Genomic DNA, 72,089 nt, shown 5'->3' on the forward strand with positions numbered 1-72,089 from the left:
CATATCATCCGCAGACTGATGGTCAGACTGAGAGGACGATTCAGTCGTTAGAGGATCTTTTGAGAGCTTGTGTTTTGGAAAAGGGAGGTGCTTGGGATTGTTATTTACCTTTGATTGAGTTTACCTACAACAATAGTTTTCATTCGAGCATCGGTATGGCACCGTTTGAAGCTTTGTATGGTAGGAGATGTCGGACACCTTTATGTTGGTATGAGTCCGGTGAGAGTGCTGTGGTTGGACCGGAGATTGTTCAACAGACTACGGAAAAGATTAAGATGATTCAGGAGAAGATGAGAATTGCTCAGAGTCGTCAGAAGAGTTATCATGACAAGAGGAGGAAGTCACTTGAGTTTCAAGAGGGAGATCACGTGTTTCTTCGCGTTACTCCGATAACTGGGGTTGGTCGAGCTTTGAAGTCGAAGAAGTTGACACCTCGATTTATTGGTCCTTATCAGATTTTGGAAAGGATAGGAGAGGTAGCCTATCGTATCGCTTTACCGCCGTCACTTGCGAATTTGCATGAGGTTTTTCATGTGTCTCAGTTGAGGAGGTACATTCATGATCCGTCGCATGTGGTCCAAGTAGATGATGTACAGGTGAGAGATAACCTGACTGTTGAAACATCACCTATGAGGATCGAGGATCGAGAGTTGAAGCAGTTGCGGGGTAAAGAGATTGCTTTGGTAAAGGTAGCTTGGGGAGGACCAGCAGGTGGCAATGTGACTTGGGAACTTGAGAGTCAGATGAAGGAGTCTTATCCTGAGATATTCACTTGAGGTATGTTTTCGAGGACGAAAACTCTTTTAGTGGGGGAGAGTTGTAACACCCCGATGAAATAAGGATAATTAATTAATTTAAAATTAATATAATATTTATTAATTTAATTGATTAATTGGATTTTAGTATTTGAAATTATTATTATTGGGTCATTATTTTATTTTATTGGGATAAAAGTTGGAAGTTAGAAAAAGGTCCCATTTAGTAAAAAGGTTCATTTTCACGTGAAAAGGGAAAAGAGACAGAAAGTGGAAAAAGGGCAAAGAGCCAGAGAACGAAGGTTGAAGGAAGGAAAAGCTTGGAGCTCAGAGATTCGCCGGATTAACTCAGGTAAGGGGGGTTTATCACCGATTAATGGGTATTATGGGATAATATGTGATGGGTAGTGAGAAACCATTGATTTGCCTCTGATTGAATGATGTATGATGAATTTGTGAACTTTTGGGATGAACGAAATTGGGATTAAAATGGAAGAAATTCGTAGGAATTAGAGGTAGAAAGGTTAGAAAATTGTGAAATCGAAAGTGTATGATTCGTGTTAGATGAGATGAATGAATTGTGTGTAAAATTTGGACTGTGGAAGGTTGAATTGGATAGATCTCGTAGCAGAGAAAGCCATTGCAGATCTGGAAATTCTGGTTTCTGGTCATACGCGTATGGCACTAGGCAATACGCGTATGATGTGGCTGGTACGCGTATGGATGAGGCCTTACGCGTATGGGTGAGGAAAATGATATTTTGAACGTAGATTTGTCTCTGTTGGTACGCGTATGGGAGAGTGGTACGCGTAGCATACGCGTATGAGGTAGATGATACGCGTATGGGTTGGGCGAGGAAATGCGCCATACGCGTATGGGCATAGGCAATACGCGTATGGGCAGACTTGTGGTTTTTCTGAACTGTTGTTGTGCAGTTTTTGGTTGTTTAGGCTGAGTGATGTAACTTAGCTGATGTATGACGTAGTAGGGATCATTTCCCGTTGTTTTGAGTAGTATAGGTATTAGTAGAGTGTGCTAATACTGTGTTTGATTATGCGGCATGATATGATATGCTTTTGTGATAAAATGTGTTGATAATGTGTGATGGTATGCATGATGCTGTGAATGTATCAGTTATGTGTGCATTTGTGAATAGACTGTTTTATGGCTTAGAGTGTGAGCATATGTCTATTCTTGAATGGTTGTTGTTGTTGCATTGCTAGGTGATTAGCATGCATATTGTGGCCTTTACGGTGGTAGCTAATTCCCATGGTGAGGAATTAGTGAGTGAATCATTTTGATTGTTGTTGATGTTTGCATGCTAGGTGATTAGCGTGCATAGCATAGCCCTTGGGGTGGTAGCTAATTCCCATGGTGAGGAATTAGTGAGTGAGTCACTATGTCTCAAATGAGTGGGACTAGTGAGCTTGGTAGCCGTGCCTGGATTTGGACGGTGAGGTTGAACTATATGTTCACAAATAGTCGGTACCGCATGCATGGAGTCTCATTGCATAATATATGTATGGCGTATAATATGAATGGATGTATTCCAATATTATACGTATGTTTGTGTTGGTGTTGAGTATTATGTTGAATTGATGTGCTGTTACTGAATATATGTTTGGATTAGGGTGATGAAGTGTGTTAAATTACTTAACATGACATGATATTTTATAATACTTATTATATCGATTGAGGAACTCACCCTTACAATTGTTTTTCAGGTAACGAGCAGTGATTGAGTAGGAGCTAGTACTTGGAGTCTAGAGTAGTTCCTTAGTGGGTCATGCTCTGATAGATGTAACATCGGGAAGGGATGTTTTAAATGTTTTACTGTTGGTTGTGAACCATTTTACATGTAATGTGTTACATGTTTTGATCGATTTGATTTATATCCGCTGCGATTTATGCGAATGTTTATTTGATCAAATAAAGAGCATGACTGTTATTTTGGAACATGGTGTGAAGTGTTTATGTGACACCCTTAACTGCATAATTACTCTGATGTTGTATTTTGATATTTAATTAAATTATTGGGGTATTTTAGAAGGGTGTTACAATTAGCACACTCTACTAATACCTATACTACTCAAAACAATGGGAAATGATCCCTAATATATCGTACATCAGCTAAATCACATTACTCAGCTGAACAACCAAAAACTGCACAACAACAGCACAGAAAATCACAATCCTGCCCATACGCGTACTGCCTAGTCCCATACGCGTATGGCCCATTTCTCAGCCAAATCCCATACGCGTAACACCATCTCATACGCGTATGCTACGCGTATCACTTCCCCATACGCGTACCAACAGAGACCAAACTACGTTCAAAACATCATCTTCCTCATTCATACGCGTATTGCCTAGTGCCATACGCGTACCAGACCATCTCATACGCGTATTGCCTAGTGCCATATGCGTATGACCAGAAACCAGACTTCCAGATCTGCTATGGCTTTCTCTGCTACGAGATCTATCCAATTCAACCTTCCACAGTCCAATTTTTCACAATAATCGTTCATATCATCTAACACGAATCATAACCTATTCGATCTCACAATTTCTAACACTATTGCATCTAATTCCTACGAATTTCCTTCAATTTTAATCCAAATTTCGTTCATCCAATATTTCACAAATTTCATCATACATCATTCCAATCAGAGGTAAATCAATAGTCTATCACTACCCATTACATGTTATCCCATAATACCCATTAATCGACGATAAACCCCCCTTACCTGAGTTAATCCGGCGAATCCTGCAGCTTCAAGTTCGTCCTCTCTTCAACCCTTGTTCTCTGGTTCTCTTTGCCCTTTTTCCACTTTTCTGCCCCTTTTTCCTTTTCACATGAAAAATAAACCTTTTTACTAAATGGGACCTTTTCTAATTCCAACTTTTATTCCAATAAAATAATAACCCAATAATAATAATTCCAATAATAATCCAATTATTTAATTAAATTAATAAATATATTATTAACTTAAATTAAATAATTATCTTATTTTATCGGGGTGTTACAACTCTCCCCCACTAAAAGAGTTTTCGTCCTCGAAAACATACCTCAAGCGAATAACTCTGGATAAGACTCCTTCATCTGACTCTCAAGTTCCCAAGTCACATTGCCACCTGCTGGTCCTCCCCAAGCTACCTTCACCAAAGCAATCTCTTTACCCCGCAACTGCTTCAACTCTCGATCCTCAATCCTCATAGGTGATGTTTCAACAGTCAGGTTATCTCTCACCTGGACATCATCTACTTGGACCACATGCGACGGATCATGAATGTACCTCCTCAACTGAGACACATGAAAAACCTCATGCAAATTCGCAAGTGACGGCGGTAAAGCGATACGATATGCTACTTCCCCTATCCTCTCCAAAATCTGATAAGGACCAATAAATCGAGGTGTCAACTTCTTCGACTTCAAAGCTCGACCAACCCCAGTTATCGGAGTAACACGAAGAAACACATGATCTCCCTCTTGAAACTCAAGTGACTTCCTCCTCTTGTCGTGATAACTCTTCTGACGACTCTGAGCAATCCTCATCTTCTCCTGAATCATCTTAATCTTTTCCGTAGTCTGTTGAACAATCTCCGGTCCAACCACAGCACTCTCACCGGACTCATACCAACATAAAGGCGTCCGACATCTCCTACCATACAAAGCTTCAAACGGTGCCATACCAATGCTCGAATGAAAACTATTGTTGTAGGTAAACTCAATCAAAGGTAAATAACAATCCCAAGCACCTCCCTTTTCCAAAACACAAGCTCTCAAAAGATCCTCTAGTGACTGAATCGTCCTCTCAGTCTGACCATCAGTCTGCGGATGATATGCAGAACTCAATCTCAACTTGGTTCCCAAAGCCCTCTGCAAACCTTCCCAGAACTTCGATGTAAATCTAGGATCTCTGTCCGAAACAATACTCGACGGAATACCATGCAAACTTACAATTTTCTCAATATACAATTCAGCTAATCTCTCCAATGGATAGTCCATTCTGATCGGAATAAAATGAGCCGATTTTGTCAATCTGTCAACAATCACCCAAATAGCTTCAAAATTCTTAATCGTTCTCGGTAAACCAGAAACAAAATCCATACTGATACTATCCCACTTCCACTCTGGAATAGCCAACGGTTGCATTAGCCCAGACGGCTTCTGATGCTCAATCTTTGACTTCTGACAAGTCAAACAAGAATAAACAAAACTCGCAATTTCTCTTTTCATTCCCGGCCACCAAAATAACTTTTTCAAATCATGATACATCTTCGTAGCCCCAGGATGAATACTCAAGCCACTACGATGTCCTTCCTCAAGAATACTCTTCTTCAGTTCGGTAACATCCGGAATACATACCCGATTACCAAATTTCAAAACACCATTCTCATCAACTCTGAATTCACCACCTTGACCTTGATTCACTAGAGTCAACTTATCAACCAAAAACACATCGGATTTCTGACCCTCTCTAATCTCATCCAGAATACCACTCGTTAACTTCAACATTCCCAATTTAACACTATTGTGAGTACTCTCACACACCAAACTCAAGTCTCTAAACTGCTCAATTAAATCCAATTCCTTAACCATTAACATAGAGATATGCAATGATTTCCGACTCAATGCATCAGCCACTACGTTTGCTTTACCCGGATGGTAGTTCAAACCAAAGTCGTAATCCTTCAGAAACTCTAACCATCTCCTCTGTCTCATATTCAGCTCTTTCTGATCAAACAAATACTTTAAACTTTTATGGTCACTGAAAACCTCAAATCTTGACCCGTACAAGTAATGCCTCCATAACTTCAGAACAAATACCACAGCTGCCAACTCTAAATCGTGTGTCGGATAGTTCCTCTCATGAACCCTCAGTTGTCTCGAAGCATAAGCTACAACCTGCTTATTCTGCATCAAAACACCACCCAAACCCAACAATGAAGCATCACAGTAAACCTCAAATGGTTCCGACGAACTCGGTAATATCAGAATAGGAGCAGTAGTTAACTTTCTCTTTAACTCTTGAAAACTTTCTTCACACTTTGAGTCCCAAACAAACGCTTGCCCCTTTCTGGTCAACATCGTCAACGGTAATGCCAACTTAGAAAATCCCTCAATGAATTTCCTATAATAACCTGCAAGTCCAAGAAAACTCCTTATCTCAGAAACTGACTTCGGAGCTTCCCACTTAGATACCGCTTCTATCTTAGAAGGATCAACAGCAACACCACCTCTGGAAATCACATGACCAAGAAAACTAACCTCTTCTAACCAAAATTCACACTTAGACAGTTTAGCAAATAACTTCTTTTCTCGCAGAACTCCCAAAACCACTCTCAAATGTTCAGCATGCTCTTCTTCAGATTTCGAATACACCAAAATATCGTCAATAAACACCACAACAAACTGATCTAGGTACGGATGGAAAATCCTATTCATATACTCCATAAATACTCCAGGCGCATTAGTCACACCAAAAGGCATTACAGAATACTCATAATGTCCATACCTTGTTCTGAAAGCAGTCTTCTGAATATCCTCAATTTTCACACGTATCTGATGATATCCCGACCTCAAATCTATTTTGTTGAACACACTCGCACCAACCAACTGATCCATCAAATCATCAATCCTCGGCAAAGGATACCGATTTTGATCGTCACTTTATTCAGTTGCCTGTAGTCCACACACAACCTCATAGTACCTTCTTTCTTCTTAACTAATAACACTGGTGCACCCCACGGCGACACACTCGGACGAATAAATTTCTTATCCAACAGATCTTCCAACTGACTCTTCAATTCAGTTAACTCAACAGCAGACATACGGTACGGAGCCATCGATATCGGCCTAGTACCAGGTACCAAATCAATCGAGAACTCAACTTCACGCTCTGGTGGTAATTCATTCACTTCTTCAGGAAACACATCAGGAAAATCACACACCACAGCTAGATCGCAAATCGCCAGTTTATCTTTAGCCTCCAAAGTCGCTAGCAGCATAAACAACTCTGCCCCATCTGCTACTGCCTCATTCACCTGCCTTGCAGATAAAAACAAACTCTTTCCTTCCTCAGTCTCAGGAAAGATCACAGTCTTATCAAAACAATTGATATAGACTCGGTTAAACACCAACCAGTTCATACCCAGGATAACATCAATCTGCACTAGTGGAAGACACACTAGGTCCATCCCAAAGTCTCTACCAAAAATACTCAAAGGACAATTTAAACAAACTGAAGTAGTAGTCACTGAACCCTTCGCAGGAGTGTCAATCACCATACTTCCATGCATCTCAGATATCTCTAACTCAAGTTTCACAGCACAATCCAAAGATATAAAGGAATGAGTCGCACCTGTGTCAATAATAGCTACAAGAGGAAAGCCATTAATATAACACGTACCTCGGATCAAACGATCATCTGCAGAAGTCTCAGAACCCGATAAAGCAAAGACCTTGCCTCCCGACTGGTTCTCTCTCTTCGGCTTAGGACACTGTGGACTGATATGACCCACCTCTCCACAGTTGAAACAAGTCACAGTCTTCAACCGACAATCTGCAGCCAAGTGACCACCTTTTCCACACTTGAAACACTTCTTCTCATTACTGGTACACTCATGGATACGATGTCCAGCCTGACCACATCGGAAACACTTAGCAGGGGCACTGGAGTCTCCCCCACTAGGCCTCTTCATCCCACTTTGTCTCTGGAAACCTTTGCCAACTGCATACGGTTTCCCACGATCATTCTGATTCTTGCCTTTCCTATCAACCCTTTGCTGATAGCTTTCCGCTCTGGCCTTGGTATCCTGTTCAAAAATCCTGCAACAGTCAACCAAATCAGAAAACACTCTAATCCGCTGATACCCAATAGCCTGCTTGATCTCGGGACGTAACCCGTTCTCAAACTTCACACACTTTGAAAATTCCCCAGTAGCCTCGTTATAGGGAGTGTAATACTTTGACAGCTCTGTGAACTTAGCAGCATACTCAGTAACAGACCGGTTACCCTGCTTCAATTCCAAGAACTCTATCTCTTTCTTTCCTCTGACATCCTCTGGAAAATACTTCCTCAGGAATCTCTCTCTGAACACAGCCCAAGTGATCTCAGCATTCCCAGCAGATTCCAACTCAGTGCGGGTAGCAACCCACCAATCATCTGCTTCTTCTGACAGCATATGCGTACCGAACCTGACCTTCTGGTTATCGGCACACTCAGTCACTCGGAAGATCCTCTCGATCTCCTTCAACCACTTCTGAGCGCCATCTGGATCGTATGCTCCCTTGAACATTGGAGGATTGTTCTTCTGGAATTCACTCAGTTGACGAGCAGTTCCCATTCCCACAACATTCGGATTCCCTCCAAGTACTCCAGCTAGCATACCCAGAGCCTCAGCAATCGCAGCATCATCTCTGCCTCTTCCAGCCATCTCTATTCTGAAAACCCAACAAGCTAAACAATAAGTACTGATAGGGTTACACAACACCTATCCCGTACAGGGGAACAGAATAATTACGACTCGACTCGACCGACTATGCTCTGATACCACTAATGTAACACCCTTCTAAAATACCCCAAATATTTAATTAAAATAGCAACATATAAATCAGAGTAATTATGCAGTTAAGGGTGTCACACAAACAACTTCACACCATTCCTCAAAGTAGATTGTCATTGTAACACCCTTCTAAAATACCCCAAATATTTAATTTACAACAACAAATATATAAATCAGAGTAATTATTGCAGTTAAGGGTGTCACACAACACTTCACACATTTCACCATAAAATTCAGTCATGCTCATTATTTAATTCAACATAAACACTTCTTGCAAAATACGCAGCGGATAGAGATCATTCAACATATGTAATACATTACACATAAAATTATTCAACAAGTTAAAACATCCCGTCCCGATGTTACATCTATCAGAGCATGACCCACTAAGGAGACCACACTAGACTCCAAGCACTAGCTTCTACTCACTCACTGCTCGTTACCTGAAAAATAGTTATAAGGGTGAGTTCCTCAATCGATATAATAAGCATTATAAATCATCATGTAATGCTAAGTAAATTTACACGTTAATCACCCTAATCATATCATGCATTCAGTAACGGCACATCAACTCAAGTATCATACTCAATAACAACGTAAAATGCAACTCAATAACAACATAAAATGCAACTCAAATGAGACTCGACTCGTCATGCATGTGGTACCAATCGGAGTAAAACTCCCAACTTAAAATCATTGCCATTTTATTGGGCATCAAGGCATAAGCCTTCAACTTTCAACTTAAAATTTACCAATCCAGGCCAACGTGGTGTGAGCAAAGCTCCGACTTAATGCATATGAATGTACATGGCATACACGACTTTACAATTCCGACAACATAATAATAATAGCAACACAACAAGGTTTTCAACATAATCAACTTATGATCAACTTTGGCTCATCAAGCCTACAACTCAGTATTTTCAACAAAATCAACTTATAATCAACTTTGGCTCACCAAGCCTACAACTCAGTATTTTCAACAACTTTAACACAACTTATCAACATATTTGTATCAACACTTCATAACATAACCCAACAAAATTACTCATCAAAATTAACGATAATAGGCCAATCACCTCTTATGTTCACAACATTAAAATACCAATTTTTCTGATTTCCAACAGTGTTAACCGGTTAACGCCCTGGGTTAACCGGTTAACGCAGGACAAAACACACTTTCTGGCAAAACGCAACAGTGTTAACCGGTTAACGCCCTGGGTTAACCGGTTAACGCAGACAAAACAGCACATTTTCACAAATTATAACAGTGTTAACCGGTTAACGCCCTGGGTTAACCGGTTAACGCAGACAAAACAGCAGTTCCTGCGCTAACACAAGGCAGCATGCAGAGTTCTCCGCATTTTCCGCCGTTGGAGGACTTCCGGACCTCCGATTCCAATTCCGTAAAAAGCTCTACGTTCGGAAAATCACAACACACTCGAATACAAATTCAATTACAGCTTTAACACACTTAGCCAACATAATTTCTCAGCATTCAACAATCCCAATTAGGGTCAAATCAACGGTTTATCACTACCCATCACATGTTAATCTATAATACCCATTAAACGACGATAAACCCCCCTTACCTGAGATAATCCGGCAATCTCTAAGCTTCAAGCTTTTCCGTTCTTCAACCTTTGCTCTCTAGCTCTTCCTCTTTGCCCTTTCTCCACTTTCCACTTTTCAGCCGCTTCTCTGTTTTACGTGAAAACTCTTTATCAAAAAAATGAAACCCTTTTCCCACTTATTCCAACTTATATATTTTCCACTAATTATTATTCCAAATAATAATAATAATAATAATCCAATAATTCAATTTATTTAATTAAATTAATAAATATATTATTAACTTAATTTAAATAATTCTCTTATTTTATTCGGGGTGTTACAGTCATGCTCATTTATTTATCAAATAAAACGTTTGCATAGTACGCAGCGGATAGAAATTAAATCAATCATGCGGAACATGTAACACAATTACATGTAAAATTATTCAACAAGGTAAAACATCCCATCCCGATGTTACATCTATCAGAGCATGACCCACTAAGGAGACTACACTAGACTCCAAGCACTAGCTTCTACTCAATCACTGCTCATTACCTGAAAAATAGTTGTAAGGGTGAGTTCCTCAATCAATATAATGAACATTATAAAATATCATGTCATGTTAAGTAATTTAACACATTAATCACCCTAATCACATCACACATTCGGTAACGGCACATCAATTCAAATATCATACTCAATACCAATACAATTCATGCTCATACTCAATATCAACACAAACACACGTATAATATTGGAATACATCCATTCATATTATACGCCATACACATATTATGCAATGAGACTCCATGCATGCGGTACCGACTATTTGTGAACATATAGTTCACCTCACCGTCCAAATCCAGGCACGGCTACCAAGCCCACTAGTCCCACTCATTTGAGACCTAGTGACTCACTCACTAATTCCTCACCATGGGAATTAGCTACCACCCCAAGGGCCATGCTATGCACGCTAATTCACCTAGCATGCAAACATCAACAACAGTCCAAAATGACTAACTCACTAATTCCTCACCATGGGAATTAGCTACCACCATAAAGGCCACAATATGCATGCTAATCACCTAGCAATGCTAAATCATCAACCAAAATTCAAGAATAGACATATGCTCACACTCTAAGCCATAAAACAGTCTATTCACAAGTGCACACATAACTGATACATTCACAAGATCATGCATACCATCACACATCATCAATATTTTATCACATAAGCATATCAGATCATGCCAAGGAACAACCACAGTATTAGCACACTCTACTAATACCTATACTACTCAAAACAACGGGAAATGATCCCTAATATATCGTACATCAGCTAAATCACATTACTCAGCTGAACAACCAAAAACTGCACAACAACAGCACAAAAAATCACAATCCTGCCCATAGGCGTACTGCCTAGTCCCATACGCGTATGGCCCATTTCTCAGCCAAATCCCATACGCGTAACACCATCTCATACGCGTATGCTACGCGTATCACTTCCCCATACGCGTACCAACAGAGACCAAACTACGTTCAAAACATCATCTTCCTCATCCATACGCGTATTGCCTAGTGCCATACGCGTACCAGACCATCTCATACGCGTATTGCCTAGTGCCATACGCGTATGACCAGAAACCAGACTTCCAGATCTGCTATGGCTTTCTCTGCTACGAGATCTATCCAATTCAACCTTCCACAGTCCAATTTTTCACAATAATCGTTCATATCATCTAACGCGAATCATAACCTATTCGATCTCACAATTTCTAACACTATTGCATCTAATTCCTACGAATTTCCTTCAATTTTAATCCAATTTTCGTTCATCCAATATTTCACAAATTTCATCATACATCATTCCAATCAGAGGTAAATCAATAGTCTATCACTACCCATTACATGTTATCCCATAATACCCATTAATCGACGATAAACCCCCCTTACCTGAGTTAATCCGGCGAATCCTGCAGCTTCAAGTTCTTCCTCTCTTCAACCCTTGTTCTCTGGTTCTCTTTGCCCTTTTTCCACTTTTCTGCCCCTTTTTCCTTTTCACGTGAAAAATAAACCTTTTTACTAAATGGGACCTTTTCTAATTCCAACTTTTATTCCAATAAAATAATAACCCAATAATAATAATTCCAATAATAATCCAATTATTTAATTAAATTAATAAATATATTATTAACTTAAATTAAATAATTATCTTATTTTATCGGGGTGTTACACTCTTGATGCGGTTGAATGACCCTTTCCTCCTGTTTTAATAACCTGGTAAGTTCTTCAGGGAGTTCACAGTCTTCATCACCCTCTTCTTTAGCTTGAAAGATTGGATTTTCAAAGTCGAAGCGAGCCATAGCAGAATTGTTATCAATAGGATCCGGTGACGTGCATCTGCATGAGTGATGGTATGTGCTTATGAGTGTGAACAAGGAATGAAAGCTAAACAAAACTTTGCCAAATATATTTTTTGATTTTTGAAAACTGCAAAAATTGAAAGACAGTGAAAAAAATATTTGAATACAAAAAGACGTCCTTTATTTATGATAAAAAATGCAGGTATCCACATAGATGAGCCCTACAATGAGTCATTACGCCCTGGGCGAAACGTAAGACTTGGATATGCATGAATAAACAAGAAAAATTACTCCTCCGGAAAAGTGACTTGGACAATCTCCTCAGAAGACCAATTGTTGATGACTTCACCTGGGATCGTCGGACGCACCCAATTATCGATGTCGCAATCACTATCCCCATCTTCATCATTGACCGCAGAGACCTGGCCATACTGAATGATACCAGCACTGGAGAAAGTAATCGGCCTCTGACGAGTCTGAAGTGTTGAAGTACACACATCTGAAACATCGGAATCAAGTTCAGCAAGTACATCAGAATCAAACGCCATGTTTGGAATATCAGCGACAACATCATCATGGATCACAGAATCAGTAGGAACAACATCTGTGAATTCATCAGTAGCATCTTCAAACACTTCTCCCTCAACCCCTTCCGCATACTCTTGGACAGACAAATCTTCAACCTAGAGGATACCTTTGTCGAGCAAGACCTGGATACCCTGCTGTAGCTTCAAACAACCTCCACTCTGAGTAGCACAATCCACACAAACCTTCCCACAACCGGGGAAAACATCGGTCTTCAACAAGTAGCCCTTGATATCCAACAACAGAGTCTTCAACTTCAACACATCTTTGACGGGTCTGACTTCCCCTTCCGTCATATTAACATTCGCACCACCATGCTGGGGCATGGGATTGTTGACGACATTCGGAGCCGGTGCAAGGTCGATGGCCTTTGAATCTATGAGGTCCTGAACTACGTGCTTAAAAGCTTTGCAGTTCTCAATATTGTGGCCAGGTGCCCCAGAGTGGAAGCTACACCTAGCGTTGGCGTCGTAACCCATCGGAAGTCTACCAATAGGAGGAGCCAGAGTGTGTAACTGCACAAGTTGTAGTTGTTGAAGATTAGAAAGCAACTGAGCGTACGACATTGGAAGAGTGTCGAAACGCCGGTCCATCGTCCTTTGCCTCTGTTGATAGGCGGGTCTGTTACCCGGTTGTTGTTGCTGGTACTGAGTCTGCTGACGTTGTGGTTGTTGTAGTGGTGTTGCAGCTGGAATGGTCACAGCCGCAACATACGGTTGTTGATGATAGTTCTGAAAGTCATTCCTCCGGTTACCCCTGTTCTGATAAGAAGATATGGCACTTGCATCCCCTTCTCTCCTCTTCTATCCCTGAATGAACGGCTTCTTCACCCCTGATGAAGATCCACCTCTACTCTGGGTCTCGTATGTCTTCAGGTAATTCTCCACCCTCTCTCCGGTAGAGACTACATTAGCAAAGTTGGAGGCATTGCAACCCACCAGACGCTCCAAATAAGGTCCGGGAAGAGTGTTCATGAACATGTTAGCCATTTCCTTCTCCAACATAGGAGGTTGAACACGGGAAGCTGTCTCCCTCCAGCGTTGAGCGTATTCCCTGAAGCACTCATTGCCTTTAAGAGACAGATTCTGAAGTTGAGTTCTGTCCGAAGCCATGTCTGCATTATACTGATACTGCTTCACGAAAGCCTCAGCTAAATCCCTCCAGCAGCGGATGTGGGCTTTGTCCAGCCTCATATACCATTCCAGGGATGCCCCAGCTAGGCTATCCTGGAAAAAGTACATAAGCAACTTTTCATCGTCAGAGTATGCAGCCATTTTACGGAAGTAGGCTTGCACATGGGTCTTTGGGCAAGAGTTGCCACTGTATTTGTCAAATATCGGGACCTTGAATTTCGGTGGCACCCTCACGCCTGGGACCAATCCCAAGTCAACAACGTCTACTCCCAGAGGACTCTGTCCTTCCACTGCCTTCAACCTCTCTTCTAGTCTTCGAAACATAGGGTCCATACCATGACCCATACCAAAGTCTTCCTGAAGCAAGGGGAACTGATCCTCCTGGTCGTCATGGACGGGTTATTGACCGGAGGTGACATGTAGGATCGGGGTAGGCCCCAGTCCACTGGGTCCGTTAACCTCTCCAGCTGGAGGATCAGTCAACGTCTCTAGTTGAGTAGTGGCGGGATTCCTCTACATCATCTGCCTGAGCTCTTGTTGTCCCTGAGCCACCCCTTGAACCACATCCATGAACTGATTCATGCGAATCTTCATCTCGGCGAGTTCTGCTTGTAGGCTTTCCATTACTCTCTGGTGGTTTCTGCGTGTACCGTACCAGTGAATGCCTGAGTCAGCTATCCTGCTAGTGGAACACCAAATAATATGAGAACATCGCAGCGGTACCTGTTATGCAAGACATGCTGATGGATATGCAAATGCCATGACACGTTTATCAGTTCTAAAGGGTATTCTAACCCCTTGGTTCCAGTCTCACATTTGATAAACAGTGTAAGAAGAAAACCCCGACTAGAATCAAGAAGAAGATATGAACCCCTGGGAATAGATAAACATGTGTTAAATGATATGAATGCAAAATGATGTGATGCAATAATGTGAATGCAAAATGATGTGATGCAGTGCAGTGACATGGGAATCAGGATTGCTGGATCCGCTTGAACATCATTCAGGTTGCACTGTTTGAAGAGAAACCCACTGAAGAATGTAATACAAGATCAGACCTCTGCTCCAGAAAACCGGGTTAGTTGGAGGTTAAGGTTTCCTGAATTTAGCCCGCCCCTCACTGGTAGGTTCTAAGAACAGAAGTTCGTCAACTTCAGCCCTTCAGTCGCGAATAATACATTTACCACTGAAGGTTTGGCATTATTACGGGATAAAAGACCTCCATTGACTCCCCTCAACAGGACATCCTAATAGCAAGTTCCCAGTCTCGGGGTCCTCGGATTGATCAGCGAGAATGCGCCCACCAAAGCTAACATAAACGCGTCTCGGAGGAGAGGCCTTGACTGAGTTCTTGGGAAATGGTCACCAGAGTCGACGATTTCTAAAGGAACATCATGTCGTTATGGAACACCCATATGACAGAATATATCCAAAAGAAACCTCGTTTGGATGTGGGTCTTCATGAACGACTTAACGTAGCAACACGCCACGCAAGGCTCATGACTATCCACTCTAAAACCTGTGTGTACACTCAAGCTTGGGTAATGGGCTTATCTCTCATAGAACACCCCATCCCAACAAACAAACAAACCAACAGCAGAGCCAACAGATACAGCAATGATATGTACAAAATGCAATGAAGCAGGTAATTGCTGAAAAATAAATAACTGTACAAAAGAATGAACACCCAATAAACAAACAACCTACAAAAGCTAGGAGGGACTCGCTCAGGGAAACCAGGGTCCCCAGCAGAGTCGCCAGCTGTCGCAACCTGAAAAAGGAGATGCGAAAAAACAACCGGCGAGAAAGAAATGACAGAAGAGTCGCCACCGTGCGTTATTTATCCCAAAGGAGGGAAAGGAAACGCTCAAAGTAAACCTGGAAAAGGGAAAGGAAAAGACAAGGTCTCGCAACCAAATCTTGGGTTCGGGAGTCGATTATGCGAAGGGAAGGTATTAGCACCCCTACGCATCTGTAGTACTCTATGAGATGCACTTTTGTTATTCTTGTCTAAAGGGTGTGGGTTTATCTAATGTACTATTTACTAAAAGAGGGGTCAAAAGAAAATGACTCACACGGATGTCGCATCCACTGCATACGTATCTCATATGAATATGAGAATCAGAGTCTTCGTAGCTCGGCTACCTATGGGTTAAAGAGGAGTGTGCTCGCTAAGACATCGCGTCTTATGCCTACGTATCTCATCTGGAATGAGAATCAGAGAAAACCGTAGTTCGGCTAACTACGGGTTAAGGGTTGTGTTTTTTAGATGAACGACGTTACTACGCAATCTACCGGATGCTCGACCTTTGGAGACTTACTCGCCTGTAGTAGAATGAGTTAACGTGTTCTTAGGAGAAGAAAAATCAATGAGTTTGTTTGGGTTTTAGGAATGCTCATGCAAAAAAGGAAGTCCTGGACGAAGGAACAGTGCTACCTTAATTGGCATGCAAACGAGAGACTATACGAAGCCTAGCAATCCTATGGGGAGACGATCACACCATACAAAACAAACATGCATAAAGTAAAATGCCACCAAGGGGGCTCAAACCTACATGGGTAGGGCTTTAGTCAAGAGGGGTCATATCAACCTCGACAAAAAAGCCATGGAATAGGTAATCAAATGGGCTCTTAACCACTGACATTGAACGTCAGGGTGAGCAGATCAAAAGGGTAATGAGGACAGGGTGAGCTCACGACAAAAAGTGGGGATTCAGAAAGGTGGAACCCTCTCCACTGACTGACTGGACAAAAGATCTTGGGCTTTTGTTCTGAAGCATCAGCACGTAGTGCGAGCATAAAGAACGACACACTGAATAACAGGGGATTGATTACTAATCCCTTTTATCCGTCAATTGCCTCTTCGTGGAGGTCTGCAACACTGGTGCCTCTTCTGGGAGGTCTTTGGGCACAAAAGTAAACACACAAAAACATTGCCTCCTATCGAGGTCTTCCAGCTAAGAAAGCGGTAAAATGCGGGAAAAATAAGGGGATCAAGAGATCTACCACACGGATAAAGATCCGAAGCAACAACAATTAAAGAAACAAGAAACCCAGAGATCTCTCAAGCTAGCACCATCAAAGAAAGCGAGTCAGTACAGGTAATCGGAATGAATCTCCAAATGGTATCCCACAAATAAAGTGGAATACCAAGCAAGCTATCTCTTCAAGAGTCATGTGAGCCCTCACAAAAAAAACTCAACAAACAGGTTAGAGAAACAAGATGGAGTGCAATCAAGAGTTGCACCAAACAGAGAATCACAATATAACCACATGAATCATGCCATTAAAATTCACAAAAAAAGCTCACAAAAAGCAACCAATGACAGGAGGCCTAAACCCCTTGTCAAACAAATGCATCAAAAGGGTATCAAAACTCAAAGTCAGGGGCAAGGATCCACACATCGAGACATGACATACCTACTGATTGGAGAGATCGATTGAAATTGAATTGCACCGTTGGCTTTGCAGAATAATCTTAGGGTTTATATGAGAGGGAATTGGTTCTTTGCAGATGAGTTCCCTTCAGTCTCTGGAGATTGCTCTGAATTAGTTAGAATCTCTCTAGGGTTTTGTTCCAAGGAAACTTCAGAGTGTTTTCAGGTTTCACCAATTCTCCCTCTCTTTCTTTCTTTTTCCTTTACTAAAATTTCAAAATTTATAACCTGATTTTCGTGGCTTTGTGGGCTCAAATGAGAGAGGTCCAAGTCCAAGATTTTCTGTTATATTTTATTTATTTTTATTTTTTATTTTTTTTTTCATTTTTCGTTTTTTTTTCTTCGTTTTTTTTTCGTTTTTTTTTTTAATTTTTTATTTATTTTTAAAACGCGTGGGCTTCGCCTAGCGAGCATGACAATTCAAGAAATTCCTCTGAGCGTAGGTGATTCTGGTGGCTTTTCTTGGGACTCGCTAGGCGACCCATTCTGCTCGCGTAGCGAGCATGACAGCTCATGAACAAACTTTTGCTCCTTCAAGATTAACGTTTTGACTGATGAATAGACCCCATTTGAACATGTTGGAAGCATCTCAAGCCATTCCCTTGTGTTGACTGATCACCCAGATAGGACCCACAAAGTGTCTTGGATGATATTCAAGCTTCTTAGATCTAATTCCGATTGACATGATGAAATGCAATATGAAATGTTAAATGACCTAAAAATGAATGCGTGAATGAGGGGGGCAAATTTTGAGGTATTACAGGTACGTCTTGCGTCTGACCTTGGAACTTCTAGACAGTTGTCTAGCAGAAATCAAGAGACAGACTCTTGATATCTCCTCGAGCAGTGTGATGATTTGGGGATTAGACCTCCATCATGGGCTGTAATCATTCTCCTCCAAACGTGCTTACTTGGTTAACGTGCTGCATTCAATTTCTTAACTGTTAAACTCACTTTATTTTGTCGTTTTGCATGTACCCTAATTATGTATATATTCATTTCATAAACTACACTTGCACACTTTACACCCACGACCTCAGAAAACCCTCTCTCTCTGTTTTTCATCTCCTTCAAAGAATTTCTGCAGTCTTCATCAAGCTCTTCAAACATTCATCATCATCTTCAACTGTTCTTCATGGATTCTCAGCAACAATCCGTTTACAATTTCTCCCAACAAATGAACTCAACGGAGCAAGCACCCAGCTCAAGCCAACAAACTACTGCAACCACTAGCGTCGTCTCAACCCCAGTCTACAGGGAACCTCACATCCTCGATCGTGATCCCCACATTCATCTAGCAACTCCCCTTGAAAAGCTTGAAGTTCTATGTGAATCTTTGGTTGACTTCGAAAACATGAAGCGAAATGGTGTAGACCTTACTGAAGAATTGAAAATTCAAGGGTGGGAAACCTACTTTCAACGCCTATATGGCCCTGTGTACACGAATCTAGTGAAGGAGTTTTGGAGTTTCGTAGACTCAGATGATCACCATATTGTCTCCTACATTCTGGGAGTCAAGATAGTCATCATTGAGAAATCAATTGCCTCACTTCTGAACATTGAGAAGACAGGAGGAAGACGCATCTACAGCATAAACCCTAGGGCAAATATACTTGTCCCAGGAAATCAACCCTACCATCTTCCAACAGAGTGCTAAAGGCAAGCATTCCAAGAACAAGGAGCTACATAAGAACCTCCGGGTATGGCTGAAGATCATCTTAGGCACCATTCATCATCGCTCTGCTTCAAACTCTTCTGACTACATCAACATAGATCAGAAGTGTATCTTGTACTACATTCACAAGGGTCTGAAGCTGTGTCTACCTGTACTTCTCTTCAAGTACCTCAGAGATTCAGTCGAAGACACCAGAAATAACATGAAGACAAGGAACTACATCCCTTTGGGGAGACTCATATCAGATGTATTGATTGAGAGCAGCCTAGTGGATCACCTGATTCAACTCAGACTCATGGAAGATGTCACCATTGACACTGGAAGACCGCTGAATGCTCGTAATCTGAAGAGCATGGGAATCATTGATCAAGTCAGAGCCAAACCAACACTTTATACCTCCTGGGAAGCATTTAGAGATTTGAGGGAGATTCCCAATGGACTCTACCTGTTCTCCAAGATTCACCCTCCAGAGGTAGTAGCCTACTATCTACAGGACCTTGCTAATCAAGGAGTGAGTATCTCTGACTTTACAGTGGACTGGCTTCCTGAGCATCCACCTAACTTCATGAAGAGGATACGGGAGCCCTCTGAGAAATCCAAGAAGGCGAAGAAAGCTAAGCTGGGAGAATCCTCTGGATCAAGACCCCCAGTTCCTCTGGTTGGCTCTCCAGGTAAGTCTGTACCTCTCCCACGCTCTTTCAAAATTAAACCAATTGCTTCTTCTCTTCCCCAAACAACTCCCATATACACCTCTTATGAAACTCCTCCCTCAACCATCAGATCCTCTAACCCACCCTCTCTCAAATTCAACCTTGCTACCACCACATTACCCATTTCAGAAGTAGAAATGTTGAATGAAACCACTTCACCATCATCATCCCCATCTCCTCAATCTCCATCTTACTACAAACTCTCCTCTGACACTGAACTATCTGACCCCCAATCCCCCACTCTGGCTCAGCTGCAAGCCCGTGCTCTGGCCTCTCATCAGCCATCACACTCTGAACCTGCACCAGACTTTCCTTCCCCACCTCCAAACCCTTAGGCACCTAGGCTATTTGCGTGTTGCTTTCTCTGTTTTGTTGTTTTCTCTTTGCTTTCTGCTTTCTGACATATGTACTGCTTATCTGTAAATGCCTTTTATCAATATCAACTTTTTTGCTATGTCTTTTTGATTCTGACAAAAAGGGGGAGAACAAAAACAACTCTGATGGAAACATAACTAAATCCTCTCAAGCATTGCAAACATCATTAATAAATTATTACTAAATCAATGACTAAAGATATGCAGGAAAGTAGCTAAAACACTAAACCAAGGAAGGTCCGGTAAGAACTTCTGAGTTATCCAAGGATCTAACTCAGGGGGAGCCCACTTTCCTATCTGACCTAAGATTTTCTTTAATATTTCACCTTTACTCTGTATTGTTTTGTCATCATCAAAAAGGGGGAGATTGTAAGAACAAAGTTGGTTCTACAATATATCTCTAAGATTTTGATGATAGCAAAGGATGAAACAAAAATGGTACTCTAACGAATTTTTTTCTTAGTGTGTAGGACTCTGATCCAACATCAGATAGAAAATTACATCATATACAAAACATTCGATTATCAGATGCTACTCAGAAAGAATGTGTCCAAAAGGCTCTGATTCTGATCAACACAGATACCAGCGCAACATAAAGAAGTCAGAAACTCTGATATGGTCAGACATAATCAATCTCTGAAGACAAACTCTGATTTATCAAGACTCTGATGCAGACTCTCAGTTCAGAACGTGTAACCGAAAAGAAATCTTAATTTGGAAAGAAAGTATTTCGAGTAGGAAATAATGAGGCGTGCAAAACTATTTTAGAAAGAAACAAGGAGAGTAATGACATTAAACATTCTTCAATGACCAAGATCCTGTCATCACTCCAACGGTCCCTCACAACGACTATATAAAGGACGAAATACTTCACAAGAAAAAACCTGAGACACACAAGAATACGAAAACTCTCAATTCCTTCTTATCCTTCACGAGCTGCTGCTTTTACGTGAAAAGCTATTGTTCTTACAATTATGTAATTCTTGCTTGTTTGTTAGAAGCACATTACATTACAATTTATACTCTTGCTTAAAATACTTCCTCAAGTGACTCTGTGTAGTCTGAATACTTGAGAGGGCTGAGAGATTATTCTCTTAGACGATTGGTTGTGTAATCTTTCAAGATTAGTGGATTAAGTCATTTTTGAAGGCGAAATCACCTTGGCCGGGTGGACTGGAGTAGCTTTGAATTTCAAGTGAACCAGTATAAAATTTGGTGTCATCTCTTTTTATTCTCCGTGTGTGTCTGATTTCTGAAAAAGTTTTTATTTCCAAAACAATTCAAACCCCCTTTCTTGTTTTTCTCAACATTCACAACCAACAACTCTTCAACATATATAACAAACCTTTGTACACCATCATAAACAACACGACATTGTGCGACCAACCACCAAAGACCATTTCAGACTTCACTCAGCTGGGGAGGATGAGGCAAAGTTCAAGTTTTGCAAGGTGAGATTAGTTCAGTTTGGGCAGAAAGCAAACAAAAACATCCTCAATATCCACAACAATTTTCTCTCAAACCGTGCAACAACTGCAAACTCCGCCAAGCGTAGCGATACGCAGCTGTTAGACAACAGCCACACCATAACTCACTTCCGCCTTGATCATAACTTCACTGTTTGTCTCCGTCCTCCACCGTTGTTTTGTTTATTAAATTTTTCCCTCATATTTTATTCTGCATATTTAGGTGTTTGGATTCTTTGTTATGGTTGAAACAATTTTGTTTATTGTTAATTTGAGAGATAAATTGAGATTTAAAGAGAAAAATGTGTAAAGGGTTGAGGGAGGGGCACCGCCGCCTTTGGGTTGGGAGGATGACCTCCCCTCTGTTAACACCTTCAATGAGAAATAGAGAAAGTTTGAAAAAAGCTACTTGAGAGAGACAATAGATCTATTTATTTTATTTGATATTTTTTTTATATTTAGAGTTGCCAAGTGTCACAATATGAGTTATGACTTTTGAATTTTGAATTTTCTTTTAAACAACAGGTCAAAAGGGGCGGTCTCCCCTCTCTCCAACAGTTTCACATTAGTGAACAAATTCGTGAATCCAAACGACCAAGCTTGATATCCGCGAAATGTCCAAACCATACCAAAACTTCCTCTCTCCGTCATTATCGCCATCGCCACCAGACAACCGGTCTCCACCAGATAGCCACTAGACCGTCCCCACAGGGACAATTGAAAGTTATAAACTCTACAACAGAAGGTATAATGAAAGTTACAAACTCTATAATATAGCATTCATTTATATTTATGTATTAATGTTAACAAGTTGTGGAAATTTCAAATCAACAATTAAAAAAAACTCTATAATGTTTAGTTCAATTAACCCATAAAAAATAATTAAGAAGAAAATTTTACAAGTGATTAATGCATAATGGGTATGTATGTTACAATATATAAAATATTGAATTCAAAATTTTCTAAATATAAAAATATTGTTGAACTTATTTGGTGACTACTTATTAAATCAAATTATGGAAGATAATATATATTTTTAATAAACAAAAAATACTCCGACCTGTCGGATTCGAACCAACGACATAAGGATGTCTGTTCAATCTAACTACAGTCATGCACTCTACCAACCGAGCTAAGGTCAAAAGGGGCGGTCCCCCCTCTCTCCAACAGTTTCACATTAGTGACCAAATTCGTGAATCCAAACGACCAAGCCTGATATCCGCGAAATGTCCAAACCATACCAAAACTTCCTCTCTCCGTCATTATCACCATCGCCACCAGACGACCGGTCTCCACTAGATAGCCAATAGACCGTCCCCATAGGGACAATTGAAAGTAAAAAAACTCTACAACAGAAGGTATAATGAAAGTTACAAACTCTATAATGTAGCATTCATTTATATTTATGTATTAATGATAACAAGATGTGAAAATTTCAAATCAACAATTTAAAAAAAGAACTCTATAATGTTTAGTTCAATTAACACATAAAAAGTAATTAAGAAGAAAATTTTGCAAGTGATTAATGCATAATGGGTATGTATGTTACAATATATAATATATATATATATATATATATATATATATATATATATATATATATATATATATATATATATTTAATAAACAAAAAACATTCCGACCTGCCGGATTTGAACCAGCGACCTAATTAATAAACAAAAAACATTCCGACCTACCGGATTTGAACCAGCAACCTAAGGATGTCTATTCAATCTAACTACAGTCCTCCGCTCTACCAACTGAGCTAAGGTCGGTTGTTGTTAAAAAATTATAGACAACTTTATATTAGCAATTTATTAACGCTTTTGAATATTTATGCTTTTGTAATTTCTATTTTAAATTCTATTATTATTATTATTATTATTAATATGTTGACAAAAATAAATAAAAATAAAACAGATTAAAATGAGTAAAAATCAAGCGTAAAAATGTGAAAAAAATAAAAATGAATGCGTTAAAATGATCTATACAAGATAAACTTATGGGAAAGAGACAAGAAAATACCAAATTTGGAAGTAAAAAATGCCCGGTTAAAAAAGCCTAGGTTGATCAAAATGCCACCGAAAAAGGAGTTGAAAAATAAACAAGCATGCTAGGTTAAACTACGCGAAACGTAGGTTAATAAAATTGACGTCTACAAGTATGATCTTTTAATTTTTCGGCCGCTAAGTTTACGTACATCTGAGAATCGATTCAACCGGTCTGTTTGTAGATCTGAAAATTTATTTTGGTCGATATTTTTAGCATTATGCGACATAAAATGCATGTTATGTTATATAGATGATGTTAATGACTCGATGAATGTATTGCTTTATTGAATGGGGGTCAAAATTAGAGTGTGACAGTATTCTTTAGTGTATAGGATGTAGCTCTCATGTTAATCATGGTCGAGGATGACTAGGTGTAAAAGTGGAGGGTAATAGTGAGTATGGTGATTGTAGTGAAGAAGGTGTGACCCAAGTTAGTTTTGCCGAGATCCCATGGTGGGTGGCACTATACTGGTAAAAAATACAGGTGTGCATGGTATCCTACAAGGGCAGGGGATACTCAGATGCAGTAGGTTTATAACTTTTGTGGTGGTTAAGGCTTGCTTGTGACAGCGAGAAACCCTGTATGGCGGTGTTTATGGTGGTTTAGAGAACCTGCTCACGTGAGGTGAGAGGCTCCATGTATAAACATCGTTCTTTGGGTGTTATGGGTAAGTTATGATTTATCTTTCTCCCGTCATGAGAGAAGTATATAGAGAGACATTTTAGGCATAGTGTTTAGGAATCCTTTGGGGTAGTAACCGCTCCCCAATGACTATTAGAGACTGTTGACTACCTATTTTTTCAGAGAGTCGTTGTATGACTCCTTCTCATATGACTAACGAGAGATAACAATACTATACATGTTATCTGTCTCAAAGGTGAGCCCCTCATGTTTTGTGAGGATGTCGACATTACTCTAGGCTGGGATTCTGAAGTCGCCCCCGTTTGTGGCTCTCACAAATATAACACTACAATATGTATTGTCAAATAGTCCAATGATTTAAAATTTGTTTTGCGAAATTGAGGTTGTCAAATAGTCCAACATCTAAAATTTGTTTTGTAAAGTTGAGGTATTGGGTTTCAATCTTCATGATTACATTTTAGTAATTTAATTGTTAATTTAAAAAAAAAATGCTAAAGGAAAGATCGAACGAATCACTAGACCATCTCTAATAGTTATTATGAAATGAAAATTTCCATGTATATTTTATCAATATTCATTATTGCCGCATAATAAATTTAATCAAATTTTATTAATGGATATTATATAATATGTATAGATGTTATTGATAAAAGATGACTTTAAAAAAACATTATACATCTTTTATTAGAGATTCAATTTTAAAAATTAAAATAGAACTTCTGAATTATTTAAAATGACCTTATTATTAAAAAATTTAGTCATTCAATGTATATCTAATGTTCTAAATATAATTTTAGTATTTTTAAATTGACATAATTAGTCCCAAAGTCCGTTAACTTAATTTAATATTTTATTTTGATTCCTTAACTAAAAAACTTTATATACTAATCCTCTAAGAATTGTTTCGTTACACAAAAAGGTCATTGCCATTAAAAATTATAAAAAAATATTAACTTTAGTATGTGGCGTGACAAATAGGCATTAATTAATAAGATGAGTCAGCATACGTATTAAAAAAATAGTATTTTGTTTAAACATGAGATTTTGTTTTCGTAGGTTAAAACCCCCCTGCAAAATGTTAATTATGTGTAAAAGAATAACAACAATTTTCCTGCAGTTATACCGGTCATGTAACTCCAAGAAACACAACAATATATTTACTTGACAATATATTTTGATATTTTGAGACAACACATATTTACTTTTCACTTAATTTTAACTAATTTAGTATTTATTTAGAAAAAAACAACTTTTCAATATGAAGTTTCATCTAAAACACCATCGCTGTTTTAATCACACACACAAAAAAGCTACTCCAAATACATAAACCAACTTGACTAATGTGCTCTTATCAATGATATGCTGCAATTCCATTACTTAAAGATACACATAAGAAAGTAAAAAGAAGTCAAATCCAATTAGGGAAAATGCAATATAAGATACACAAGTCACATATGAATAATACCCAATTGTAAAAGAACAAAAAATAAATTAGTCTTTTCCATCTACCATGATTTATTGAAAACATAACATTCAATATAAACCATCACAAATACTGTGTTTTACTCCAATGCATTTGTTATACTTCAAAACATTTCTCCTGAAACTCAACAATAATTTTATTCCTCGTCCTCAACCAAAGTTTATGAGCCTCCTGCTCAAACTTCTTGTCCTTAAGCTTCTTCTTATAATCAATTTCATCCAAAATGAATCACTTCCATAATTTTAATCTGTAACAAGGTCAAAATTGAGATTCCTATCCATGATAATGATAGAATCCAAACAACATAAACAACTAATACAAAAATGTTCACCGACATATCATCGTCAATGTTAACATCTTTGTCAACTGTCTCTATCTTCTTCTGCCTTTTCCCCTCTACTGACACCACTACATCATCTTTCTCCCTATCAAATAACTCATGTCAATGCAAACAATAAATTAGATTGTGAAAAAACAAACAAAATGTCCAGTTCCAACCACTAATGAATAATGTCCCCTCTATTGGTAACCAGTAATGCAATTTCTTCATACAATTATTTGGACAGGAGTACCACATTATTTCACAATAAGAATAAATGATAGATTCTTAATTTGAATAATATTGCAAGACACAAGCACAACTTTTCAACTTCTCCTAACACAACCTTCTGCTTCTAGGAAATCATTGTCAAACCTGAGCAATCAACAACCTCACCACCTTGTTGAAAAACACAAAACGATTCAAAAAAACAAAACATCAATCATTAACACAAACACCTAACACACATATAACACATAATTGTTTACTGAGTAGTAGTGTAACAAATCATAACTAAATATGTAGTGTGAAAATTGTTGAGAATGTATCAAGTGTGAGTAGTATGGACAATAGTCCCACATTGGTTGTAAATGTGGAGACTTGAGAATTTATAAGTGATAGAACCCACCCACCTATCACCTTAAGATTTTGGATGAATATGTGGTGTGTCTCTCACAAAGGTGTTGCTCTAAAAAAAAGGAAGTCCCGAAATGTTCAATGCTCCCTAGTAAAACCTTCCCCAACAAATGGTATCATGAGCCTTTGGTTTCAGAAAGGGACCGAGTTACTTGTATCGAAAGTCAACGGCGTCAGGATGGTGAATAAGAAACGTTCCGTTGAAGAGTGTCGACGATGCCAGTGTGGTGAGTAAGAAACGTTCCGTGCGGTAGAAGGATTTGTGGAAGTAAGAAGAACTTTCACTTGAGGGGGAGCATTGTGGACTCACACTTGAGGGGGGGACTCACACTTGAGGGGGAGTGTTGAGAATGTATCAAGTGTGAGTAGTATGGGCAATAGTCCCATATTGGTTGTAAATATGGAGACTTGAGCATTTATAAGTGATAGAACCCACCCACATATCACCTTAAGGTTTTGGGTGAATATGTGGTGTAGTAAAACCTCCCCCAACAAAAATATTGGTTTCTCAAAATCAAAATCAAAAGGGTCAAAACTTGTTTCATTAGTGAATAAGTTGTTCTATGCTCCATGCTCTAGCAAGGTGGAACAAATATGTTACCACACCTGCAAAAAAATACCTCAAAGGTCTTGATTCATATCTATATGAAAAGGGAAACACTAAATAAATAACAGTTAACCATATGAAAAACCTATAACACGAGAAAGATAGAAAGTATGTCTTACCCACATTAGAGTGCAGATCTCCATCAGATCTGATATTGATTGAAGGAGAATAGAGAAATAAAGAAGGATTTGAAGGGTTATGGTGGTCATTATTCATACATACACGAACAACAGAAATTGAAATTGCAGTACTTGTTTTTAACGGTTAGATGCAACATGAAGTACTTGTTCTTCTTCAAGTCTTCTTTGTAAATACATGTTATTCTTCAAGTCTTATTTTGTCGTTGTTGGCGATTGAATCTTCTTCCACTCCGTCGTTCTCAAATGATTCCACTATTTACCGCCGCCATCATTCTTTCTATCTCCAAATGTATAAATGTGACATATGATTTCTATCTGCAAGTGTTTACTAATATCTAATTGGATCCAAACTAAAAATAATTTGAATAATAAAATTAAAATAAGCTAGGTAATAAAACTAAAAAAGGCATGCCAAGTATTAAAGACCCATCAACATTGCCACATAGTTTAACTTAACATTTTTTTTGTTAAAAAAAAATTAATGGAAAGAACCATTTTATGTAACGGAACTGTTTTTAAGAGATTAATATATAACATTTTTTAGTTAAAAACCAAAGCAAAACATTAAATTAAGATAAATGACCAAAGAATACATTAAACCTTTTAAATTATATAATAAATCTTGAGAAATACACTTTCATGTCCAAGACCCTTGCCACCAACATAACATCTTACATTCAGAAGTATCATCCCCAACCTAATTAATACTAGGCATAATTAGTCACCAAATCCTTTAGTTTAAGGGTAATGCTAACTTGTGCACCAAGGGCACAAGTTAAGAGATAAATATAGAAACAAATTCTTGAAAATTGTGTATTGAATTTATTATATATTTACAATTAATAATTTTATTTATTTTTTCAAAACAAATTTTCTATTTGTGGGTTTCTTAACATGTGCCCTTGGGGCACAAGTTAGCTTTACCCTTAGTTTAATTTTATGTTTTGCTTTAGTTCTTTAAGTAAAAAATATTACAAGTTAGTCTTATAACTTCATTTATGTTACCCTATTTGATCCCTTCTGTCAATTTATGAACAAAAAAATAGTTAAATTCTAATGATGTGGCGTGACAGTAAGACCATTGATACAAATCTGAGTTAATATATATAGTTAAAAACAAAATCATTGCATTTTAAATAGTATATCAGCTTTTAAATATATATTTTGACTCAGATTTATATCAATGACCTTCCTGTCACACCACTTCACCGGAACTTAATATTTTTTTTTTATTAAAAGTTTTACTTAAACATTTTCTAATCAATAAATATAAAAAAAACATTAAATTAAATTAAATACTACATGAGAACTCTTAATTTGTCGATAAATTATTAGCACACGAAAACCCACGTGGACAGTATAGACAGAGAGACAAGTGCGCCAAAGTTTAACACCCAAAATAAAAAAGACCGAAATCTTATTGTCATTGTTGTTTCGAAAACACCATGTGTTCTTCTGCGTTTGGAATTTGAAACAGAACCACCAACTTTTATTCATTCCTTCATCCGTACACACTTCTAATTCAAATCCTAATCATAATCTAGGGTTCCTCTCTCTCTCTCATGACTTCAGTTCTCAATTATTCCTCAATTCAACTACCTTCTTCTCTCACCTTCATCATCACCATCCTTATTTGAGATGAGTTCCAGCAATTTGACTGGGTTCGTGTTAGCAGTTGTTTCCAGTTCTTTCATTGGTTCCAGTTTCATCATCAAGAAAAAGGGTCTTCAACTCGCCAGAGTCAACGGTCCTAGTGCCAGTAACTACCATTCCCCCTTTTCTTTCGACAACAATTTTCGGAAAATCTTCATGGTTCTATCTTTGCATTGTGATTTTCAGGTGTTGGTGGCTATGGTTATTTGCTTCAGCCTCTCTGGTGGGTCGGAATGGTTACCAGTATGTACCTCATTTTTCAATTTTCACCATTTTTTTAGTTGTTTTCGGTTATTTACTTTAATTGATTTGGAGATTTTTTACAGTGATTGTTGGAGAGATAGCGAATTTTGTAGCATACATTTACGCCCCGGCTGTTCTTGTCACTCCATTAGGTGCTTTGACTATTATTGTTAGGTAAACTTTCATTTCTATTCCATCTAGGGTTTATTAGATATACACTGACCTCTGTAGCACCGACTCGACACTTGTGATTCTGTTCAATTTATTTATTTTTTCAAATTATTACCGGTGTCAATGTGTCCGTGTCCGTGTCGTGTCCTATGTCTGCGGCTGTGTCCGTGCTTCATAGACACCGACAGCGTAACTGGGAATTCATTTTACAATAGGAGGCCTCCATTTTTCCATTCTTCACTCTACTTTTAAAAGACGGTTACGAAAATGAAATGATGTGGAAATTAGTAGATTTTTAGTGGATGTCTGTGTTATAGTACTAGTTTACACTTATAGTGTTTATCCTATAAATCATTCTATTTAGGATTTAGTGTTAACTTTATTGCTTTCGTTTTATGGAATTAGCTATTTGAAATTGAATTACTTGTCGAGCTAACAATTTATGTGAAATTGGCTAGTGCTGTCTTGGCACATTTTATCTTGAAGGAAAAGTTACAAAAAATGGGCATGCTGGGGTGTCTTATATGCATTTTGGGGTCCACTATTATTGTACTCCATGCACCGCAAGAGAAGTCGCTTAGTTCTGTACAACAGATATGGAAATTGGCCATTCAACCTGGTAACCTTCTTTTGTGCCGTAATCTCTGTTGATAGTGTGTGACTATATATGATTCATGTGATTTTCCTGATTATTGCTTTCTTTTTTGTCCTTCAGCATTTCTCATGTACACGGCCTCTGCAATTGCCATAACATTGTTCTTGGTTTTGTATTGTGCTCCTCGCTATGGCCAAACTAATATTTTGGTTTATATTGGAATTTGCTCTATAATTGGGTCTTTAACTGTAAGTGACTCTACCTAGTTATCTTTGTTTCGATATTCTTGTATGCTCTAACTTCTAACTTCTGATAAAACTCCCTTTTTCTCTCTCTCTTAGGTTATGAGCGTAAAAGCAATTGGAATTGCGATAAAACTTACGCTAGAAGGTGCAAACCAGGTTCTCTATTTTCAGACATGGATTTTTACAATGGTTGCTATCACTTGTATCATTGTCCAACTTAATTACCTTAATATGGTCAGTATCACTTAATTTATTGTTAACAGAACATAGTTTTAGCATTATGTTTTACAAGTGTTATTCTAGCCGTGATGAAAAATTCTGATTTCTGAAAACTAAGTGAACCCTGCATTATTGTTTCATATTATTCTAATTTTCTCTTTTGGTTATTAACTGTTATCATGCTATAATTTTGTTTTCCTTGCCATTCTTTTCGCTCCATGTATCCATTGAATTTTCGTTCTAAATTAATTTTCATATCAAATTGTAACTGTTTGAAGACTATATGAGCTGAAGCCACCTCCTGAATTGATTTACTAGAATTTCATTTCCACACTTTTCATTTGTCACAGTTTTCTTGTTATTTGATCTTCAATATAGCTTCTGTCATTGATCAACTCTTGCACGGTTGCAGGCATTGGATAACTTTAACACAGCAGTTGTTTCTCCAATCTATTACGCATTGTTCACAGCTTTTACAATATTAGCCAGTGCAATCATGTTTAAGGTTGGTGTTTTACAGAATCATAATATGAAGAAAAAGATCATCAAAAGATGACATCTAATGCTTTAATTATATTTTAATTCCTACATGTAGGACTATTCTGGTCAAAGTATAGGTAGTATTGTTTCAGAGCTATGTGGTTTCGTAACTATTTTATCCGGAACATTTCTATTGCATAGTACAAGAGAGCCCGATCCTCCGGTCAATACAGGTAATATCTCAGACACTTAGTGTATCAAAGAAAGATTATTTCAAGTTATAAACAAATAATCTGATATAATTATTCTCCGCATACAGATTTATACTCACCACTGTCTCCCAGAGTATCTTGGTATATACAAGGAAACAATGAATCCTGGAAACAAAGGGAGGAAGATGTATCACCATTTAATTTAATAGCAGTTATACGGCAAGATCATTTCAAGTGATTAGTGGCTTAAACCACAAGAAGTTTAGTCTATTATCCATCCATTGATCAGCTAAACACAGTATATATATATACTCTATCATCACACTGCTTGCAGAGAGGAGACAGTGCTGCCATTTTTTGGAATCTGTTCACTGGTTGCATCTGAAATGAAGGCTTGAGTGGTAATGTTTCAAGGATTGATTAATCACCATGTTAACATTTTTTGTATTTTTCGTTGTATTTTATATTGGTTTCTGATAAGAATCTAACATCAGATAATATATAGTTTGAACATGTGTTTATAAGTGAGGGCATATCTGACACCATACATTTTTTTTTCTTAATAATTTATTATTGTTAATTTTTCTGTAAATTGATTCGTTCCTTGTTCTGGTGTTTGGCAGATGTAGAAGCTAAACCATGCATGATATTTAGGAGTTCATACTGCGTATACATACAAGTGCATTTATTTTTAAGTATTTATATTTTTTTATTTGTTTATTTTAACAAAGGAAAGGAGTAATTTTATTTATAATTATAGGATAAAAGTTGAATTTATTTTTATGTCGAATCTATTTATAATTGTCTCATTTTATTTATTATAAGCAGGAAATGAAGAAATCTCCAATCGCAACAAAAGTACTAACATATTACATTTGCAGAGCCCCTCTTTAAGTCTTTTTTGTAGACTAAACACAATATATTCTTAGCAAAACAAAAATACAACATGGGACAAAAATTTTATGAGGTTCTTTTTAATTATGGCTTAACCGTATTAAATTTTATCACTTTGCACGGCGGCCCTAAACATTTATAACATTTTTTGTTCCAAATTAGAAAAATGTTCCTTCCATCCTATGGGGTGTGTCCACGCCTCTGGAAACTCAAAACTGTCTTTCCTGTGTCTAAGATGTATCTCCGGACGCACTTAAAATCACACAATTTTTTGTAATTTCTGAAAGTCACTCCATTTTGAATAAAATCTGGTCTAGAGATGCATCTTTCTAAAACTCCTTGTACTCATTTAGGATATTTTTATTTACTAAGTTATTTTATTCAATGACTTAGTAATATTTTCGGAGATGCATCTTCGGAAATGTCAAGTGGAAAATTGAATAAAACTTCACCTTGCATGTTCTTCTTCCTCATGCACAAACTCAACTCTTCTTTTAAAACCCTTTAAAAAATTCTTCTATTCTCAATCAACTTTTTTACACTAAAACACCATTCTTGTATTTTATCACATGAAAGGGAGGAAAATAAGTTGGATTTTAAGGTAAAGTTATCTTATTTCATCTCTCATTCCTTGGATCAGTCTGTTTTTGAGTTGAAAAAATGAACGTTGGGTCTGAATATGCATCTCCAGACAAAGTTTGGTGTATTCCAGAGACACATCTCTGAATTTGATTGATACTTTGAGTTTTGAATATATTTTTGTCCTATGATTGATGTTAGATATGATGCACCTAGATATGTTTTCCAAAGCTACTGTAAGAATGAATGTTAAACTAGACAAAATGAATGATGATGTTAAATCAAATGATGTTAAACCATGTGTTGGACAGGTTGTTGTTGAGGTAGATGTGCGCGAATAATTTACAAATAAACAAAAGTTTATTGTTCGTGAACATATGCTACAATGAGTCCCCATGGAGGCCGGGAAATTGGGATTTTGTGTTATAACCGGAAAGTATGACAATGATTCTGATAGAAGACAAACATTTGTAACAATGAGATGTGAAAGTAGTGGCATGTATCAATCAATGATTAGGAAGTTGAAACATGATGGCACCAGATCGAGAAAATGTGAGTATCCGTTTAAGTTGTGCAGATACCGTAAGGCGAATGATACATGGAAATTTAATGTAGTTTCTGGTATGCATGATTATGCCTTGAGTGACAAGCTAGCCGGTCATCCCATTGTATGTCGCCTTATTCCGGAGGAGAATGAACTTGTTTCAGACATGACATTAAACACGGTGGCTTCGAAAAGCATACTTGCAAATTTGAAACGGAAAAGACCTTAAAATGTTTCAAATATCAAGAAAGTATACAATGTGCATGCTCAAAGCAACAAGACGGTAAGAGGTCTAAGATCTGAAATGCAACAACTGTTGAAGGTTTTGGATGATAACCATTATGTATCTAGGTACATAGCTTGTGAGGATAAAGTCATGATTTGAGATATATTTTGGAGTCATCTCGATTACATCAAGTTGTTCAACACATTTTCCATTGTGCTCATAATTGATTCAACATATAAGACTAATAAGTATAGGCTTTCACTTATGAAATTTGTTGGTGTTACTTTAACGGAGAAGACTTTTTCTGTGGGTTTTTCATTTTGGAATCCGAAAAAGGGGACAATGTTACACGGACTTTGAAAATATGCAAGACTATGTTGAAAGATCAAGAAAACATGTCAGATGTAAGTGTCATCGATCGCGGCATTGTATTGATGAATTCAGTTGCAAATGTGTTTCCTACTGTAGCGGTAAATTTTTTGAGATTAAGTTATTGATTAACTTAACTCACAAAGCAAGAGTCGCCACCACACTTTTATTATTTTCAAAGGAAAGGGAAAAAAGTATGAATAAAACCCAAAGAAGTTTTAAAATAAAGCTAATAAAAAGAGATAAGGGTTTGAGGGTTAATTATGAAAAGGGAAGGTATTAGCATCCAAAACATCTATAGTAATCTATAGGAACCTCTTTGAAAATCTGTGCATTTTGACTTAAAAATTGTGTTGCTTATAATAAATTAGGGAGGTGAGGAAAGAAATGTTTTTATCATTTTTTTGTGTTTGCCAAGACTTTCTGAGTCTCATGCTTACATACCAACAAAGTGCAATGGAGGATCAAAACCTCGTAGTTCGTGGTAAAAATAACAAAGATCTTTATTTTGATTCATTTTTAATGAAAATACATTTTGTCATTTTAAGGAGAATACTCAACTAGTCACCCATAAGTATGAATCATTTTCATCACCATAGAGAATGACTCCAACTTGGATAAAGATCAACAAGTATGCCACTAGCTCTCTTGGATGGAAAATAATTATCATAAATACTATGAGGATAGGAGAATTATATCTCAACTATGAAAATGACTCATGTCTAAACTTTGAGAATTTTTTTAAAAAGAAAAGGTGCACAAAAATAGTTTGAATGGGTTATGCATTTTTGAGTCTTTTTGAAATTGGTTTGAATATGCTTAAGATGTGTTAGCATTTATTAAGAAAAAAGGTTTTGAAAATCACTTGACAAAAGTCAAGGTTTATTGACAAAATGGTTCAAGTTTAAAACAAAAAGGTTTTGGAAAAGAGAGAAGATTTTAAAAATTAAAGAAGGAGAAGAGAAGAAAAGACTACCCTAGAGCATAAAGTAAAAGCTAGGGAGGAAAGATCTAACCCATAGATATCAAGCTTTATAACATGATTTAAGCAAGAATTCCCTCATTTGGATTAAGCCTCAAGCGAGCCAAATAAACAAAGAATCAATCAGGTATCAGATGAAACCAGGATAATCAAACCAAGTCTTCAAAAGAGGTTCAAAGTTAAAGGTACCAGATGAATCCCAAAGTCTCAAATCACAAGCTTCCAAAGCAAAGGTCAAAGTCCTAATTCTAAGTCCATAACTCCACAACAATGCTAAGGATAGTAACCACAAGTACATGAATCCAGGGAACCAAGTTTTTTATGCGATTTCTCCTTTATTAATGTCTTTCTAAAAGAAAGAGAAATCCAAATGGACAAAGAGTAAAAAAGCATAAACATAAACAATATGGCATGAGATGCTAAAATAAAAGCATAAAGTAAATGACAAAAATGATAAAGAACATAAGATAAATGACATTAAAGTAAACTTAATACAAAATGATGTTAGTAATAAAAAAAGGGAAAGACAATTTTGTCATTTTTTGGAGAACACTCAGCTATTCACTCACAAGCATGAAAATATGGACCTTTACATCACCTATGAGAAGGGTTTCGACTTGGATAAAATAAACAAGTCTGCCACTAGCTCTCATAAGTGAAAAGGAAGCAATATTTTCACACAATACCATGAGGAGTAGGAGACTTACAATCTCACTTATGAAAATGACTTACTTTCAGGACAAATTTAGCGTTATGTTAATAAATCGTAATTGGACTTATGTAGAAGTCACAACTATCTGAGGTCGGTCAATAATAATGTTTGTGTTAATGCATGCTAGAGAAATGATATGTAAATTATTCTCCTAAAGCTATGCCACACAAAAAAAGAGAATTGATCAAGCACAAAGACTAGGAGAGTAGTCCATTACATCAATCCATACTTCATAATACTTAGGACAAACTTATGCATTAATCCAAAGTACCTTAAATGATCCATGATCAATTAGGAGGTAGATTTGAAATGATGAAAGTTCATCAAGCATCAATCCATACATCATGATCAAGATGGACACAAACAATCCAATTGATAAAAAAAAGAAAGAAAAGAAAGAGATGAAGAAGAAAAGGACAAGATAGATCACATCCAAATTAGATCTAAGGCTTGATCAAGTCATTATCAAAATCAATCATCCATTTTGATGGATTGGAGTTTTCACCCCATCAACATCCAAGATCTATTGAGTTTGATGAGATCAATGATCAAATCAACTAAGATCCAAGGCTAAAAGAAGTCAACAAAGGTCAAACAAATATAAAATTGCAAGAAAATATAATAAAATGCATTAAAACAATTTTAAAATGAATTTTAAAAGAGAAGATCCATAAAGTCCTTCCAAACACCAAATAAATGGTCAAGAAAATTATGGAAGATTATAAATAAAATAAGAGCATATAATAAAGTTTTCAGAATTTTAAAATGCATAAAAATATTTGTAAACCAATTAAAACAAAGGAGAAAAGAGAAAATTCAAGAAAAATAGAAAATCAAGAAAACAAAATGTTGAAAAATAAAAATCGGATGAAGAAAAATAAAAGAGAATTTTAGAAATTATTTTGGTATTTTTTGGATGTAAAATGAATTTTCTATGAATTTTAAAAGAAAATGCAATTAAAAATGAAAATAGAAAAAGAAATAAAATCAGAAAAAACACAGAGCGTTGGATCTAACTTCATTTATTGACGTGGCAGATCCAACAATCACAAGGCTGAGGCGCACGGTGGAAATTAGCCAAAATAAAACACGGGATCTAATTCAAATTGGACCAATCAAAATATTTAAAATATCCAACGTGTTTCCAAACTCAGATGATATGAGACAAACTCCAGTCATCTTCCCTGATGGTCTCCCATCGGAGTTTCATCGTTTGGTAAATTCATAACACGAGACCACCACCAATGTGATCACCTCCTCATCACAAATTGGACCTCATGCTCCAAATTCATTTATCTAAACTGAGCAAGGCGTAACTTGTTTGAGTTCAAATGATGCTCGAAACTACCTTGTCCAAATGGTGATCAGAAGTTGATGAAGCTCGATCTGGTTAGAGCGATTCATGAGGTCTTGGAGCTTGGGAATTATTGCAAAAGCTTTAGAGAAGATCAAAGGTGCTAATGGAATCAAGAAATGGGATTGAAACAAGCTGGAATTCAAAACACGATAGTTGAGTTTTCTGGAGAAATTTCAGATTGAAACATGGATTTCTTGGCTCTCAAAAGCTTTTAAATGAATGCAGTAACTTCCTCTATTTATAGGGAATGTTTTTGGATCCAAATACGTGTGAAATCAAGCTTAATTCGTGCAAAACGAATTTGATCATGAAGTGAAAAAAATGTGATTTCCAATTCATCAATACTCAACCAAATGATGCGTTTCAAGGGTCAATTAACTTCTGGAGACTTGATTAAACATGTTTAGGTCCAAAACGCGTGGTAATTTGGCTTGTAATTGAGAATTAGTGAAGTTCAAATTTGGACCATGGTGATTTCTTCAGTTTCAAGTCACCATGTTCAACTCAATGGGGCATGTTTCTCATGACGATATTTGATCCCATTCTTTTTTCAATGTGTTGACATCATAAAAAAGATTAAAATGTGCCAAGAAAGGTTGCATTTGGATTCTTGAGCACAAAGTTATGGCATGTTGAAGTTGGCACGAAAAACTAGTCATGTAACTTAGAAAATTCTAAGTCCCAAATGGCTGAAAATAACCTGTAATACCTCAATGAATTCCGTGGCCTTCCAAGCATAATTTGACTTTGACCCTTGAAGAAAACTTGTAGAATGCATCACAAATGATATTATGCAAAAAGAATCAGCCTCAAATGTTGAAAATTGAAGAAGTTATAAACCTTGAAAGTTGAGAAAAAATCACTTGAAAATTGGTCAAATTTCATCAAGTCCACAAATGACCTATAATGTCGCTAAACGTTTGATGATCCTCCAAGCATAATTGGCTCTTGTCATGTAAATAAAATTTGCATAGGATATTGAGAAGAGTCATATTAAAAAAGAAGCACTAAAAATGTTGAGAATTGAAAGAGTTATGATCTTTGAAACTTTGACTTAAAATATTGACTTTTTGGTCAAACCTCTTGGAATAAACTCGTGCACTTGAAATTTTCTTGCATCTCAAGGTACATGGATGATAATATGAACTAAAAATAAGGTGTCTTTGAATGTATTTTGATTAGATTGCTCAATGTAACCTTTGACTTTTGTTGAGAAATAAACCACAAGACTTTGAGGTGTTCTTGATCCAAATGAGATTGAAAGATGCTTGACAACCTTAAAGATCATGATTTAGAGATAACCCCCTTGAAAACCAATGGTTGACCACACTTTTCTCAGGAATCAAAACATACCCTAACTGAGGAGCCATGCTTGATGCTCTTGTTGGAAAGACCCTACCTTGCACAATAAACTTAAAGAAAACAAAATATATTTTTGATATTTTGATTAGTGGTTAGATAAGTAATGAACATATGAACACAAAAGTTAAAACACCAACAAAGAGGTGCTTGATGATCCCTGTAAAAGGCAAGCCCCAAAGATGAGAGAGAGATGACCAAGATGTGATCTTGTTTGTATGCAAGAATGCAAATGATATGTGGGATCTCAGGGTTAAAAATTAGGGCATGACACCTACATCATATGCATTTCTTTGTAAGTATTACATAAAAAAATTGAGAAGTCGACTAAAATCTGCTATAGGCACCAAACAAATCAAGGGTGAAGATGGAAACATTAGGGTGTGGTGGTTGAACAGGTTTGGTTCTACATCTATAATCCTTGAGTTTTGATGATAACAAAGTATAAAAAACAATTTTTTACTCTAATAGTTTCATTAAGTGTGCACAATATACACAAACCAAAATCCGGATAAAACAAACTCTAAACAAGCCAAATGCTAGATAAAGCAAACTCTGAACAAGCCAGATAATGGATAAAGCAGACTCTGGACTATAGATAAAGAGACTCTAGACTATGGACATCATCAGACTCTAGACTCTGGATAGAATGACTATGGACTATGGACTTTATCAAACTCTAAACTATGGACATCATCCGATTCTGAACCAAGGTTAAAATACCAAGAAGTACTTAAATGATAGTCAACTATGGATAACCTAGTCAACTCTTCTAAAAAGACAATCCATATAAATTCAAGCCTCATGTTTACTAGACTCTGATCAAGCATAAAATAATCTCTAATACAAAGCAAATGATTTAGAGAACAATAATTGAAAGAATATTCCTGATAGTCGTACATTCAAGCGGAAAATCAAATGTTTCCTTTAAAGGACAAATGTGTTGGAACTATTAAAGGAATGTACACCCAACGGTACTCCATGTTTCACGACTCAACCTCGTACCTCTATTATAGTCGTGGAATTGAAGATGTTTTCAATTATACTCTCCAACATTATTATTCATCATTTATTTAAAGAGGACAAACGAATTGAGAAAACTACATAAGTGGCACACAACAACGAAAAGAAAAGAACAACACTCACTACACTTAGAGCTTTTCATTTGTATATTTTCTTAAAGTGTAAACTCTAAATTTCATTGTGTGTATCTGCTTGTTAAGAAGCATTCTTGTAAACATATATATTTGTATTGTAACTTTGAGTTTTTCCTTGAGGGACTAAGATTAATAAGTAGCCTTGAGAAGTCATTGACAGTTGGTGTAGCGGGAAATTCATGATCATCAAGCTATTGATAAGTTAGAGATCAAATCACAAGAGTCGCCACCGCGCTTTTATTGTTTCCAAGGGAAAAGGGAAAAAGTACGAACAAAACCCAAAAGTAAGAAGTTTTCAAATCAAAACTAATAAAAAGTCAAAGATCACAGGTAAGGGGGTTGGTTACACAAAGGGAAGGTGTTAGCACCCAAAGTGTCCTAGGTACTCCTAGGGAGCCCTTTTTGTGTGCATATGTACTTGGTATAAAGTGATGTTTACAAACAAATAGAATGGGGGGATGAGAAAAGAATTCATTAATTATATTTTTGTGTTTGACAAGACCTTCGATCTTGTGCCTACGTACCAACATAAAAGTGAGGGATCAAAACCTCGTAGTTCGTGATACAAATTTCAAAGTGGATGCATTATTTTTAACAAAAATTAAGTTTGAAAGGCACAAAGGCCTAAAAATGGTTTGAATGAGTTAGTTCTTTTTGGATTTTTGAAATTTTAAGTCAAGTATAGTTAAGTTTATTTACAAGTTTGATTTAAGAAAAGAAGTTTGAAAATGCAATGGCATAAGGCCAAAGTTTCTATCTTTTTGCAAAAGTGGTCAAAGTTTAGAACAAAAGGAGTTCACACAAAGAATATTTTGAAAAATGGAGGGATAGATTTTGAAATTAAAGAAATGGGGAGAAGATGAAGAGACTATCCTATGCACCAAATTAAAAGTTAAGAGTTGAAAAGATCTGACCAAGTGGGTAGCAATCCAATAGACAAGAATGTCAATAGAAACCCAGAATTCCCTTGGACTTTTAGAATCAAGCAACATACAAATGCACAATTATATTATCTTGAAGAGCAAGGCATCAAATAAAGATGGCCACATCCAAGCTTATCCATTCCATGATCTTCTTCAAAATAGCCCATGTAACAGATGAATTCCACAAGTCATAGGTTCAAAATAACAGCTTCAGAATAATCATGTTGTAGATGAACTTAGGGATGTCTTCAAAGATGTGTCAGATGAAGTTCAAATTGCAAGCACTTGATTTCTCAGCAAGTTGGCATTGGCCAAGTCCTTTAGCTTAGGAAAGTTGCGTAGATTTTAAGTCCATTTGTCTAAGATCAAGCCAACAGTTCACTCAATTTTTTTTTAGGGTTTTTGTTATTATTATGTACATTAATGGTCAAAGACCACACAAACAAGCAAAGTATACACAAACAAAATATATCACACAATATGGTCCAAATGGACAAAGTGAAAATTGCATTAACATAAACAATTAGAATGATATGAACAAAGGCAAATGAAATAGAATGCTAATAGTAAACTGCATTAAAGTAAAAGCTTGAAATTAAAAGTTAGCAGTTAATTGGTTAGAAGTTAGTATTGTTTTGCTTTTGCTTTTCATTTCAAGACATTCTTTAGAGAACACTCAACCCACTTATCACAAGCATGAATCCTTGAGCCAAAACATCTTCCAAAGGAAGGAAAGAAGGCCAAGTTTCCACACAATACCATGAAAGAGGGGAGACTTACAATCTCACTAACTAGAATGCTTATGCCTTTTATGTCACAAATTTAGCGCTATGTTAAGCAATCGTAATTGGACTTATGTAGAAGTCACAACTATTTAAGGCCGGAAAATAGAATTTTGGTGTTAATGCATGTTAGAGACATAATATAATGGACTATGCTCATGAAACATACCACAAACAAAAAGAATATGCAAAAGGTGTGGCCTAATCTCATCCATACTCATGTCAATTTTTCAATCAACTAGCATTAGGACTTTGAGATGTCATAGGCCAAATGGAATGAATGAATGAAGAAAGGGAATAAGATGAAGTGGAAGGGGAATGGATCAAATGACAAATTGGTCAAAGGAGAACTTTTACCAAATTAATATCATCCATTCATTTTGGGAGATGGAATGTACATTCCATCAATCCCCTAAATTCAATGATATTAATTTGACAAGTCAAATCAACCTTGACCAAGGCCCAACAACAAGAGTTAAACATAAACAAGTCATCACAATTGGTCAACAAATTTATTTGGCATTTTATTCAAATTAAAATACTAAAATAGAGCATTTAAATTAAATATGGTTTGTCCAATTCCTAAAATCTCATCAAAACACCAAAGAAATGGCCATGAGATTTATCATAGGTCAAACAAGGTCAAAGGACCTTGGAGAAAAAATTTCATAATTTTTGGACATTTAAAAATATTGTTAAACAATTAAAAACAAATGCAAAATCAATTAATTCATGACAAATATTAATAATGATCCAAAAAATAATTTTAATTCAGAATATGAAAGAGAAAAATATTTGAATTTTTTTGGTGAAAGTCCCATATTTTTTGGATCAATATTGAATTTAGTATGAATTATTGAAAATAATGCAATTAAAATGAAAATTAAAATATCAGAAAAAATGTGGACGACTTGATCTCCCTCATTAATTGAGGTGGCATATCAAGTGGATCAAAACACACGTTCCACCGTGCACTCAAGTCAGCGCGCAACATCATGGTATTCAAAAGGAACGCACGAGATTAAAACAAATTACATGGATCCTGTGGTTGTGAGACATGCCAGCGCATGACCGGAGCTGTAGCTCCGGTCTTCTTCTCCGGTGGATCTCACCGGACTGGTCCACCATCAACCATCACCAAAATTAAAAACAAGGACATGATTTCAAAGTAAAAATGACACTGAGCTTGAATCTGACCTCAATTCGCTCTAACTCCAAGTATATTGAGAGATACATGGAGTTGAAATTTGAGGTACATGAACTGAGTTGCTTTGATTTGGCCTCAAAGCAACTCAATCTTCTTGCCTACATTGGTAGGACTTCAGACAACCAAAGAATCAATAGAATTGAGCAAGAATTTGAGAGAATCGAAGAGATCAAAATTTCTGGAAAATTCCTTCAATGGAGGCCTGGATTCAACTAATCTTGATCTTGCTTGTGCTTGATCTCACTCCACTTGCTTGCAGAAGAAGGATTTGATGCTTACAAGGTTGTGGATTCCTGGAGATTTGAATTTCAAAACTGTGGAAATTCAACCTCAAATTCAAATGAATTTCTGAGGTTTACCCTTAGCAAAGTGAGGATTAGAGATGGGGGATCAAAGCTGGTGCGAATGTGTGTTGATTGTTGAGCATATGAGGCTCTATTTATAGATGAAACCATTGATATTTGCACACTTGAAATCACTTTCCAAATTTGGTCATTGATGATGCATGAGTGCATGGGCGCGCATAGGCCCATAAAATCATTGCCATAAGTCCACAAATGAATGTTAGATAGTCTGAATTCAGCTTGGATTGCAAGGCAAGTGTGCATTTGGATTTGAAGTTTGATCCTTGCCAAGTGATGACACCATGTTCATGTCATGTGCAGCCTATGCATTCCTTGTCCAAAGGAATGAATTTGAGCTCTTTGGAAAGGTGAGATCAAGAGGAACAACTTTAATGTTCAAAACTTTTTCATTTGGAGCTTGGAGCTTGGAGAAATTTGAGGTGGAAGTTTGGAAATTTTTGACATATCAAATTTTTTCTAAGTGTCAAGCCATATGTCTCAATATTCCACCTTGCTTAACTTTTTATATGAGCTTCAAATGAGAAACGTGTCTTCATCAAAGTTGTAGATCTCTAAAAGATATTCAAAATGGTCACCAATTTCATGTAATTTGGATTTGAAATGATAAAGTTATGCATTTTTGAAGTTTGGAAAAATCACCTGGTCAATGGTATAGGTCAAAAGTGACCTATAATGTAACCTCATATCACATGCTCAAAAAAGTTGAATTAGCTCCAACTCCAAACATCAAAGTTGAATTAGACACATTGAATTTGATTGTGCAACTTGGAAATCTTTCATATCATAAAAATTGAGCAAGTTATGGCCTTGGGAAGTTGGCTTTCAAATTAGGGTTTAGACAAAATGACCTATAATGTTTCAACATAGAAAATGATTTTCCAAGCAAAAATAGCTCTAGGTATCAACATGAAAGTTGTTTGGAATGTCATTTTGAGTAATTTTTATCTTAGAATCATTTTCATATGGTGAAAATTGTAGGATATAGGGTCTAGGGAGACCCAGTTTTGATTAGATGAATCCATCTGGCCAACCACCATCAACCAACTTGATAACTTCCAATCCTCTTGACTTCCTTAGCTCATGGTAGATCATATATGCATAAGATGATGAATTTTGAAGTGTCCCTTGAGAAATTTGATCAATTGGTGAGATAGCTTGTTGGAGAAGTTACTCAAGATACCTAGTCAAACTAGGGTTTCCAAGGCAAATCACCCTCAAAATCTTGAAGAAAACTTGATCAATATAACATGTAGAGATCATTGGGACTCATATATGATGCTTATAACCACTCTTGAATCAATTCTTGGTTGTGCTCTTTATTCATTAGGGTCTCAAACCCTAGATGTGATCAATGAATCAATGAGATCATGCCCTACCTACAAAAGAATTACATAGATGCAAAGACATATTTTTGGTATTTTGGTTAGTAAATGATAATATACAAGTATGATATGATCACAAAGTGCTTGGTGATCTCTCCCCAAAACAAACCCAATGAAGGAGGGGTAAGGAGGATGCCAAGGTGTGATCCCAATGCTAGTGCTTATGATGAAATTACATGAGGGATCTTGGGGTCAAAATTGGGGTCTTACAGCTACCCCTATTTAAGGACATTCTAACTGAGGAGGTGAAGGTTAAAATCTTTGGCTCGACTCTGTAGAATGGGCTTAAATAACAACATAGAGAAACAGATTTTGGTCCCTAAGAGACCTCATGATACATATGACGTGAATGCAAAAGTTAATGCTTTGTGGGGAAATATTGCCACAAAGGAAAAAGAAATTAGAGAGACCGAAAATCCACAGGAGCATAATGCATTTCGTAAGGAAAACTCGCTGGGGAGACAGAGACTCTGGGGAAAAAGGAGTTATGCGTAGGCCAGGCTACAACGTAAAACGACTGGGGGATTAGAGGAATTCCATACGAAATGGAAAGACTCATCCGGGGAAATAACAACATCTGCAGGGGATACGAGAAAGTCATGACAAAACTGAAATACTCGACTCATGCAGGGAAAGCGATTTCACTAAGGAAATGCGCACTCAATTCAACTAGGGAAGATAAACTTCAATACAGGAGGAGCATAAATCTATTATCTACTACCTGTTATTGGATAAGGAGATAATAAAGATCTGATAGAGAGAACATCCGTCACCGGTTAGGATGAACATATCAAGGATGACTCACTGAGGACCACCAGGAGGGAGTATTCATTACCGGTTACTGGGTAATAATAGCCTTGCTGGGAAAAACTGCAGAAAATATAGGATTTACAACTACCATTTACTGGGTAGAAGACCAAGAGTGAGAGTATCCGTCATTAGTTAGGATGAAGATACCAAGGATAAACTCAACAGGGAATAAAATCCGTCACCGGTTAAGATGAACATATCAAGGATAGACTTTCCTGGAAATGCCAAGGAGGATACCCGTCATCGGTTAGGATGAACATATCAAGAATATACCAACTAAACAAAAAGGGTAGGAATTACATCTATCGAAAACTGGATAGAAAACCATCAAAGAGAAAATCCGTCACCGGTTAGGATGAACATATCAAGGATAGACTTTGCGAGGGGACAAAGTAGGATTTACAACTACCGGTTACTGGGTAGAAAACCAATCAAAGAGAAAAATCGTCACCGGTTAAGATGAACATATCAAGGATAGACTCTGAAAAGGGGATAAAATAGGATTTATAACTACCGGTTACTGGGTAGAAAACCACAAAGAGAAGAAAACCCGTCATCGGTTAAGATGAACATATCAAGGATTAACTCTCTGAGGAACAAAATAGGGATTACAACTACCTTTTTACTGGGTAGAATACCAAAAATGAGAATATCCATCACCGGTTAAGATGAACATATCAAGGATAGACTCTGAAAAGGGGATAAAATAGGATTTACAACTACAGGTTACTAGGTAGAAAACCACAAAGAGAAGAAAACCCGTCATCGGTTAAGATGAACATATCAAGGATTAACTCTCTGAGGAACAAAATAGGGATTACAACTACCTTTTTACTGAGCAGAATACCAAAAGTGAGAATATTCATCACTGGTTAAAGTGAACATATCAAGGATAAACTCAAGCAGGGGCAAGAAAGATATCCGTCACCGGTTAGGATGAACATATCAAGGATATACTTCCTGGGGACTCTACTAAGGAGAAAAAAGGGTACTTTTGCCGGGTATTGGGCAAGAAGTAACAAACTGCAAACTAAGAAGAATATTACCAGTTACTGGGTAATAAACTCTTAGGGGACCAAAGCATCTATCTAGGTAAGAGCTAGAAAGAAAACGGTCAATCAAGACTCAACCCAATGAGGACATAACTCAAGGGGAGTGATTCCATCCAGAAAATTCACTGGAGAGGAAACTGAAATAACAACCGTCCACGAGGAAACAAACTTAGTGGGGAAATGGAGAAAGGTTAAAGTCTTTCTGCTTAAGGGGCTCTACAATTGAAGGAGGACAAACACCAAATTTAGTATGGGGATAAAATACCTCCATAAGAATCTCAAACAAATCAAATATGAATATGCGAGATATGCAAATTATGAAATTATACGAATGTATATGTATATGTATATATGATGATTATGCTGGCAAAACGATCATAAAGGATACAAAGGTGTCGCAAAGAAATTGAACCACCGGTACAATCCCCAGTCAATCCACAAAATATGGAGACAACTGGTGGAGAACAGAGAGATCAACATCCCAAAGGTTCAAACCTAATTGGGGAAGGAGGAGATCTTCTGAGGATAGAACATCCAATCTGTGGGGAATTTTAGGTCAACACCATGAAAATGGGAGACAACCCTACAGAGAATAATCATAACAAAAGCTGCTCAAAAACCAGAAGGAAACTCTGACTGGGAGCAAGTTGAATAGTGATTGGTGGGGACACCAAAGCGATCCACTGGGGAAGATCAACCATCTCTGAAGATCAACCCTGTTGAGGAAATACGAACTTCGCTGGGGAAGGCAGAAACTTTGTCGGGGAAAACAACACGCCGCAGGGTATCTGAATCAACCAAATCAGCTGGGAACAAAGAAATTTCACTGAGGATTAAACATTCCACCGAGGAACTGAATCAACACTAATGTCTAGGGATACCCTAAGGGTTAACTGCTTGGGGAACCTCTGATGCTTCACATTTAAGGACTTGCTATTCATTGAAATGGTGTTAATATTCCTTTTACTTGCTTTGGAAAAATTCATGCTTTTATATTAAAGAAAACTTGGTTTTGATTTAAAAAATTTAATTTCAAAATGATCATAATAAAATTTAAAACTATTGGCTGAAGTAAATAAGAGTAGAAACAATTTGGATAAAAGCTCAACTTTATTTAATAGAATGGTAGTCTGTAAATGAAAAGACTCCATAGATTTTACAAAGTTGAAAATGGTAATTTACATGGAAAGGGGTTACATTGAATACAAATGATCCTTAATCCCTCTACCAACTCTTGATATCCAATGTGCTCTTGATCGCTGTTGGGGTGATGAATCGACGTCAACCCCTTGTGCTCAAACAAGCCTTCAAAACACTGAAGATCAGCAGAATGCAGTTACTTGCCATAATCCCTAATTTTTGCATAAGTTGCCCCAAGGTGGGGTAATCAACTTATCGGGAAATTCTTTCTGTTTTATGTCTCTAATTTTTGCCTGGATCGCCCTTTCGGGTTTTCAATCCACCGAGACGCTCATTTTTCCCTAAGCCGCCCTTTCGGGTTTTCAACTTAGCGAACTGTTCTTTTCTTTTTAGGAGAAGTATTTCTTGACTGCATCTACATTCACAGGACGAGTGAACTCTTCACCATCCATTGTTGTAAGAATTAATGCACCGCCTGAAAAGGCTCTCTTAACAACATGTTGGCCTTCATAATTAGGAGTCCATTTTCCTCTGGAATCTGGTTTGAACGATAAAATCTTCTTGAGCACAAAGTCACCTTCTTTGAACACTCGAGATTTGACCTTCTTATCAAAAGCTTTCTTCATTCTCTGCTGATATAACTGACCATGACACATGACAGTCAATCTCTTCTCTTCAATTAAATTCAGTTGATCAAACCTGGTCTGACACCATTCAGCTTCAGTCAACTTGGCTTCCATGAGCACACGCAATGAAGGAATCTCAACCTCTACGGGGAGCACTGCTTCCATACCATATACAAGAGAGAAAGGGGTTGCCCCTGCTGAAGTGCGGGCGGATGTACGATACCCATACAAAGCAAATGGGAGCATCTCATGCCAATCCTTATATGTTACAACCATCTTCTGGATAATCTTCTTGATGTTCTTATTCACAACTTCAACAACCCCATTTATCTTGGGTCTGTAGGGAGAAGAATTATGATGTGTAATCTTGAAGTCTTTGCAAAGGGCTTCCACCATATTGTTATTCAAGTTCGATCCATTATCAGTAATGATCTTACTTGGCACACCATAACGGTATATAATTTGATTCTTGATAAACCTTACAACAACTTGTTTGGTCACGTTTGCATACGATTCCGCTTCAACCCATTTTGTGAAGTAGTCAATTGTCACCAAAATGAAACGATGTCCATTTGAAGCTTTGGGCTCAATCATCCCAATCATATCAATTCCACACATGGAGAAGGGTCATGAGGAAGAGATAACATTCAAAAGTGTCGGAGGAACATGGACCTTATCAACATAAATTTGACACTTGTGGCACTTCTTCACAAATTTGCAACAATCAGATTCCATTGTCAGCCAATAGTAACCTGCTCGCAACATCTTCTTCGCCATTGCATATCCATTGGAATTAGTACCAAAGGAACCTTTGTTCACTTCAGTCATTAATAAGTTTGCTTCGTGTCTATCCACGCATCTGAGCAAAACCATGTCGAAGTTTCTCTTGTACAGTATATCACCATTCAAGTAGAAATTACCGGCTAATCTTCTCAAAGTCTTCTTATCTTTCAAAGATGCCCCAGGCGGGTAGATCTGACTTCGGAGGATACATCTGATGTCGTAATACCAAGGCTTCTCGTCTTTAATCTCTTCAACAGCAAACACATGAGTTGGCCTATCAAGACACATCACAGATAAATTGGGAACTTCATTCCAATACTTCACTACAATCATTGATGCAAACGTTGCAAGAGCATCTGCCATCCGGTTCTCATCTCGAGGGATATGATGAAATTCAACCTTTGTAAAGAAAGTAGAAATCCTTCTCGCATAATCTCTATATGGTACTAAACCAGGTTGATTTGTCTCCCATTCTCCTTTGATTTGATTCACAACCTAAACCGAATCACCGAAGACATCCAAATACTTGATTCTGAGATTCATGGCCTCTTCAAGCCCCATAATGCAAGCTTCATATTCTGCCATGTTGTTTGTACATTTGAAACTCAATCTAGCTGTAAATGGTAGATGCGTGCCCTGAGGAGTAATAATCACTGCCCCAATGCCATTTCCATATTGATTAACAACTCCATCAAATACCATGCCCCAACGGGAACCAGGTTCTGGCCCTTTTTCAAGCAATGGTTCATCACAATCTTTCATTTTCAAGTACAAAATCTCTTCATCAGGAAAATCATACTGCACTGACTGGTAATCTTCAATTGGTTGGTGAGCCAAATGGTCAGCTAAGATACTATCTTTGATCGCTTTCTGAGATCGGTATTCGATATCATACTCTGATAACAACATCTGCCAACGGGCAATTCTCCCAGTTAAAGAAGGCTTCTCAAATATATACTTGATCGTATCCATTTTGGATATCAACCAAGTGGTATGATTCAACATATACTGACGCAAACGCTTAGCAGCCCAAGCCAATGCGCAATAAGTCTTCTCAAGCATTGAATATCGAGTCTCAAAGTCGGTGAACTTCTTACTGAGGTAGTAAATTGCAAATTCTTTCTTTCCAGTCTCATCTTTCTGACTAAGAACACAACCCATACTATCTTCTAGCACAGTCAAATACATGATCAACGGTCTTCCTTCAACAGGTGGAGACAAAATAGGAGGTTCAAGCAAATATTCTTTGATACTGTCAAAAGCTTTCTGGCAGTCTTCGGTCCAATCACAAGACTGATCTTTCCGAAGAAGCTTGAATATAGGCGCACATGTGGCAGTCATGTGGGAAATGAATCTGGAAATATAATTCAAGCGGCCGAGAAAACCTCTGACTTGCTTCTCAGTTTTGGGTGTAGGCATTTCTTGTATTACTTTTACCTTGGCAGGATCAACTTCAATACCCTTCTCGCTGACAATGAATCCCAACAATTTACCAGAACGAACACCAAAAGTACACTTATTGGGATTTAAGCGGAGTTTATACTTCCTTAAATGCTGGAATAGCTTCAACAAATGCTCAACATGTTCCTCTTTATCAATTGATTTAGCAATCATGTCATTGACATATACTTCAATCTCTTTATGCATCATATCATGAAAAAGTATAGTCATTGCTCTTTGGTAAGTTGCACCAGCATTCTTTAAACCGAAAGGCATCACTCTATAACCGAATGTTCCCCAGGGTGTAATGAATGTGGTCTTCTCCATATCTTCGGATGCCATTTTGATCTGATTATATCCGGAAAATCCATCCATAAACGAAAAGACTTTGAATTTAGCAGTACTGTCTACCAACATATCAATGTGTGGCAGGGGGAAATCATCTTTTGGTCTGGCTTTATTCAAATCTCTATAATCAACACACGTGCAGACTTTTCCATCTTTCTTCAGCACAGGCACAATATTGGCCACCCATTGCGGATACTCAGCAGTCACAAGGAAACCGACATCAATATGCTTTTGCACTTCCTCTTTGATCTTCACAACCATATCAGGATGCGTTCTTCTCAACTTCTGCTTGACTGGCGGGCATTCTGGCTTCAACGGAAATCTATGCTCCACAATCTCAGAATCCAACCCAGACATGTCTTGATAGGACCAAGCAAACACACCTGAATATTCTTGAAGAAGATCAATCAAACCCTTCTTAGCATATGGACACAGCCGAGACCCAATCTTGACTTCCTTCACATCATCTTCGGAACCCAAGTTGACTAGCTCAATATGCTCTTCAAACGGCTAAATAATCTTTTCATCTTGCACAAGAAGACGAGTTAATTCATCACTCACTTCTACATCACTTTCCTCCTCGGCCTCAAACACAGGGAATTCAAAATTTGGAGAAGGAGATGGATCATTGTATTCACTGGGTTAGGAACCAACCTGCATAATGATTTGATATTTTGATTTTAGAGAAGTGTATTTGTGACCAAATATTATGCAGATGGACAATTATATTGTTTATTTATGTTTTTTGTAATTACCATTTTCAGAATAAAGCAAAAAGTAAAAATAAACATCAAAGATGTGGATGAATAGAATTAATTTTATTGATGATCAATTTTGAAAATGCCTAAACAATGTTCACTTCTCCCTTAGGTATAGGAGAAGGATTTTAAAACCATATAAAAGCAATTACTTAGATCGATGCAAAATAACAGGAATATCAACGGCAATCCAATTGTTGCAAGCCTTTCCATGCGTTACAAAGTTGGTGCAGTCTTCCTCTTTGCTATCCTCTAGCGTAGCAGCAAAGTGTTATTCAGTGTCATGAATGAACCCTCCGCTACGGAAGCTAAGTTGCATATCTTCAGATCTTGCAATTAATGAGCCTTTCTGGAACCCTAAACCGGTTCTGCCTTTGTTGTCGGAGACCTCTACCATGCGCCCTCACTGGTCAAGGGTACCTTCTTCCACAATCTTCTTGGCATCTTTCAACAAGGACATAGGTGCCCCAACTCTCAGCAGCAATAGACAAGGCTTGGAACGGAGTTCCAACCTCATCCTCAGCTTCAACATATGAGAAAGATGATAGATGACTAACCAACAACGCCTTCTCTCCTCCAACAATCACAAGCTTGCCATTCTTGACAAATTTCAATTTCTGATGCAGAGTGGAGGTAACAACCCCTGCCTCATGAATCTATGGCATTCCCAATAAACAACTGTAGGCCGGGTGGATATCCATTACTTGAAAAGTAATCTGAAAATCACTCGGACCTATCTTAACCGGAAAGTCCACTTCACCAATTACTCTCTTGCGCAAACCATCAAAAGCTTTGACGATTACACTGTTATACCTCATGGGCGCTCCTTAGTAAGGTAGCTTTGACAAAGTTGACTTTGGAAGCATATTCAGTGACGAACCGGTGTCAACAAGCACATTTGACAAAGCATCTTCCTTATAGTTCATTGAAATATGCAAAGCCAGGTTATGATTTCTTCCTTCCTCAGGGAGTTCTTCATTGCAGAAGCTCAAATTATTACATGAAGTGATGTTAGCCACAATGTGATCAAACTGATCCACAGTAACATCATGCTCTACGTATGCTTGTTCAAGAACTCTCTGTAGTACTTCTTTGTGTGCTTCGGAATTCATCAGCAGAGACAACACTGAGATTTTTGAGGGAGTCTGGAGTAGCTGCTCAACCACATTAAATTCGCCCCTCTTTACTAATCGGAGTACCTCATCATCATCATTGGCTTTCAAGTTGCTAGATTCACCAGACTTATCTTTTGAACAGTCAATTGGATCTACATTAGGCACCTCTGCCTTCTTACCAACAATCGTTTCCTCTTTGTTTTCTGGGAACACCGGCCCAAACACTCGACCATTGCTGGGGATTAAAGAAGTAGACCTCTGGCTGGTCCATCTTCCCTAAGCGAGTCTCTCCTAGCGCTCTAGGATAGAGTTTAGGTTGCTTTTGCTGTTCTATTTATTGCATTTATTATTATGTTGTGTATATATTTGCATAAATATTTGCATGCATCATACTATCATTGTTGTTGTCCTCTGTACAGGTTGGTTCCTCTGTTTGGGGGGGTGTTCTGAGTGGGGCTAAAACCCAGGCCCGAGTATACACCTAGGATTAGTGTGGTCTCACGTTCCTCACATGCTGGTTGGGCATGTTGTTGCGACGTGACATACCACAAGCCGGACGAGGTTCATATGAGAGTGCTCTTCCTTTGTGGGGTTTTCCACTTTGGTTGGGTTACCTCTTTTGAGCTATTGACTTCGGTGACCGATCTTTCCCGGATCTTTGGTTTAGACGATCTTAAGGGAGCTACAATGGCACACCCGAAAGGGCAAACCCGTTGAGTATCTTTGCCCGATCGTCGAGACCATTATCCGCCTTAGGATGACCTGATTAGAATTTACCTGTGAGGGGAGGGTTGATTCTTACAGATGCATGTTCAGAGGGTGACTTTGATGGTGATTGATGGTTCCATTGATCAGAGTCATATTTATAAGTCGGATTTATGGACATTTATTTCCGAGACGCCGAAGTTCCGTCCGTGGTATTTATCAGTGGGGATCCGTTTATTTCAGGATTCCCCGGGCTGGTTCAGATGATTTTGTGGTTATCAGATCAGTGAATCTCTGGTGATGATGGTGATGTATCATTCAGTTCCGTTTATTTCGGAACCCTAAGTCGGATTTGTGGGTTTCTCAGTACCTCAGATGGTTGTGATCAGTTCAGAGGCCGTGACTCAGTGCAGTGGTTGATCAGATGACTTGGAGGATGGCACAGTGCATTGCATTCACGCATCAGCATCATCCACATTTTGCATTCATCGGCATCTAACTCGTGTCTATCCATACTCAGGGTACATTCTCGATTGAGATTCTGGTTGAGAGACATCCTGATGTCAGAATGTTATTGTCGAATTTTTATCCGTCTCGATGAAGCCAGAATCGAAGGAAAGAGTGTTCCTCATATGGATAAACATTGCATCCATGCGTGAGTCATAATAACCTGTCTTCTGTTTTGCAGGTGTCAGTTTCTAACATGTTTGGGTTTACTCAGGAATCATTGCTCGCGTACGCCGAATCATTCCCTTGCACACAACCCGTCCGCACAGATATTTCACCAGACACAATACACCTAGACTGATGGATCTACCAAATACAGATGTTCTCGAGCTGAAAGAGAAGATGAATGAGCTGATCAACATCATGCAAGGGTTTGCAGTCGGGCAGAAGGCACTGGCTGATAAAGTAGAGAAGCTCGAGCGGGCTTCAGCTGCCAACAGTGGTGTCAATCTGGATGGTGTCTCTAACCAGGACCTTGGTGGTTCCAGGGATGGAGGAGATCTTGGGAAGAGGACAACTGTTGGTGTAGCGACTAATGCTGGTGGTTTCGGTGTTGCTACCAGTGGTAGACCAGGTCCGGTGGGTAACAATATGAAGGACATTTTGTTTCCTCCTTTCTTCGGGGCTGAGGATGATAGAGAGGAAGACCGAGAAACTGATCAATTCTCCTTGATGAATGAGCCGTTTGGTCAATACGGTGTCCCACCGCCGAATAAGGAGATCCAGCTGCTGGCAGAAAAGATCAGGGCTCTGGAAAGCCACGCTACTCCCGGTTTTGTCAACATGTCTAATATGGGGCTAGTTGAGGGGATTGTGATCCCACAGAAGTTCAAAGCGCCTGCATTTGACAGATATAATGGGAGTTCTTGCCCAGAGACTCACCTTCAAGCTTTCGTCCGCAAGATCTCTGCGTATACGATGGATCAGAAGTTGTGGATGTACTTTTTCCAGGACAGTCTGTCCGGAGGATCTCTGGAATGGTACACCAAGCTGAAGTCTTCTGATATCAAGAGCTGGCAGGATCTCGGAAATGCATTCTTTAAACAGTACCAGTTCAATGCTGACATGGCTCCTAGCCGTACCCAGCTGCAGGGTATGTCTAAGAAGCCGAATGAAGGGTTTAAAGAATATGCACAGAGATGGAGGGAGTTGGCTGCCAGAGTTCAACCTCCACTGGTGGATCGGGAGATGTCTGATCTGTTCATGGGTACCCTGCAGGGGATTTTTGCTGAAAGGATGGTGGGTTGTCCCGTCACAGGCTTTGCAGACATAGTAGTGGCCGGAGAGAGAATTGAAAGCTGGCTGAGAATGGGGAAAATATAGGGAAATGCTCCGTCGTCTGGAGTAAAGAAGCCATTTGGGAACGGTCAGCGCAAAAATGAGGGCGAATCGAGTGTTGTGTATGCCCAAAGGGGACACGGTAGGGATCATTACTACCAGCACACTGCTGCGGTAACCACCCCTGTTGGTAATCAGTCAGTACGACAGCAACATCAGCCACCTCAATAGAGAGCACAGAGAGCCGGGTACCAAGTGAGGGGAAAGGGGATTGATCGTCAGTTCGATAAACCTCCCGTGACATATGCTGTTCTGTTTAAAAAGTTGATGGATCTTGGGTTGGTTCAGCCAAGGACGATGGTTCCGTTAAGATCAGATCAGAGGGCTCCTAACTATGATGAGAACGCCGAGTGTGAATTCCATTCTGGAACACCAGGGTATAACATTGAGGGCTGTAGAGCTTTTAAGCATGTCGTCCAAGACTTGGTAGACTCCAAGGCCATCAATTTTGCACCATCTCCGAATGTTAATGCCAATCCCATGTCGGCACATGGTCAGGCGTTGGTGGGTGCAATTGCTGAAGATTCGGATCACGCCTGTGCGGTAGATGAAGAAGTCGACAGTGACTGCGAGTTTGATGGTTGGATAAAACCGTGCGTACCAGGGATGGAAGTCCAGAACTGGAAGGCCTCAAAGATCATCACTGTCACTCATCCGGAAGAGTAATATTTCTGTTTTTCAGTACTGTTTGCATGAAAGCCATACGTTTTGCCCGAAACGTAATGGTACATTGTAAGGGCCACCTCATATGTTTCATTTTGCAACATTTTGCATCATTAATAAATGGATGTTTTTCACATTAAAAGCAGTGTTCCCTGTTTTTCATTTATTTTTGCAGTTTAAAAACAAATAAAAATGGCAATGTTTGTTTTCATTTTTTCCTCTTTTTGATTTGACTTCGTTCCGACTTCGAAAAAAGTAATTCTCCGGATCTCATTGATAACAATTCGGTTACACCTCTATATGACTTCGACAATCCGATCTATCATGCCGAAGAAGAAGGCGAAGAAGATTGTGATCTGCTGGAAGATTAACCAGGTTGTTGAAACAAGAGGAGAAGGTGATTCAGTCGCACGAGGAGCGATTCGAGATTGTTATTCCAAGCACCGCCGAGGTCAGAAAGGAAATGAAAATTGGGGCCGCTTCAGAGGCGAGTCGAAAGCAGAATGGTAGCCTTGTTGAAAGAGCATGTGGATACCTTCGCCTGGTCGTATCAGGATATGCTAGGGTCGGATACCGGTGTCGTTGTGCACAAGCTACCATGGAAAGAAGACCGTCCTCTAGAGAAGCAGAACGCCGATGCCACGTATCAGAGTGACTTTGTTTCATGATATGATTCATCATGAAATTGAATGCTATGTTAAGACATGATAGCAAAGTCCCAAACAGAAGAGGGGCATCTGGCAGACCGGGGCAAGTCGTTTGACCGGTTGAGATAATTCAGACTGAGGTTGAATCCGAATAAGCGCACTATCAGAGTGCAGTCCGGTAAGATGTTGAGGTTCATTGTAAGAGAGGAATCGAGGTTGATCCTGCTAAAAAAAAAAGAGAAAAAAGAAAAAGTAAAACAAGAAGTGCCTGAACCGAGAACAGAGAAAGAGGTTTGTGGTTTCTCAGGTAGATTGAACTGCATTTCACGGTTCATATCTCACCTAACAGCCACGTGTGAACCGATATTCAAGCCGTGAAAAAAAAGATCAAACGGTCAGGTGAAATAATGATTGCCAAGGGGCATTGAAAAGATAAAAGAATATTTGCAGGAGCCTCAGATTCTGATGCCTCCTGTGGAGGAACGACCGTTAATTCTGTACTTGACGGTCCTCGAGGGGTCTATGGGGTGTGTATTGGGGCAGCATGACGAGTCTGGTCGAAAAGAGCATGCCATATACTACCTTAGCAAAAAGTTTACCGACTGTGAAACAAGATATTCACTGCTCGAGAAAACTTGCTGTGTTTTGGTCTGGGCTGCTCGCCGACTGAGGTAGTATATGCTGGTTCATACCACTTTATTGATTTCCAAGATGGATCCAATCAAGTATATTTTTGAGAAGCCAGCATTGACCGGACGGGTTGCGAGATGGCAAATGATTTTGACAGAATATGATATACAGTATACCTCTCAGAAAGCAATCAAGGGGTGTATTGTCTGATTACATCGCCCAACAACCCATTGAGGATTATCAACCAAGGAAGTTTGATTTCCCTGATGAGGACATCTCGAGGTGCTCAAATCGAAAGATTGTGAGGAACCGATCCCGGAGGAGGGGCCTGACCCTGAATCCGAACGGATTCTGATGTCTGATGGGGATGTTAACGTGAATGGTGGGAGTTGGTGTTGCTTTGGTTACGCCAAAGAGATCCCATATTCCTTTTGTTTCCCGGATAACATTTGAATGCACCAACAATGATGGCTAAGTATGAAGCTTGTATCCTGGGTATCGAACCTCAGTGCGCCTACTGGGGCAACACCTTTCTCACTCGTGTATGGGATGGAAGCCGTGTTACCGGTTGAGGTTCAAATTCCCTCTTTGAGAGTCTTGATGGATGTGAAATTGCAAGAGGCTGAATGGGTAAGAACCCGGTACGAAGAGTTGAGCCTGATTGAGGAAAAGAGGTTGACGGCCATCTGTCATGGACAGTTGTACCAGCAGCGAATGAAGCGTGCTTTTGACCGAAAAGTGCGACCTCGTGTGTATCATGTGGGAGATCTGGTGCTGAAAAGGATCCTTCCTCCTCAGAACGATCGTAGGGGCAAGTGGACACCCAATCATGAATCCCCAACATGGTCAAGAAGGTTTTCTCCGATAGAGCCTTGTTGCTGACGACCATGAGTGGCGAGGATTTTCCATCCCCTACAGATGCGGACGCAGTTAAAAGACACTTCGTAAAAATTGATCCGCTGGACAAAAAGAATAAAAGAGTCCAGGCAAAAATGGGCATCCCGGCCAACCAAAAAACAGAAAGAAAAGGTTCGGGAAAAAATTAGGGATAAAATGAAAAAAAACTGTACACCCGGCAAGTCGAAAACCTGAAAAGGCGGCTTGGGCAAAAAAAGGGTATCCCGGTGGACTGAAAACCCGAAAGGGCGGTCCAGGAAAAAGAGGGATTGAAACGAACAACTGCGTCTGGCATGATCGTTTGTACTTTGGTTGAGGCACATGGATAATACCCGGTAGGGATCAGTCGGAAGCGTCTTGTTCAGAAGGCAGAAAGCACGGAGAGTCTGAGGACATATGGGGTGTAACCGAGTTGGAACTCGATGAGATCGTGGTTTCACATTGCCATTAGGATAGATTTTTCCTTTTATGCGCGATTACCTCTTTTTAGGAATTGCTTCCTTTGTATTGCTCAGTTTGAGCCACACTTTTTCAGTCAATAAAATGCATATTCAGTCAAATAATTTTGTTTTTGTTTTCATCACCGCTTTGATTGCAAAAACATCCGTTTATTTTGATAAAGAATCTTTGCATTTTGAGACATGGAGATCCCTTCCAATGCATGTTTATAAGATTGAAAGCTTGAAATCTTATTTGGAAGGTTGAGTGACCCAAGTGTTGAAATCTTGACACGCCTGGGGCACGTTTTTATCTAACGATCTCTTTTGTAGGCGCTGTTAGATATTTTCATTCACTTGCAGGTTGTGATGTGAAAGCTTTTGACAAAGGATCCCCATGGAGTCCAATCAGGGACAAATGAATAGAAGAATGGTGAAAGGACGACGAAAAACGTACGACGATCCTTAAGGTTTTAATCAAGAAGACTCTTCAAAGTCTGAAGATTGGAAAGTCTGTATAAATCCCAGGAGTTCGCTCCCCGTCAGGCACGGAGCAGTTGGGAATGCAAGGTGATGAATCAGAAAAGTCCAGATGAGTCTGGGAGTTCTCAAAATTGGAAAGCCGACATTAGGATTTGGATGTTGAATGCCGTGGTTCGACGAGTCGGCGGGTGTTCAGTACCTGACTTTCCTCATCTCCCCAAGCAGAGTCGGGATGACTAATTCCCCAGCAGATCCAAGGTCTGTGACTTCCTTAGCAGGGTCCGGATGGTTATCTCCCCAGCAGGTTCGGAGATCGGTGTTTCCTCAGCAGCCAGGCCCGAAGGTTGCCGTTCCCCAGCGGAGGTATCTATTGGTAGTAGTCTCTTCAAGCAGAGTCGGGATTGTTGTATCCTCAACAAGTTAGAGACCGTTGTTTCCCCACAGAGTGCGTGGTGGTTCTCTCCCCAGCGAAGTCCCCAAGCGGATCAGGTGCAGAGGAGGTTATCCCCAGCAAGGGTTGACGTTTCCCAGCAGCAGTGTTATTCCCCAGCAGGGTGGAGTTGGAGTGTTGTCGAGTTCCTCAGCAGGGTGCCTCGAGCTCCCCAGAAGAGTCCCTTAAGGGAGGATACCTTTTATGCATGCATCATTTAGGAGATCATAGCATATTGCATAATAAATTGCGTAGCATTTCCATAATTATGGAGCATTGCGCTAAAAATCATCATGCATCATCATTACAAGCATCAGCTAGTCTCAAGCCGAGGTTACCGTTTGAGATTTGGTTTCGCCAGTGGGTGAAGGTGCTATTCAAGCCGTGGTTACCGTTTGAGAGGTGGTTTCGCTGGTTGGAAGATCAACATCAGCATTGCAAGCATAAGTTAACCCCAAGCCGTGGTTACCATCCAAGAATGGGTTTTGCCGGTCAGTGAAGATGATACTCTGAGGAGTTTGGCATTGTGACGTTGGGTCAACGGTATTCCCCAGTAGCGCGATACTGGAGGAAGATTTCTGTCGTACGAGACTGAAGTTTGAAGATGTTACTCTGAGGAGTTTAGCATCGTGATTTTGAATCAACAGTATTCCCCCAGTAGTACAATATTGGAAGTAGGGTTTCTGTCGGGCGGAGATGGGAATGTTAATCCAAGGAGTTTCGGGGTTTAAAAAGGAAAGGCAAACAAGAGAAAGAATAATCCCCAGCTAAACGCAAAGTGTTCGTTGGCTAGGGTTGAATAGAGAATAGCCGGTTCGTGGCTTGTTATCCCCAGTATGGGTCAGTGGCACGCGTGCCGTCTCATGTATCGGTTCCTTTCTGCCGATGCTGACAGGCATGAAGAGTTTCCCGGTATCCAGACCGAAGCGGTATCTAGACCGAGGTGGGTATTCAGACCAGTTTCTGATTTCCAGATCGAAGAAGCTCCCAACAATCAGATCGATGCAGCTTGCGGCAGTCAGGCCAGTTTCCCGGTATCCAGACCGAAGCGGTATCTAGACCGAGGTGGGTATTCAGACCAGTTTCCGATTTCCAGATCGAAGAAGTTCTCAACAATCAGGACGAAGAACTTGTGGCACTCCGGCTAGTTTCCGATTTCCAGATCGAAGAAGTTCTCAACAATCAGGACGAAGAACTTGTGGCACTCCGGCCAGTTTCCGATTTCCAGATCGAAGAAGTTCTCAACAATCAGGACGAAGAACTTGTGGCACTCCAGCCAGTTTCCGATTTCCAGATCGAAGAAGTTCTCAACAATCAGGACGAAGACCTTGTGGCACTCCGGCCAGTTTCCGATTTCCAGATCGAAGAAGCTCCCGACGATCAGATCGATGCAGCTTGCGGCAGTCAGGCCAGTTTCCCGGTATCCAGACCGAAGCGGTATCTAGACCGAGGTGGGTATTCAGACCAGTTTCCGATTTCCAGATCGAAGAAGTTCTCAACAATCAGGACGAAGAACTTGTGGCACTCCGGCCAGTTTCCGATTTCCAGATCGAAGAAGTTCTCAACAATCAGAACGAAGAACTTGTGGCACTCCGGCCAGTTTCCGATTTCCAGATCGAAGAAGCTCCCGACGATCAGATCGATGCAGCTTGCGGCAGTCAGGCCAGTTTCCCGGTATCCAGACCGAAGCGGTATCTAGACCGAGGTGGGTATTCAGACCAGTTTCCGATTTCCAGATCGAAGAAGCTTCCGAAGTCCAGATCGGTGCAGCTTGCGACAGTCAGGCCAGTTTCCCGGTATCCAGACCGAAGTGGTATCTAGACCAAGGTGGTGTTCAGACCAAAGTGGCGTTCAGGCCAGTTTTTGTTTTCAGGCTAGTCTCCCGGTGTTCAGACCAACGTTAGTGCTCTCATATTCCGAGGATCAGTATTCAACTGATGAGTGGTGTTCAGGCCATGGTTATCTCTGTGTTACCATTTATTTTGGTATACAGGTCGACATTCTGTTTCGGTGATCAGGCCGAGTTTCTCCGTACCAGACGGGTTCTTCTTTTAAGATTGCTTCTTTGCCGATTCTGATAGGCGTTGTTAATTATTTCCCATCAGAGTGCAAATTGTTCGTCTGTCCTTGGTATTCAATCACTCCTCACCCTGATCATCTGAAAGCCGAGGCTATTCATATCGACAGGTTCACAGTGGATTGAATAGGGGCAGCTGTAACACCTCAAAATTTGCCCTCCTCTCTTGGGACTAGCTTAGCATATTGCATTTCATTTTTAGGACATTAGTCATTGCATCTTTGCATATCATGTGGCTACATTGAACAAGTCATCCTCCTAAGTCTTGGTCAGAAGATAAGGAGGTTAAGATATTCAAGCCTGAGGGTTTCATGGATTGATCACTAATCATTTGAGGGTCTGTGCTTCAAATTAGGGTTTCCTAGTTCTTCAAGAAGATTGATCATTATCTTGGTTGAAATGGTACATCATCATCATCATGGTCTTGTCATCACCAAGAGATTCATTGTGCTTGATCAGGTTCCTTGAGATTAGGGTTTTGACCTCTGGTCAACCCTAATCATCTGCATTGTGCCAATCAGGGCTTGTTAAGGAGAGGAGGTTTTCATGGAAATAGGGATCATCATATGGTTTTAATGAGCTTGTGGAAGCTAGGGTTCCATTTTGGATCCATGTCATCAGGAGATTGAGGCTCAAGCTCAACAGTCAAGCTGAAATTCATCTATCAATTGAAAAAGTCAACCAAAGGTCAACTGATGGATTTGGAGGCGGGAGAGGTTTAGAACTACTTCATTCATGTCCAAACAAGTTTCATTTGACATTTCAAGGATCAACATTGAAGAAAATAAAGTCAGATGAAAACTTTCCAAAAATAGAAAGTTACTTGTAATTCAAAATTGCCAAAAATGGAAAGGTCTTCTCCTTAAGATTACATGTCCAAAAATGCTTCAAATGAAATTTTGTCCAACATGAAAGTTGTAGGTCTTGCTCTCACCTTTCCAAAAAGTCTAAGAACATGAATTTCTCATGTGTGGTTGGCAAGTTATGGATCAATCTTGGTCAAGAAAATTTGAACTTCAAAAGTGCATAACTTTTGAACCAAAAGGCCAAATGAAATGGGATTTTTTGCAACATTCTTCTCTTGTCATGTACTATCCAAATTATACATCATAATTCATGCATTTTGATCACAAAAGTTTTTTGAATTAAATTTGAAATTTGGAGGGAAAAAGTACAATTTGAAAATTAGGCATGGCATTCACTTGATTTTACTTGCATTTGCCTCTGCACCACATTTCCAATTGAATTGAGGCATAAAACCTGCACTGTTACATTGGTATACACATGTGAGGGTGGATTGGCTAATTGGTCATAAAACTTGCATTTCACTTAACACCATTGCATTAACACTAATCATGATTAGCAACATCATTAACAACACATATAAAAGCTAAATCATAACTGTTTTTTTGCTAATCATAACAAAATTGTGAAATTGAGATCTAGATCCAAAAATTCTTCAACTTTTTCTCTCAACTTTTCTCCATTTTTCTGCACAAACATTGCATCATTCTTGATCAATCCTTCATCCATGTGCATAATTGAGTTGAATTGAAGCAAGACAACAAGGTTTTCAAGCAGATTCAAGAACTGTTGCAAGTGTGTTCATCAATGGCAATTCGAGTTTTCAGCTAGATCGTGCGCAATTAACATCAAAGCTTCCCTCCCTTCATTCATATGAGCACTGAGGAGCTTCTGTTTTTGCTTGCCAAGGCCTGAAAACATCAAATCCGGTTCTGCACTTCAAAGAAGGTTAGGATTCGACCTTAATGATTCTTGAAATTGTTACATGCTTTTGGTAGATCTTTGAGTGTAGGTTAATCTGCAGTTTGAACCATTGAATTTCGTTGAGAAATGAACAAGTTATATTGATTAGAAGTTTCATGCACAAAAATGTTTTCCTTCGAATCTTGGAATCTAGGAAGAATTAGGATAAATTGATTTGAGATTGTTGTTGTACGTTGGAAGAGGATTTCAATGATATAAGGTTTGTTAATTTTGGTGATGGTTTGTTCATGAGTGTATGAATGTGTGAAGAACATGATGAACAACTAGGTATTTTTTCCAGAAACGCGTTTTGATCTTCATTTGCCTCGCCTGCATGCGCTTTGGTGTTATTCCTTCATGCAGTGGACCACGTGTCCTGGTCCACTAGTGAGCGCGCGCCAGTTTCAAACGCTCCCTCCCTTCGATTCCGGGCGAGGGACAATTCAAGTCATGCTTTGCATTTTAATTCATTTTTGCCTTGCCATTCATGTATGCTTATTCATGTCATTTTTTATTTTTCTCCTTCATTCCAAAAATCATAAGTCCATGAATACTTATCCAAATCACATGAGATTTTTTGCATGATGATCCTCTTGATGTCTACTATTTTATGAATATTTTTCCAGAAATTGTGCACTGTTGGATTTTTATTTTGGCTAGGGATTGTGTATGTGTATGCATGTTGGACCTATCTTGCCATATCCTTCATGAAATGATGAGATTCTATCCAAAATTCTTGAAACTTTGTGTGCTTAAAATAGACATCCTTAGGGACATTTTGGTATAGAGTTTGCATTTTTCCCATTCCTGGTTGATGAGATATGATGTGATGAATGTAGGTGTGACAATTTGTGTCAGACCTTTGCTTGCTTGACTTGCTGATTTTATTTGCCATGCCAACTAAATTCCAATTGATGTGATTTTTTGCATGATGATACTTCTGGATGTTAGGATCACTCATGAATGTTTATGTAATTTTTGGATGCAATTTGGATTTTTTTGAGATTTTCTCTTCTGGTTGGTCTTTTGAGGACTTTTGATGAGTGTTGAACTTAGATGATTTGTGAAATTCCTGATGTTTATCCTATGAGCTTGAAATTTTTCACATGTATTCTAGACACATTGAAGTTTGCCATGGATTTGGTTTGAGTCATTTATCATGTGTATATTCTGTTTTAGGCTTGTGTGAAGTTGATGCATGGAATTGTGCTTCCCTTGAGCTTGTTTTGCCTTGCCTTGACTTAGGGAATTTATTTGATATGCTTCCACTTGTCCAAATGACTTTAAATTTGGTATGATGATCATTTGATGAGTGCTATTTAGCCATGATTTTTCTTGGGATTTATTGAACTATTTTTGAGTGGATATGGATTGATTCATTCTGTTTGCTTCAATGAGCTTTGAACTTGCATGCTTTGCACTATTGATTGTGTGAAATGAAATTGGATAATGATATGAATGTGAGACCACTTGGACATTGTTCTAATTTGATTGAACTTGATTTGTGCCAATTTTCATGTTCTGTTTTGAATTATTTCTCCCTCTTTGACCCTAGGCCTTGTCCTAGGGGTTTGCTTATGTTTGAGTTGTGTTTTCAGGACAAAGAGCATATGGCATTGAGGGAATTGATTCACGTTGCTTGAGTTGACTAATTGGTCAATGTTAAACTAATCTTGAGTTTGTTTTGTAGGTGGCTTCTAAGTCATTTGAGTTGAGCTTGAGCTTTGCCTTGATGCATAGCTTGCTTGTCTGTTTGCTTGTGTACAGTTAACTGTTGGCTTTTAGTTTGTCTGTTTGACTGTTTGAGTTGTAAACTGACTGAGTTAGATTGATTTCAGGTACATTAGTTGCTATAGTTCATTGTGAACTTGCTTTTGTTGTTGCTTGGTTGCTTAACCAACTAGGTATAATTTCTCTGACTTCATGTAGTCTGGAAGACCTGGCCTGTTACTTGGTCAGGCACCTGTCTGAAGTCCTCCTTAAGAGGCAATGCTTGTGATTGTTTATCTTTGTCCCCAAGCAGGAAAAGACCTTTGATAAGGCAATTGGCAGATACAAGAGATGTGCAATCCATCTCCTGCTATTCAGTTGAGTCATCCCTTTGCTCACACAACTGGTGTTGATGCATTGTGGATATTAACCCAAGATCTCTGTTGAGTCAGTCATAAGTGTAGAAGGGTTCCAACTTTCTGAACCCACACTTCCTTTGTCTAAAAGCTCTCCCAGGCCAGGGATAAGAGCTGTGAGGCACACCCCTCACTTCCTATTTCATCTGTTTCACCCTAACTCTCAATGTTAGGGTTAAGAGCTAACATCACCTGATACAGTTGGCTTGCTTTTGCAGCCTAACCCTTGTGTGAGCCCACTTTGTCTGTATATAGTGTGTGCTATTTGTGATTGTTTGCTTTGATTGCTTGTGCTGTTTAGGTTTAGCTTGCTGCCTGTGCAAGTTAGCTAGAAACCTTAACCTAGGACCATTGTGGAATACATGATAACTATTAGGCTCGAGTCAGTCTCCCTTCTAGTTGGTCATTTCCCAGTCTCTGGTTAGGAGAAAGTTTCTCCCCTGTTAAGGGGAACTACGTTGCCCTGATCCTCATACCAGATGAGGTACGTAGGCAGGAGGTCGTACGAGATCTCTCCGGGCACCCTTTTTCTTTTTGTGTGTGTTTGCTTGACAGTTACTAGGCTCGAGTGCCTGACTCCTTAGTAACTTGTTTGTTGATGTTTGTTGTGTGGAGTCCGACGTAAGCCCAGCGATTGGCAGTTGGCTTCCCGAGTGTGTTTGTTGGTTCGGAATCTGATGTAAGTCCAGCGATTGGCATTCGGTTTCCATGTTTGCCGTTTTGTGTGGAGTCTGACGTAAGCCCAACGATTGGCAGTCGGTTTCCTGTGTTTGTGTTTTGTTTCGGCGTGCGTGAGCCGAACTACGGTAGCTCTGATTCTCATTCCAGATGAGATACGTAGGCATAGGATGCGATGTCCTAGCGAGCCCTCTCCCCTCTTTCTCCACCTGTGTTGTTTCTAGTGTGTGTGTGATGTTTGTGAGCAGTTTTAGCAACCTTTTTCTTTCCTTTTGAGCGTGGATCCCATCGAGTACGACGAATGCGTAGGGGTGCTAATACATTCCCTTCGCATAACCGACTCCCGATCCCATTCTCTTTGGTCGCGAGACCATTTCCTTTCCAGGTTTACTTCGAGCGTTTCCTTTCCCTCTTTTGGGATAAATAACGCACGGTGGCGGCTCTGTGTTGTTTTGTTTTAGCCCGCCGGTTGTTTTTCACGGATGCGACACACGCCAGCAGTTGTCTTCTTTCCAAGATCTCCTCCATCCCTGGAACCACCAAGGCCATGGTTGGAGACACCCTCCAAGTTGACACCACTGTTGGCAGCCGAAGTCCGCTCGAGCTTCTCCACTTTATCAGCAAGTGCTTTTTGCCCCACGGCAAACCCTTGCATGACATTGATCAGTTCATTCATTTTCTCCTTCAGCTCGAGAAAATCTGCGTTGGGTAGATCCATCAGCCTTGGCGTGTTGCGTCTGGTAAAGTATCTGTGCGGACGGGTTGTGTGCAAGGGAATGACTCTACGCGCACGAGCAATGATTCCTGAAACAATCAAGCACGTTAGAAACCGACAGCTGCAAAATAGAAGACAAGTTATTATGGTTATTCATGAATGCAATATCTATCCATGTGAGGAACAATCTGTCTTTCGATCCTGGCTTCATCGAAACAGATAGTAATCCGGCAACAATATTCTGATAGTCATCGATTGATTTTGACATACAGATCAGAGATGTATGATTTAGCAAAGATACCACCTAACCAATGTGTGTGCTGTGTGCGTGAAGCAATGGCAAAGCAAATAAAGCTTGAAGATCAATCACTGAATGAAAATAACCACTGCATATCAAAAGTGCACCATACGTGCAAGAGTCATACATCAAATCTGATACAAATCAAATACAATTCTCCAGAATCAGAAAGAAAATACAAGCGAGTGAATTCCGCCAACTGGCCTGACGGTAATCCAACACAAATAAGAAAGGTCTACAATGAAGGAGGCCCCACAGAAGGCTCCGCATCATCTACCATCTTGGTAAACTTCGCGGCAAACCTGAGCTCGGTGTTCTCCTGCTACAATCTCCCTATCTCCTTCTGGTGAATCTTCATCTGTCTGAAGTAATGATCTCTCCCAGCAAGATAGTGATCTCTCTCAGCAATGATCTTCGCTTTCTCTTCTTCCTTAATCTTCAGTTTTGCTTCCCACTCGGCGACAAGGATTCTGACTCTGTCTTCCCTCTGATCCCTCACAAGGATTTGTCTCCTCTTCTCATCTTCGATGACCTTCGAAGCTCTAGCCAACCTCTCCTTGGTGATGTCGTGCTCCCTCGTGGATGACTCTAAAGCTTGGCTAACCTTGCCATAATAAGCGGTGTCTATCTCAAATCGCTTCACCACGAGAGCATGCCTCTTATCCTGGTCTTCTATTCTCCCTTTGATCTCCCGATTAGCCATCTGAACTCTAGCAACACTCATCTCCAACTCAGTCTTCTCTGCTTGCAGCTGATCTCTGGCTTTCTTCATCTCAAGGAACTCTTCCATGCTGACAGAAGAACGTGGCCCTTCAATCAAAGGACACCAAGGATCACCTCCAAGAAATGGTCGATGCGTGAGCTCAATCCTCTTCCTAAGCCAATCATCAAACGGAGGAAAAGACCTGTTGTTAACCTTGCCAAAAGGAACCTTGCCCTTTCTTTGAATGTCGCGCCATTCATCAGACACTTGCCTCAACTTTGTCTGATTGCCCTCAATTGGGAAATAGAAAGACTCCTGAATCTCGCGCCCAAGAGGAGGACCCTCCACAGCAAACCCCATTTGTCTCCTAAGAAGCACCGGGTTATAATTAATGCAACCTTGAACTCCTATAAGAGGCACATTGGGAAGACTCCCACAACTATAAATGAAATCTCGTCCAGCCATACCATTGTGAATCCAAGCTATGTCCTTGGCCCGCAAACCCATCAGTCTGAATGACCACTTGACAGTAGGATCAAGAAAGACAAAGGCATATCTGGAAGGCAAATACCCCATAAACCACTTGTACAACAGCTGAGCACAACATCTGATCAATTCCCCACGCCGCTTCTCGTTCCGATTATGGACCGAGTAGTAAACATCCCCAACCAGAGTAGGAATAGGATTCCTCTGCATAAACAACCGGGTGGCATTAATGTCCACAAAGTTCCTCTGATTAGGGAACATGATGATCCCATAGATGCTGACAGCAATCAAAGCACAAACGGTCCTCCAATTACCCACAACAGCATGCTCCTTGGCTTTAGCCTCCAAAAAACTCAGATGAAAACCGGGTAATTTTCTCTTCTCCTTCAAACCCCCCCTTGGTCACCTCTGGACTCAAATAAAGAGCACGAGAGATCTCAGCAACATCAGGCTCCCCCTTAGTGGCATAGAATGGAATCTGGTCTCTGATCTCAATACCCAGGATGCTGGCATAGTCCTCCATCAAAGGCCCCAATAAGTAATCTGGGAACACGAAGCATCTCAAGCCCGGGTCATAGAACTGGAGAAAAGTATGGATGGCACTCCTGTCACAGTCTGTGAGCCTGAAAACTAACTTCAGAATACCACCGTAAGCCTCAAGGAACATCCCCACATGGTTAGGTGTAATCAATGCTATCATATCTCTCAGCACACCAATCTCTGGGTCGAAGAAACTGTAGACGACGTCATCTTTCAAGCCGGTCCTCATGTCTGGATCAAAGAAGTCTCTCAACCAGGATCTCAATCAAGAATGTCCCCTGCATATGGATAAACATGTGTTAGATGCAGATAAATGCAAAATGTGAATGATGCTGATGCATGAATGCAATGCACTGTGCCATCCTCCAAGTCATCTGAACATCAACTGCACAGAAACCCCGGTCTCTGAACTGATCACAACCATCTGAGGTACTGCGCAACCACAAATCCGACTTTGGGGTTCCGAAATAAACGGAACGAAAAGATACAGCACCATCATCACCAGAAGTCCTCTGAACAGACAACTATAATACCCTCCGAACCAGCCCAGGGAATCCTGAAATAAAACGGATCCCCACTGATAAATACCACGGACAGAACTCCGGCGTCTCAGAAATAAATCCATAAATCTGACTTATAAATAGAACTCTGATCAATAACTGAACCATTAGTCACCAACAAAGTCACCACCAGAACATGCATCCGTAAGAATCAACCCTCCCCTCACAGGTGAATTCTAATCAGGTCATCCTAAGGCGGATAATGGTCTCGACAATCGGGCAAAGATACTCAACGGGTTTGCCCTTTTGGGTGTGCCGTTGCAGCTCTCTTAAAATCGTCTAAACCAAAGATCCGGGAAAGATCAGTCACCGAAGTCAACAACTCAGATGAAGTGGCTCAACCAAAGTGGATACTCCACAAAGGAAGAGCACTCTCAAATAAACCTCGTTCGGCTTGTGGTATGTCACGTCGCCCAAAACATGTTGACCTAACATGAGAGGCAACATGAGACCACGCTAATCCTAGGTGTATACTCGGGCCTGGGTTTTAGCCCCACTCAGAACACCCATCCCAAATCAGAGGAAGCACCTGTACAGAAGACAGCACAATGATAGTATGATGCATGCAAACATTTATGCAAATATATACACAACATAATAATCATAAATGCAATAAATAGAGCAACACAAGCAACCTAAACTATCCTAGAGAACGCTAGGAGAGACTCGCTTAGGGAAGATGGACCAGCAAGAGGTCAACTTCTGTCCCCAGCAGAGTCGCCAGCTGTCGCATCCGCGAAAAATAACCGGCGGACAAAACAAAACAAACAGAGCCGCCACCGTGCGTTATTTATCCCAAAAGAGGGAAAGGAAACGCTCGAAGTAAACCTGGAAAAGACATGGTCTCGTGACCAAAGAGAGATGGGATCGGGAGTCGGTTATGCGAAGGGAAGGTATTAGCACCCCTACGCATCCGTCGTACTCGACGGGATCCACGCTCAAAAGAATAGAAGAAAGGTTGCTAAACACTGCTCACAAGCTGCACACACACCCAGGAAGGAAATACAGATGGAATAAGAGGGGAACGGGCTCGCTAGGATATCGCATCCTATGCCTACATATCTCATCTGGAATGAGAATCAGAGCTACCGTAGTTCGGCTCACGCACGCCGAAACAAAACCAACACAGGAAACCGACTACCAATCGCTGGACTTACGTCAGACTCCACACAAACAGGCAAACATGGAAACCGAATGCCACTTGCTGGACTTACCTCAGACTCCGAACCAACAAACACACACAGGAAACCAACTGCCAATCGCTGGACTTATGTCGGACTCCAAACACACACAAAAGGGGTTAACCGGACGCTGAGTCGTCAAAAAAGCAACAAAAAAGTTGAACAAACAGGCTAACAGGGAGTCTGGTACTCGAGCCTGCTAGCTATCAAGCAAACACACACAAAAAAGGAAAAGGGTGCCCGGAGAGATCTCGCCCAATCTCCTGCCTACGTACCTCATCTGGTATGAGGATCAAGGCGACGTAGTTCCCCTTAACAGGGAAAGAACTTCTAACCTAACCAGAGACTGGGAAATGACAAACTAGAAGGGAGCCTGACTCGAGCCTAATAGTTATCATGCAATCCACAATGGTCCTAGGTTGAGGTTTCTATCTAACTTGCACAGGGAGCAAGCTATCCTAAACAGCACAGTCAAACAACACAAGCACAATAAATAATCACACACACTATATGCAATCAATTGGGCTCATACAAGGTTAGGCTGTGAAACACAAGCCAACTGGAATCGGGTGTAGTTAGCTCTTAACCCTAACATTGAGAGTTAGGGTGAAGCAGATGAAATGGGAAGTGAGGATAAGACCTCACAGCTCTTATCCCCGGCCTGGGAGAGCTTCAGACAAATGAAAGTGTGGGAGTTCAGAAAGTTGGAACTCTTCTCCACATATGACTGACACAACAAAGATCTTGGGTTAATATCCACAATGCATCAACACAAGGTGTGTGAGCAAAGTGGATGACACACTGAATAGCAGGAGATGGATTACACATCTCTTTTATCTGCCAATTGCCTCATAAGAGGACTTTTCCTGCTTGGCACAAAGATAAACAAACACGAGCATTGCCTCTTAAGGAGGGCTTCAGACAGGTGCCTGCCCACATAACAGGACAGGTCTTCCAGACTACATGAAGTCAAAGGAATTATACCTCAGTGGTTAAGCAACCAAGCAAAAGCAAGTTCAAAGTGAACTTAAGCAACTTATGTACCTGAAAACAATCTAAACAAATCAGTTCAACTGTACAGACAAACAGACAACAACTAATATCAAACAGTCAAACCCAATGAGCAAAGGCATAAGCCACAAGTCAAACTCAAATGAGTTAACAACCCTACAAAACACACAAGGTTAGTAGTCACAAGCAAACATCAATGCTCAAATGAATGGAGCATCATGAACCATGGAACTTGAATGCTTAACCTGAAATCAAAGCTCAAACATAAGCCACAAACCACTAGGTCAAAGCCTAGGGTCAAAGATGGAGAAAAAATTCAAAACAGAAGCTGAAATTTAACATGAGTCAACTTCATTCAATCAAGAACACACTCCAAAAGGTCCCATATCAATACCATTAACCAAAAGCATTTCATGAACCAAACATGGCAAGGTATGCAAATTGTGACCACATTGTGACATCAGAAGAAATAAATGCACATTAAATAAAAAATGATTCAAATAATCTTGGAAAAATTCATGAGTAAACAGGACATACAACATGATCATCACACAAAAAATTAGACTCATTGGACATCATTAGGCATGGCAATCACATAGCATAAGTCAAGACAAGCACAACAAGCACATGTGTGACACAACTTGTCACACCAAGTTAGCATAGGCATAAAACAGAAATGGTAATTGGTAAAAACCTCAAACTAAAGCCAAAACAACATTCAACATGTCTAGAAATAGTATGCAAAAATTCAGAAGCATTGGATAAGGAACAAGCATTTCATGATCAAATGAAGTTCAAGGCAATTTTAAAGCTCACATGTGATCAACCAGAATGAAAAATCTCAATTAAATCAGAAATGATTCAAATAATTCCAACAAAATTCATGCTCATTCACAACATCCATAACATGCATCATACAAAAAATCAGGATAATTGGAGATCATTTGGCATGGCAAACACATCATTCAAATTGAACATC

General features: G+C 39.2%; 2 protein-coding genes and 1 non-coding gene across 4 annotated transcripts; 2 read left to right on the top strand and 1 right to left on the bottom strand.

Moving 5' to 3' along the window:
• Positions 1–23,311: 23,311 nt before the first annotated feature.
• On the bottom strand, positions 23,312–23,399 carry TRNAY-GUA (transfer RNA tyrosine (anticodon GUA)). Its single transcript is given in 2 exon segments — positions 23,312–23,347; positions 23,363–23,399. It is a non-coding gene; the product is annotated as a tRNA-Tyr (tRNA).
• A 5,484-nt stretch (positions 23,400–28,883) lies between these two features.
• On the top strand, positions 28,884–32,081 carry LOC127105531 (probable magnesium transporter NIPA6). Of its 2 annotated transcripts, XR_007795036.1 has the most exons (10): positions 28,884–29,262; positions 29,343–29,399; positions 29,483–29,573; positions 30,029–30,189; positions 30,286–30,413; positions 30,507–30,644; positions 31,042–31,134; positions 31,225–31,342; positions 31,429–31,722; positions 31,945–32,081. XR_007795036.1 is itself a non-coding variant. In XM_051042717.1 (9 exons), exons 1-9 carry the CDS (start codon positions 29,142–29,144, stop codon positions 31,557–31,559), a joined length of 1,038 nt encoding a protein of 345 aa, XP_050898674.1. In that variant the 5' UTR covers positions 28,884–29,141; the 3' UTR covers positions 31,560–31,849. The 2 variants fall into 2 exon arrangements, 1 of the variants encoding a protein (XP_050898674.1); XM_051042717.1 differs by lacking the exon at positions 31,945–32,081 and having other exon boundaries at positions 31,429–31,849.
• Positions 32,082–33,189: 1,108 nt separating this feature from the next.
• Positions 33,190–33,567, top strand: LOC127102138 (uncharacterized). The gene has a single exon (XM_051039548.1). The coding sequence runs from the start codon at positions 33,190–33,192 to the stop codon at positions 33,565–33,567; it is 378 nt and encodes a 125-aa protein (XP_050895505.1).
• Positions 33,568–72,089: the final 38,522 nt, after the last annotated feature.

The sequence above is a fragment of the Lathyrus oleraceus genome, chromosome 7, assembly GCF_024323335.1.
Source record: "Lathyrus oleraceus cultivar Zhongwan6 chromosome 7, CAAS_Psat_ZW6_1.0, whole genome shotgun sequence".
NCBI lineage: Eukaryota > Viridiplantae > Streptophyta > Magnoliopsida > Fabales > Fabaceae > Lathyrus > Lathyrus oleraceus.

Bases quoted from the DNA above. Each gene is read 5' to 3' on its own strand.
- LOC127105531 (XM_051042717.1), top strand. From the start codon at position 29,142: ATGAGTTCCAGCAATTTGACTGGGTTCGTGTTAGCAGTTGTTTCCAGT. The intron at 29,400-29,482 runs GTATGTACCTCA...GATTTTTTACAG, and splicing joins GTGGGTCGGAATGGTTACCA to TGATTGTTGGAGAGATAGCG. The intron at 29,574-30,028 runs GTAAACTTTCAT...GAAATTGGCTAG, and splicing joins GCTTTGACTATTATTGTTAG to TGCTGTCTTGGCACATTTTA.
- LOC127102138 (XM_051039548.1), top strand. From the start codon at position 33,190: ATGGAGGCCGGGAAATTGGGATTTTGTGTTATAACCGGAAAGTATGAC.